The sequence below is a fragment of the Salvelinus alpinus genome, chromosome 37, assembly GCF_045679555.1.
Source record: "Salvelinus alpinus chromosome 37, SLU_Salpinus.1, whole genome shotgun sequence".
In the NCBI taxonomy this organism is placed as follows: Eukaryota; Metazoa; Chordata; class Actinopteri; order Salmoniformes; family Salmonidae; genus Salvelinus; species Salvelinus alpinus.
This window is the reverse complement of record NC_092122.1, coordinates 7107127-7179215: the sequence shown is the minus strand read 5'-3', so window position 1 is coordinate 7179215 and position 72089 is coordinate 7107127. Positions and strand designations below refer to the sequence as shown.

Below are 72089 nucleotides of genomic sequence, written 5' to 3'. Positions count from 1 at the left end.
GACATGGAGGGCCAATGTGCTAAGGAGGACATCTGATCCCAGTGTCACATATGGTCTGTTTCTCATCCCCACGTCGTGTCATTGGGGACCCATGCAGTCTCGATGGCATCGTCTGCTCTGATGCTCTAAATACAGTAGGCTACAGTATTAGACTACATACAACATGAGCTGTTCCGATGAACTCATCTCGTGGTTCACTACACTTTCCCTTTTCATCCCTTCCTCTTCATTTCCAATCCCTCCCATACCTCCATTTCTTACCTGACAACAGTGACTCACATCTCCCTGCTGCCATTAGGGAGGGACTGAGCCCAGTCAGGCTCGCTAGCCCAGAAGGCTTGGGAAATAAACATGTTTTTTTTTGCTCATGAGGCGGAGTAAACACAGCTGACCTTGCTCTCTGCACGCAGGTAGTTCTAATCTACTGACCATCTACTGAACAGCGTGGGGGATTTATGTGAGGGGGGAGGGGGTGGTGGTGGTATTGATGTGTGTGTAATTGAGAAGGGAAGATGGGATACAGAGGTCCAGGCCCATGTCATCACTCCCCCTCAGTAGACAGGTATCAGTGTATCTGCCCTACAACTGAGCGAAAGAGGCTAGCCAGCGACGCCCCAGATGAGTTTATATGGTGAAGATGATGCCCCATGGAAAGGGTAATAGATAGGGTAGCGCGAGACAGTGTGTGTGGGTGTGTGTGTGACACACACATCGAGAGAGAGAGAGAGAGAGCAAGAGAGAGAGAGGAGAGAGAGGAGAGAAAGGGAGAGAGAGGGATCAAGAAAGAGTGTGGGAGAGACAGTATTTGAGTGTGTAGGTTTGTAGGAAAGCAGGTGTGTGAGGGTGTGTGAGTTTGTGTATGCGTGTATGTGTGTGTGCGTCCGTGCACGCTCCCGTGCGTGCATGAATGACCCATGAATGACTCAACTTAACGGGTGTTTTGAGACCATGATCCATTCTGAATAGCCTGGTTCCTCACAACTCCTCTACAGCAATACTAGGTCAAACGGTCTGTGATAAATCCTCATTAAATATGGATAAGCAGCATTTCATTAGCTGGTGTGTGTCTGTGTGTCTGCTCTACTAGCAGCTAGACTCAGAGGGAGGCTTTCTCTCCACCTAACAGCTTGTCAAGGAGGAAACATGTCACACAGCCCCAAAATGTAATTCCTGCTGATGCAACACATAGCCAGTGAAATATTAGAATAATCCCTACAAAGAGAGGGAGAGAGAGGGTGTGTGTGGGGAAGTGTGTGGGTGTGTACCTGTGTGTGCGTGTGTCTGTGTGTGAGCGAGAGAGAGCTTACGGAGACAGATAATTAAAAGTGGAGGGAGGGAGGAGAAGGTGGTCTTGTTTAGTTGACAGCAGAATCCACCTGAGACACCCAGATGAGCTATCACCTAAGCAGTGAACAGACACAGACATTAGTTCATGGAGATTTAAACAGGTGATAGAATGGACAGCCAGCTAGCTCCCCTTCCAGCCCTGGCTATCTTAGTCTGCAGATTCACACACAGACAGACAGGGTCAGGCAGCTCCGCAGTTTGCTAAATATAAAACCAACCCAAGTTATTTAAGTGGAACGAAGCTGCTGTCTGAATGTGAGGATATGTATTAATCTCAAAGCTCAGTAAAGAGATGGTAGTGGAGTAGTTAAAGCATTTGCGCCAGTAGACTCTCAGTGTGCTTCCTAAATGGCACCATATTCCCTATATAGTGCACTACATTTGACCAGAGCCCTATGAGCCTACGGACCCTGGTCAAAAAGTAGTGCACTACATAAAGAATATGGTGTCATTTAGACACATCCTCAGACACCTTTTGAAGATCCAGCTTCATGCATTCTCTCTCTCTCTCTGACCCTGTGAAATGTCAGACATTTACAGCTCCTCAGCTCTGCAGGCTGTCTGCTTGGTCCAAGGTGCTGATATTTTTGGATGAGAATCTGAGACATTCGCTGACATTTCCATTGGGGGAGATAGCTCCAAGAGCTGCAGTCGTTTCTGTCTGACTCAGAAACCACCAACGCTGTCAGTGGAGGTGCCGAGGGAGGATAGACAGAAAGTGACAGAGGCCAGAGGAGAGGTGGAGGAGAGATGGAGCTTTCATCAGCTACCTTTACCAAGGCGACAAGGTCAACATCCCCCATTTACAAAATGGACTGCTGATATTAAGAGACACTTTAAAGGGTTGGCCCAGGTACAGGGGAATGACCCTGAATAATTCTACTAAAAGGGTTCAAGTTGATGAAAGATCACTCATCCAAATTGAAGTGGAATATTAGCAGTATTGTGGTGTACAGTGGCTTCGGGAAAGTATTCAGACCCCTTGACTTTTTCCACATTTTGTTACATTACCAACTTATTCTAAAATGAATGTAAAAAAAAAAACTCACCAATCTACACACAATACCCCATAATGACAAAGCAAAAACATTTGTTTGACATTTTTGCAAATGTATATAAAAATTTGTAAAAATACCTTATTTACATAAGTATTCAGACCCTTTGTTACAGTATGAGACTCGAAATTTAGCTCAGGAGCATCCTGTTTCCATTGACCATCCAAGAGATGCTTCTACAACTTGAACGGAGTCCACCTGTGGTAAATGAAATTGATTGGACATGATTTGGAAAGGCACACACCTGTATATATAAGGTCCCACAGTTGACAGTGCATGTCAGAGCAAAAACCAAGCCATGAGATCGAAGGAATTGTCCGTAGAGCTCAGAGACAGGACTGTGTCTAGGCACAGATGTGGGGAAGGGTACCAAAGCATTTCTGCAGCATTGAAGATCCCCCAAGAACACAGTGGCCTCCATCATTCTTAAATGGAAGAAGTTTGGAACCACCAAGACTCTTCCTAGAGCTGGCCGCCCAGCCAAACTGAGTAATCGGTATGGGAGAGTGGCCAGACGGAAGCCACTCCTCAGTAAGAGGCACATGACGGCCCTCTTGGAGTTTGCCAAAAGACTCTCAGACCATGAGAAACAATATTCTCTGGTCTGATGTAACCAAGATTGAACTATTTGGCCTGAATGCCAAGCGGAGGAAACCTGGCACCATCCTATGGTGAAGTCACTGCAGACGTACAGGACCCCCCTTCAGCAGTGAGGTAATGGGAGCAGCCACCTGACCAAAACCCCGGATAAATCTCCGGTAGTAATTGGCAAACCCTAAAAATCGCTGCACCACCTTTACCGTGGTGGGAGTCGGCCAATTACGCACGGCTGAAATGCGGTCACTCTCCATCTCCACCCCTGACGTGGATATGCGGTACCCTAGGAAGGAGACGGCTTGCTGAAAGAACAGGCATTTCTCGGCCTTGACGTACTGGTCATGCTCCAACAGTCGTCCAAGTACCTTGCGCACCAAGGACACATGCTCGGCGCGTGTAGCGGAGTATCCCAGAATGTCATCGATATACACCACTACATCCTGCCCGTGCAGGTCCCTGAAAATCTCGTCGACAAAGGATTGGAAGACTGATGGCGCATTCATCAACCCGTACGGCATGACGAGGTACTCATAATGCCCTGAGGTGATACTAAATGCCGTCTTCCACTCGTCTCCCTCCCGGATACGCACCAGGTGGTATGCGCTCCTGAGATCCAGTTTTGTGAAGAAGCGCGCCCCGTGCATTGACTCAATCGCCGTAGCGAAAAGAGGTTGCGGGTAACTGTACCTCACCATGATTTGATTTAGACCTCGATAATCAATGCACGGGCACAAACCTCCATCCTTCTTCTTCACAAAAAAGAAACTCGAGGAAACGTGTGAAGTGGATGACCAAATGTACCCCTGACGCAGGGATTTGGAGACATATGTCTCCATAGCCACCGTCTCCGCTTGCGACAGGGGATACACGTGACTCCTGGGAAGTGCAGCGTCTACCAGGAGATTTATTGCACAATCCCCCCGTCGATGGGGTGGTAATTGAGTCGCCTTCTTCTTACAGAAGGCGAGAGACAAATCGGCATATTCTGGAGGGATGTGCACGGTAGAGACCTGGTCTGGACTTTCCACCGTGGTAGCACCAACGGAAACCCCTACACACCTCCCCGAGCACTCTCGCGACCACCCCGTGAGAGCCCTCTGTTGCCATGAAATAGAGGGGTTATGATGAGCTAACCAGGGAAGGCCCAGTACCATGGGAAACGCAGGAGAGTCAATGAGAAAGAGACTGATTCTCTCCTCGTGACTCCCCTGCGTCACCATGGCCAGGGAGATAGTGGCTTCCCTGATTAGCTCGGACCCCAATTGTCGACTATCCAGAGCGTGAACTGGGAAAGGTCTAGCCACAGGGATAATGGGGATCATAAGACTACGAGCGAGTGCTCTGTCAATAAAATTCCCAGCTGCGCCTGAATCGACTAGTGACTTATGCTGGGAATGATGGGAAAAATCAGGAAAACAAACAGGTACAAACAGTTGGACAACAGACGACTCTGGATGAGAGTGGTGCAGACTCACCTGGGGTGACGCCAGAGTGCCCTGCCTGCTGCCTCGACTCCCAGAGGGACCAATCCGGCACCGACTGGCAGTGTGTCCTCTGCGGCCACAGATGGTGCACGAACTGGAACCCCCTCCGGTTTTCCTACGCACCGCCCCTCCCAACTCCATAGGTTCAGGAGAGGGGGTGCGGGAGGATGGAACCACCAGACCCCGATCTGAACGTCTGCGAGTAGCCAGCAGGTTGTCCAGCCGGATGGACAGGTCCACCAGCTGATCCAACGTGCGGGTGGTGTCTCTGCAGGCCAACTCCCGACGGACATCCTCGCGCAGACTGCAAACCGCCGCTCTACCCTCAGTCGGGTGGTCGATGACCGCCCGGAAACGGCGGGTGAACTCGGTGAAGTCCTCCAACACCGCTTCTCCTTCTCCGCACACGGCGTTGGCCCACTCCAGAGCTCTCCCTGTGAGGCACGAGATGAGGGAGGACACCCTCTCCCTTCCAGAGGGAGCTGGGTAAACGGTGCCTAGGTATAGGTCCAGCTGTAGTAGGAAACCCTGGCACCGTGCCGCCGTCCCATCATACTCCCCGGGAAGGGCGAGACGCATCCCACTGGGACCGGGTACAGAAGGAGTGAGTAGTGGAGGTTCGGGTTGCGTTGTTGAACGCGCTGGTGGACCTCCCCGTCTCTCCCAACGGTGCAGGGTCTGGATAACTTGATCCATGATGGCGCCGAGATGGTGGATTATGTTCGCTTGCTCCTGGATACGCTCCTCGACCCCTATACCAGGGGCACCTGCTCCTGCTGACTCCATCAAAAGGTCAGGAATTCTGTCAAGGGGTGCGTAACTGGTGGCATGAAGTCAAACGCAGGAGAGCAGACCTTGGTAAATAGCCGGAGCCGTTTAATGTACATAACTACCGGTATACAAAAATAACAACACACACGGGCACAACACCCGTATCGCACCAGTCACATAAAGCACACGTACTTACAATAAACAATTCCCAACAAGGACATGGGGGAAACAGAGGGAACATATACAACATGTAATTAGGGACTGGTCAGACTGTAATTAGGGACTGGTCAGATACTGGTCAGACACTGGTCTGATCAAAAGTAATGCACTGTATAAGGAATACAATAGTGTCATTTGAGAGCTGTCCACACAAACAGACGGCAGTGACTAGAATATACTGTAGTGTTAGGGTCTTGTCGGTCAGTGTTACTGATACCATCCCTGCTGGCTCTGAGTCATCCATCCACCCAGCCTTACTGCCCAGGGGAAATGAATGGCAGGTGATAGTCAAAGCTTCCAGCTCTCTACAGCAGCGTGACAGTTGTGTTCTGTTAGAGCAGAGCTCCATGCCATCTTCATTCAGCTCCAGAGGAGGACTCTGTTCCGCTCCACTGCGACAATCACAAAACAGCCGCTGGAAGAGAGGAATATCTCTCTCATACAAATACACACACACGCACGCACGCACGCACGCACGCACGCACGCACAGCTCAGGACCACACTGGTGAGAATGAGCGTGAGAGAACAATGCATTCTGTCATTCAGCCCGTGTGAAATCAAATCAGTGTTAGCTTATCAGCCAGTGATCCTCAGTTACAGCTCTGTAAAGCTAAAATCCTCTCCAGTAGATACAGTGTGTTATGTGGCTAGGTTGGACACAACAGGAGGAAGAAGGACAGGCAGTGTGCCAGGCAGCTAATAATACACCTCAGCCCACAGAGAAAGGGGACCGGGGATCCTAACTGCCTCCTCCAAATGCAGGCTTTGTGACTTCAGCAATCACCATGGAAATCTCCAAGGCAACAGTGTTGAATTGAGTTGCCGTAGTGACAGTGCTCCATTTTGTCACAGTCACCCCATGCTTAATTGTCATGAAAGATTTCAGCAGATTGTTTGATGAAATTATAGGCATTTGGGCAGAAGGCATGTTTTTTTTGTTTGATTAAGAGGTAGAAAAAAATCACTTGAAATAGGAAATTGTCACCTCTTGATGAAATCACATTTGCTGCAGTACGACTCCTGCATACTAACAAACTCTGGTTCAAATTAAACTCTTAGAGTCACCAGATGTCTCAACCTCAATGACTAATCAATTAATACAAAATCTGAATTGAAGTCATTAAAAGTAGGGTTTGAGGAAAAGGCCCAGATTACAGACTACAATCTCAGTGGATTGAATACCACTGGGTTGAGAGAGAATTCAGAACCCAACATGGCAACCGTTATGGTCCAACTGACCACCAATCTGGCAACCCTTGAGTTGAGCCATCAATCATTTCTCCTTGCTCCCTCTCAAATCCCCCCCTCCTCCCATTAAGTAGGCAGCAGCAGGTGTCTTTTCCTCTTTCAATCACACACGCACACACTCCTCCCCTACGAGTCACCTCAGCTCTCAGAACCCTCTTCCGAGTTCAGAGATGAGCAGGGGCAGCCCAGTGGGGTGTATGTGTGTCTCTCTCTGTGTGTGTGTGTGTGTGTGTGCGTGCGTGTGTGTGTGCGTGCGTATGCGTATGCGTGTGTCCCACCGAAACTACATCACACACCTAATCCCCCTCTGCCACTGCAGGACCCGGAAGACTGCCAGGCAGCGCAGGGAGGAGCAGAGCTGGGCTGCTCTCTTTAACACATCTGACAATCAGTGGGAGTCTCAGTTAATCAATGAAGAGAAACACTATGGGTAGAAGAAGAGAATCACTTGAAGGACACATGCTGTAATTGTAAAAAGTATGAAAAATAAATATTGTGCTGCTCACAATGCAATCATGAGGAAAATACTTTAAGTGTTAATAAAATTGTGTTGCCATACTTTCTGGCAGCAGGATACAGTCTCTGGTTCTTACTTAGAGTGGGGAAATGGAAAACATGTCAGAGACAGAATGTGATTAATGCCACACAGTTTGGAAATGACTGTAATTGTAACTCTTGGGAAATGTTGTGACATGCCAGGATTTTTTGTTTTACAGCTCTAGCTGAAGACTCAACCCTGCCCAAACCCACTTCTCTTTCCCCCCAAATGAGGTAAACCATTTGAATACATAAAATAATAATGGACTAATTACTAGGCACTTTATGCTTGGGAAATAATAGCTTGAGAGAGAGGCCGGGTCTGTATGTGTGTGTGTGCTTGTGTGTGTGTGTGTATGTGTGTGTGTGGTAGTGTGTGCTTGTGTGTGTGTGTGTCTCCATTCCCTTACACTCACGCATCAGTGTTTGTTTGGATTTGTTCCCCCAAACAGTCTTTCATCTATCTGCCTATCAACGAGAGAGAAAAGTGTTAGCACTGCTAACGCTACAATGTGCTGATGTCAGGCATAATGCTAGCAGAGGTCAATGGGAGCAATGCTAACATCACTAGCCAAGTCAAACAATAATCCCAGACAGTGATCTGCAGACGCCCATGACCCAAATCTCAGCCCTGAAGAATAGAATGGATCTTTGAAGAGAATTCATCCAACATCAGCAGTGCTTTAACAAAACTGCAAAGGGCCATGAGAGATAGAAAGGGAGATATGGATATATATATATATATCCATGAGAGAGAGAGAGAGAGAGAGAGAGAGAGAGAGAGAGAGAGAGAGAGAGAGAGAGAGAGAGAGAGAGAGAGAGAGAGAGAGAGAGAGAGAGAGAGAGAGAGAGAGAGAGAGAGAGAGAGAGAATAGCAGCTGAAGCATGGCACCCTTTTAGGGTAGTGAAGTGAAGGCTCTTACAATGTCTATCGCAGCCTCTTCACCTCTCAGAGACAGAAAGAGATTCTTCAGTGAGCACATCTTAAATGCACCCAACCATTCAGCGCTGGCTCTGACCTAGAAATGAATGGCAGGCCAACAAAAGCCGGAGAGACAATCATAGAAAATAAATAAACACTTATCAAATCAAATCAAATTGTATTGGTCACATACACATATTTAGCAGATGTTATTGCGGGTGTAGCGAAATGCTTGTGATCCTAGCTTCAACAGTGCAGTAGTGTCTTACAGTTCACAACAATACACACTAATCTAAAAGTAAAATAATGGAATTGAGAAATATATAAATATTTGATCGAGCAATGTCGGAGTGGCATTGACTAAAATACAGTAGAATAGAAAACAGTATATACATATGAGATGAGTAAAGCAGTATGTAAACATTATTTAAACATTATTAAAGTAACTAGTGTTCCATTATTAAAGTGGCCAGTGATTCCAAGTCTATGTATATAGGCCAGCAGCCTCTAAGGTGCAGGGTTACGTAACCGGTTGAAAGCCGGCTAGCGGTGGCTGTTTAACAGTCTGATGGCCTTGAGATAGAAGCAGTTTTTCAGTCTCTCGGTCCCAGCTTTGATGCACCTGTACTGACCTCGCCTTCTGGATGATAGCGGGGTGAACAGGTCATGCCTCGGGTGGTTGATGTTCTTGATGATCTTTTTGGCCTTGTGACATCAAGTGCTGTAGGTTTCCTGAAGGGCAGGTAACAACCACACTCTGGAGCGCCCTGCAGTTGTGGTGATACAGCCCGAGAAGATGCTCTCAATTGTGCATCTGTAAAAGTTTGTGAGGGTTTTAGGGGCCAAGCCAAATTTCTTCCCCAAGGCTGGAGATTGCTTGGTCAGTCGGCAGTATCAGACATCTGGGATGCTCATATCAACCCTTGTAGAAAAGCTCTCACAGATTTAGGGCTGTATTCGATCAGATCCGCTTTAGCCGACATCCACCTAGCGGTTGTTTTGGCGTTGGAACTGTGTTAGAGCTGTACAATTCACAAGTGGCTCCTGACAATATAGGCTACCCCTACCCAAGGTAGAACAAAAAACAACAATTTTTTTTTCACATCCCTACTGTCTCCCATATATAAAATGGGGGGTTGTGTAAACATATTTTACCGCAAAAGTTGTTACATTTGTAGATATTGTGACACACCCCCTAAACTCAAAAAGTGCAGATTAATGCCTGGCCGGAGGGAGGATTAATGCCTGGCCGGAGGGAAGCTTACGTAACCCAATATTGCAAGCTCTGATATTGCTACAATTTAGAATACAAGCAGTCAGTTGTCTGCCCTATATAAACAAACTAGCAACACTAGGATATCTTAATGAATCTTGGAAATATAGACCTGTAAACACAGAGATACAATAGGTGGAAATGTAAACAATTAATATTTATGATGAATGTAAGCTTTACTTTTTGTTAGCTGATTAATAGACACTTTTGCAAGTCAAATTTGCTTTCATTCAGTGCTGTATGGCCCTGCCTGACAAAAATACATCCAGTTAGACATGTTTTTTTATGTTGTGGTTAGTGTAATCTGCTCTAAGGAAAACAAGTGGGCTCAGACATTGGAATGAGATTTATTTGGGTCCAAGGTTCCTTGAAGGATTTTGTATCTGTAGCCCCTACCTACTCTTGTAATTAAGTCAAGGGCCATCACATATTATCTTTGGGGCCACCATGGATTTTGCCTCAAATCCAATATGGTGTCCAAAATCCAATATGGCTGTCATAATACCATTTGATGGAGGTTAAATCACCTGTAAGTATGAATTTTGTAGATGAGAGGCATTCTTCTTCAGAAATGTGTACAACACTCATGCCCATAAAGATTTCTTGGTGTAAATCAATTTGATTCTGAATCCAATATGGCCAACGTGGTACACTCAAACACTTTCGCCAGCGTATAAATTACCCTTGTTTATTTCGTATTGAATGTGTTATTCTGTCTTTAAAAGGATTTCATACGGCTCTTGGTATTTCTAGGACTGTGAGTGGCACTGCCATGCCTCTGTTGTGTTTGAATACCTGAAGCCAAATAGCTTTTTAATGTGTGTTCATGTTTAAATCTCATTCACACACTTACAGCATATCAACAATGGGCAATTCCACAAAAAAATGATATAATAACCAGCCTTTCATAACACAAGCACATAGTAGCGTAACCAAGTTACAGGAAAGAAACACGTTATACAACAGTCAGCTACTCTAGTAGCCTATAAGTACAGCTCTCACCTTACCCTCTTTTCCCCAAGAGCAAGGATGATTCAACGCCTTTGAGATGGCAGGGCATAAGTGTGTCCTAAAAGGGTGAGGAGACAAAGTAGCCAGTGGTGGTTGTAGTTCTGGTGCCTGACCAGCTTGCACAGCTAACTGGTCATTCTGGGCGAGCGGCAGCGACAAGGGCAGTATCCTTCCTGTATGACTGGCGGGGTATTAGGGCTGTGTGGTGATCAGTATCCAATTCTACAACAGTTGGGTGCAGACACTCAGGAGATGCAGCTTGCATGCCAACGAGACCCATTGACTAATCTCAGCCTGAATGATGCTGGGGATACTTCAGTAGTGAAATGGTTAGTTGTCTGGTTGTGAAAGAGAGTCTGTGAAAGGGCTGTCACAAACAGATCTGCCCTGAAATCTTTCCAATGCCTAATTGACCTGTGTGAGGAGTTTTTTTAATGTTGAATGTGGAACAAATCCTATAGGTCAAATCCTACATATTCCTTCATATTCCTTTGTTTGTTGGGTAGAATGATCATTTTAAGCTGATATTAACTGTGGGTGATTGGCTGTGATTACGGTCTGGGGCAGGCCCAGCAGGAGATGAGGAGATGAGGAGAGTGACAGAACCGGTGAGGGCGACCTCAGGTTAACAAGAGGTTAGTTAGAGTGTATGTCATAGACTATGACTAAGGACAGTAAAGGGGGTGCAGAGGAGCTGGTCAAGCATGGAGCACAAAGGCCACTATCTCACAGTCAATCCCCAGCCACCATACATAATGACAATCATCTTTGTTTAAATTTGACCATCCAAAGGGACCTCTTGTTTGCCATAGACGGCATATATCCTTAAAAGAATGTTGGGAATACAGCATAGTTTCCCAGACCAATTAATGAGTCACCCCAACATGAGAGGTCATTCTTTACATGCAAGTCCAGTTCAGGTCCAGTTCAGGTATCACATGTGCTGGCCAGACATGGGTGGTAGCAAAATAGGTACATGTGATGGCAATGCACGCCAGCACTTTCCAGATGGCATTCTGACAGTCTGTCAGTGGCAGTCCAGTTCCATGGTGCCTCTGTCTGTAGTTACTGCCAGAGGGGAGGACTGAAAGTGGAGGGGGCCTATCCAGGACAGTTCTGGGAGATTCAGGATGGCATTGCCATTGGAGAGCTGCAATTCCTATGAAATGTGAAGGCCCACTAAGTTGATGGCATTTCTTGTCAATGAGTGTCAGGTTGTGTTGGTTCATTGTAGTGAACAGCAGCCTTATATTCTTGTCATCATGCCCGGTTGCATTCTCCCCATACACCATAATGTCACCAAGTCAACAACAACTCCAGGGCGCAGAGGATTCTCTTTCCTTTCCTTGAAGCCTCCCAGTTGCCTCATTGATCCTCAAAGAGGCTCATGACTTGGGGTTCTAGGTGTTGCCATGCCAATGTAACCGATGTGAAATGGCTAACTAGTTAGCGGGGGTGCGCGCTAATAGCGTTTCAATCGGTGACGTCACTCACTCTGAGACCTGAAGTAGTTGTTCCCCTTGCTCTGCAAGGACCGTGGCTTTTGTGGCGCGATGGGTAACGATGCTTCGTGGGTGGCTGTTGTCTATGTGTGCAGAGGATCCCTGGTTCGAGCCCAGGTAGGGGCGAGGAAAGGGACGGAAGCTATACTGTTACTCCAAGCAATCTGTTGCCTTTTCTATATACATAAAAATGTGTTTGAGTGTAATTATGGCAGGTATATTGTATTCCCAACATAGTTGAATTGGACAAAAATAGTCTTAAGAACAGATTATAAGAACAGTACACAAATCTGAAAGATGTCTCTCATTTAAAACATGCATATAAAATCGAATAAAATCAAATCACAGTTTATTGGTCGCATACACACATTTGCAGATGTTATCGCAGGTGCAGCGAAATGCTTGTGTTTCTAGCTCCAACAGTGCAGTAATACCTAGCAATACAAATAAAAATAAAAACACAATACACACATAACACAAAAATTATTAAGAAATCTCAGAACGAGCAATGTCAGAGACCGGAATATAAATATATAGACATATAATGTATTAAATATATACTGTATACATTGCCTTCGGAAAGTATTCAGACCCCTTGACTTTTTTCACATTTTGTTACGTTACAGCCTTATTCTCAAATGGATTTAGAAAATGGAGCTCAGGTGCATCCGGTTTCCATTGATCATCCTTGGAGTCCAACTGTGGTAAATTCAAATGAATGGACATGATTTGGAAAGGCACCTGCCTATATAACGTTCCACAGTTGACAGCGCATGTCAGAGAAAAGCCATGAGGTTGAAGGAATTGTCCGTAGAGCGCCGAGACAGGATTGTGTCGAGGCACAGAACTGGGGAAGGGTACCAAAAATGTTTGCAGAATTGAAGGTCCCCAAGAACACAGTGACCTCCTGTCACGTTTCTGACCTTATTTCCTTTGTTTAGTCTTTATTTAGTTGGTCAGGACGTGAGCTGGGTGGGTATTATCTATGTTATCTATTTCTATGTGGGGTTTCTTGTTTGGCCTGATATGGTTCTCAATCAGAGGCAGATGTTAGTCATTGTCTCTGATTGGGAACCATATTTAGGTAGCCTGTTTTTGTAGTGTGTTTTGTGGGTGATTGTTCCTGTTCATGTGTTCATCTGGTCTGTGTTCACTAGTTCGGGACTGTAGCGTCTTCGGTTCTTTCTGTCAGTTTGTTGTTTTTGTTCGTTGTTTAAGTAGCCTATTAAAATATGGATTATCATCACGCTGCAGTTTGGTCCTCTCTTTCTCCCGAAGACAGCCGTTACACCTCCGTAATTCTTAAATGGAAGAAGTTTGGAACCACCAAGGCATTTCCTAGAGCTGGCCGCCTGGCTAAACTGAGCAATTGGGGTAGAAGAACCAAGAACCCGATGGTCATTCTGAGAGAGCTCCAGAGTTCCTCTGTGGAGATGGGAGAACCTTCTAGAAGGACAACCATCTCTGCAGCAACACCAATCATTTCTTTATGGTAGTGACCAGACGGAAGGCATATGAAAGCCTGCATGGAGTTTGCCAAAAGGCACCTAATGACTCTCAGACCATGAGAAACAATATTTTCTGGTCTGATGAAATCGAGATTGAGCTCTTTGGCCTGAATGCCAAGTTTCAAGTCTGGAGGAAACCTGGCACAATCCCTATGGTGAAGCATGGTTGTGGCAGCATCATGCTGTGGCGATGTTTTTCAGTGGCATGGACTAGGAGACTAGTCTGGATTGAGGAAAAGATTAATGCAGTAAAGTACGGAGATATCCTTGATGAAAACCTGCTCCAGAGTGCTCAGGACCTCAGACTGGGGCAAAGGTTCACCTTCCAACAGAACAATCACCCTAAGCACACAGCCAAGACAATGCAGGGGTGACTTCGGGATAAGTCTCTGAATGTCCTTGAGTGGCTCAGTCAGAGGCCGGAATTGAAACCGATCGAACATCTCTGGGGACACCTGAAAATGCAACAATTTTCCTCATCCAACCTGACAAAGCTTGAGAGGATCAGCAGAGAAGAATGGGATAAACTACCCAAATACAGGTGTGCCAAGCTTATAACATCATATCCAAGAAGACTTGAGGCTGTAATCACTGCCAAAGGTGCTTCAATAAAGTACTGAGTAAAGGGTCTGAATACTTATGTAAATGTAATATTGAATTCTTTATTTTTAATACATTTGCAAAAATTTCTAAAAACCTGTTTTTGCTTTATCATTATGGTGTAATGTGTGTAAATTGATGAGGGAAAATAACGGTTTAATTCATTTTAGAATAAGGCGGCATACAAAGCTCTCCCTCACCCTCCATTTGGCAAATCTGACCATAACTCTATCCTCCTGATTCCTGCTTACAATCAAAAACTAAAGCAGGAAGTACCAGTGAATCGCTCAATACAGAAGTGGTCAAATGATGCGAATGCTACACTACAGGACTGTTTTTCTAGCACAGACTGGAATATGTTCCGGGACTCATCCAATGGCATTGAGGAGTTTACCACATCAGTCACCTGCTTCATCAATAAGTTAATCGATGATGTCATCCCCACAGTGACTGTACCTACACATCCCAACCAGAAGCCATGGATTACAGGCAACATCCTCACCGAGCTAAAGGGTAGAGCTGCCACTTTCAAGGAGCGGGACACTAATCCGGACGCTTATAAGACATCCCACTATGCCCTCCGTTGAACCATCAAACAGGCAAATCGTCAATACAGGACTAAGATTGAATCTTACTACACCGGCTCTGACGCTCGCCAGATTTGGCCAGGCTTGCAAATTATTACGGACTACAAAGGAAAACCTAGCCGCGAGCTGCCCAGTGACATGAGCCTACCAGACGGGCTAAATGCATTTTATGTTCGCTTCGAGGCAAGCAGCACTGAAGCATGCATGAGAGCAACAGCTGTTCTGGATGACTGTGTGATCACACTCTCTGTAGCCGCGGAGCCAGATGACTAACCTGTACCCTGCACATTGACTCGGTAATGGTACCCCCTGTATATAGCCCCATTAGTGTTACTTTTTATTTTTATTTTATTTTATTCAGTAAATATTTTCTTAACTCTGTTTCTTGAACTGCATTGTTGGTTAAGGGCTTGTAAGTAAGCATTTCATAGTAAGGTCTACACCTGTTGTATAAAGCGCATGTGACAAATACAATTTGCTTCGATTTGTTTCTCAGTCTCTCTGTCCCAGCTTTGATGCACCTGTACTGTCTCTGCCTTCTAGATGGTAGCGGGGTGAACATGCCGTGGCTCGGGTGGCTGAGGTCCTTGATGATCTTCTAGGCCTTTCTGTGACACTGGGTGCTGTAGATGTCCTGTAGGTCAGGCAAGGTGCCCTCAGTGATGTGTTGAGTTGACTGCACCACCCTCTGGAGAGCCCTGCGGTTGTGGATGATGCTATTGCCATACCAGGGGGTGATACAGATCAACAGGATGTTTGTGAGGGTCTTAGGGGCCAAACTGACTTTCTTCAGCTTCCTTCTTCAACAAGCTGTTTGTATGAAGGTACACATTTATCCAATATATATACAGTACAGGTGATTAAACCACCATTGGAATTAAACCACCTTTAGTGATTAAACCACCATTAGAAACCCCTTGTTATTGTGGCAGCCATATTGGATTTTGGACACCATATTGGATTTGGATGGGGTGGGGGTTAATGTAATTCCAAGAGTAGGAACTGAACAAATAAAATCCACAGAGGAACTTTTGACTGAAAATGTTTTCAATTTTCAGTGTCTGACTCCACTTGTTTTACTTAAAGCCGATTATTTTACAGTAGCCACAACACCCAAGAACCTGTGTAACTGTAGGTAGCCTAGTGGTTAGAGCATTGGGAAAGTAACTGAACGGTTGCTGGATCGAATACCCGAGCTGACAAGGTAAAAATCTGTTGTTCTACCCCTGAACAAGGCAGTTAACCCACTGTTCCCCGGTAGGCTGTCATTTTAAATAAGAATTTGTTCTTATTACCTAGTTAAATAAAGGTTAAGTGTAAAAAACAACAACATTTTTGTCAGGCAGGACGATACAGCACTTAATAAGAGCAAATTTTACCTGTCTATTAATCAGTTAGCAAAAAGCCAAGCTTACATTCATCTATAAATTGAACCACTTTTGCAGTAAAATATTTACACAACCATTTCATAAATGGGAGACATAAGAGATGTGAACTACATGTCTGTGTTTTGTTCTACCTCGAGTAGGGGTATCTTAAAAAGAAAAGACCTTTTCGATCATTGGCGACTAGCCTAATTGGTTATACCTAAAGCGGACATTGCCAGAGGCTGCACGGAGTCGCACTAAGTGAAATCTCTTGCAGCCTTGTTTACAAGTTCCAACACTGGAATGTGAGATGAAATCTGGACCATGATTCGGGTGATAGAAATCCTCATTATGTACTTGAATGATTTTCAATTTGAGTGTCATTATTTCTATATAGCTTACACTTTCTCGTTTTGAAGTTTTAACACGAGTAGGAAGGATGTGACTTCATGACAATGATCAAGAGCAGCCGCTCACCAATTTGACAGCTCCAACGCAGTTACACATCCCATCAGCTAGGCCGGTGTTGGTTAACGTTTGATCTGATTGAATCTAGGCCTTATTTTCTATTTCTCTATCTCTGATCTCTAGTGTGGCAGCAACCTCGTCTCTTCCACCCAAATGCACACATAATACTGTACGGTTTAGGTTCCTGTCTACATTGCCCAAGATACATATTTCAGATTGATTGTATAGATAAGGGTTAGGAAAACCACTCAAAACCCTGATTGTGGACTCAAATCAATAGAGTATGCACAGAGCAGCATGCCGAAGCGTCTCGTTCTCATTCTCTCTCTCTCTCTCTCTCTCTCTCTCTCTCTCTCTCTCTCTCTCTCTCTCTCTCTCTCTCTCTCACCCATGTTAACTCAAATGGCACTGACAGATTGTCTCAGAGACAGTGGGAAAGGAGGTCTCGGGCCAGTGAATCGCATCGTGACTGGCTCCGTATACATAAACATGTCTTAGCATGGTTCCCAGTTAACAAACTAGCACTCTGTCTAAAAACTAAACTCGTTGACCACTTTTCCATCTCTTCTGTAGTGCATATGTATGCTGTTCTGTACAGTTGACTGCTGGTTAATTTGCAAGGGTTGAATTATGCATTGTTCCCACTGTGCTACTGGCTGGACACATTTGAATGTGTTTGACTGGACAGATCAAAACTCACCCATTAAAATGGCTGAAGTTAGCTTACTGTAGATAGGGAGAAAGAGGTTAGAAGGAGAGAGAATACACACAGAAAGACAGAATATTCCTCTACTCCTCAAGGAATATGTCAATTTCCTTGCATGTCACACCCTGATCTGTTTCACCTGTTCCTGTTTGTCTCCACTCCCTGTAGGTGTCACTTATTGTCCCCAGTGTATTTATCCCTGTGTTTCCTGTCTCTCTGCGCCAGTTCGTCTTGTATGTTTAGTCAAGTCAACCAGGGTGTTTTTCCCATACTCCTTTTGCTATTCTCATTTTTATAGCCCCCCCGGTTTTGACCCTTGCCTGTTTCTGGATTCTGTACCTGCCTGCCTTGACCACGAGCCTGTCTGCCACTCTGTACCTCCTGTTTTGACCTTTTGCCTGTCCACGACCATTCTCTTGCCTACCCCTCTGAATTATTAAACATTGTAAGACTCCAACCATCTGCTTCCTGTGTCTGCATCTGGGTCTTGCCTTGTGCCTTGATATTGCAATTGTGTGAAACACGGCCATCAAAATGAAAATCAGGTTCCTCCGAGTAGATATCTGATTCCATTCAATATATCCGCACCCAGAGAACTCATGGAAGACAGTAATGACTGTTGACAGCAGGCAACTCATATTTCTGGCAAACAGAATAAAGTGATAATATCAGGAAGAAACTCAGTGGAGAGTGGTTTGACAGTGATGTGAGGAGAAAGGAGCTAGCGACTAGCTTAAGTTTGCAAAAATAAATGTAAGGAGCAAAGGCTAGCTAGCGTTAGTACTGGGCGGCAGTGATATGAGGAGAAAGGGGCTAGCGACTAGCTTTAGCATAGCGTTAGCCCTGGGCTGCAGTGATGTGAGGAGAAGGGGCTAGTTAGCGTTAGCTCTGGGCTGCAGTGATGTGAGTAGAAGGGGCTAGTTAGCGTTAGCTCTGGGCTGCAGTGATGTGAGGAGAAAGGGGCTAGCGTTAGTGTAGCACTGGCCATAGTTAACGCTGATGTGGCGTGAGCTCGTGTCAGGGCTAACGGGTAACTGTTATAATGTCACCCAGCCCAAAATATACTCATACTGTATGTTTACTAGAATTTTGTAAGCATGACTGCTGATACTGTAATACAAGCCAGGTAGCTCAATAGATGTAGCCTACCAGTTTCCCGGACCCAGATTAAGCCTATTCCTGGCCTGAAAAGCATGAAACTCAATGGGAATCTTAATTTCAGGCTTTATCTGGGTGTGGGAAACTATTCCTGAGATTGAATGATAATGACAACAGCGAGTTGAATAAGACGGAGTACTCTTCATCCTGCTCCCTCAGAGACAGACAGACAGAGGTTCAGACAGACAGAGGCGCAGATGTAGCTGCCGAGGCTCTGAATGAGTGTGATTGAACCACTGTGATGAGTCCTAATGTCTAGAGTCCTAATGTTTTTGGAAAATGACGAGCGTGAATGGCACAGATTTCTGTCATCCTATCTGGGACGCGATGGCGACAGCAACCCACGATGCAGCTTGAACTCAGATGGGAAGAGAAGGAAAAAGATTCAGACAATAGCCCCAATTTACTGTGTTTTTTAAAGTGCACAGAACTGTTATTTTAATCAGGATGCAAATTGGGCTTTTTGATTCAGAATCTGAGAGGTGAATGACATAGATGTCACAGTGCCGCATAAAACGCCAAGAATCAATGCCAATCCTGTTGACTGTCTGTTGCAAATGGAATGTTGATTGATGGTCAGTCAAATGTTACCCCTAATGACCATGTCTCGATGGAACGTCAGAAGGCATTGATTGTCAGTAGAAATTAGAATACGTGTGTCTTGTCAGTAGAATGTTAGTATGGTCCGTTCCTGCCTGTCTTTCCGAGCTGTTCTCTTACACAGACAGAAATAGCTGATCTATCTCTCTCTCTTTCACTGCGACACATCAAATAGAGGAGCGGATATGCGGCGGTGTGAGAAAGGAAATACCACCTCCTCAGAGCAGTGGGAGTGCAGCAATATACACAGCCGATTCCTCCAGGAGTGGAAAAAGAGCTGGCTCTGCTTAGTTGTCTTATGACAGATAATTCTGTTATGGGGATGATAAACACAACAGTCATCTCTCCTTATCGCCACTGACACAGACTCGCGTACATGCCAGGCGCTTCTTTGCTATCGTCATCGTTGTATAACACCGTAAAGAAGGTTATACGGGAAAGATATGCAGAGGTGTATGTTCTGTCTGTGTAATCTATAGATGATGCATTTGGAAGCGTCTGTGGCGTTGCACACCCAACGGTGTGTTTTTCTGTCCGGGTGTATGGGGAAAACATTGTGAATTCCAAGTCTAATAAAGAATCATCTTTTCTGGTCAGGAATACAAGGAAAGTCATACACCACTCAAAACATTTTTTTTTTTTACAGAGCTGCAATTCTGCAGTCAAGATCAGGTTATTTTTTTAATCAAAGGGACATTTTTTGTTGGCTATATAAAAAGCTATTTAGAAACCAGAAACTAGACTGATGACTGTGTGCGCTTACACCTTCTGGTATCAAATACAGACAAGAGTGAACAAGGTACTCACAAAGTTCAATTAAACGGTTTACAACAATCACTGACTTCATCAAGAGTTTGAATCACAACACTGTACACTTGGCCATTTAGAATAAGTTACTGTCCGAAAAGACACAGAGACAGTGGCCCTGACTCTGACACTAACAGAAGGGCACGACAGAGTATGAAAGCGAGGAAAGGTGTTTGGCAGTGCAGAGTTGTATGCAGAAATCAACTACGACGATTACAGTAATATTAATGCGCATTAAAAGAAAACAATTGCAATATGCTTGTAATGTCCTTATATTCCTTCTGCATATCCTTCCTTCTTTCCTTCTCTAGATATCTTTCCTTCACTAGAGTGATAGAGTGTGTGGTATACAGTATGTACAGCCCAGTGTGTGAGTAAGGCGTGTGTGAACTGAATCGTGAGTGCAGAGTTTGAGTGAGGGGTGATGTGAGTATGTCCGGTCCAGCCCAGTCCACTCCAGCCAACTATTCGGAGTCCACTCCATCCCAGCCAAGTCCCGCCCAGCCACGCCTAGTCCACTCCACTGAGTCCATTTCAGCTCAACACAGTCCAGCGTAGTCTGGTCTCGAGTGTCTGGCTTTGTCCATTCATGTCTGGTCCCAGTTCAGACCACTGGGTTTGTGTACTGGGTTGGAGCACAGTATGTGTATTGGAGTTGTAGTGCAGTTGGATTGTTGTGCAGTTGTCTCGGCAGTATGGCTGTTTAGATGTTACTTGCTCCCTGCGGTTGTATAGTGTGTAGTCCTGGCACTTTTCCCCTGCTAGTGTGTAGTTATATACAGTAGTTGTGTAATAGTGTAATAGTATGCTGTACAGTAGTTGCGTGGTCCTAGCACCCAGTTTGTCAGTCGTGTAGCTAACTGTGTAGTAGCCTGCTGTGGTTTTGTACTGTTGGTGTACAGGTATGTAAATCCAAGCAGTTTGATCCTGCTTGTGAAATGTTGTATCGTTCTATAGTTGCAAAGGTGTGCAGTCTTAGCAGTTTGACTCTGCAGGTGTGACGTTGTACAGTTCTGTGTACTAGTATGTTGGTAGAGTCCTGCAGGTGAGTAGCTGTGTAGTCATTTAAAGTTCCAATGCAGCTGTTTTTATCTCAATATCATATCATTTTTGGGTAATAATGAAGTAACTTGTCAAAAAAGAAAAACAGCTTCTTAGAAAAGAACAATTCCTCCAGCAAGAATTTAGCTCAGATTGTCTGGTTAATGGTCTGAGTGGGGAGGGGAAAACTGAAATCTTGCTGTTTTTGACAGAGACGTTTGTAACTCTCTTTCTTATTGGTCTAACTAATTTACCACCTGGTGATGTCACCAGGCAGGCCAAAACTCCATCCCACCAAAACAGGATGAACTTCAGGCGGTCTTCTCAAAAGAATCTTATACTAAAGGGGCATTATCATCATTTTCACAATTTCACAGTATTATATCAACCAGTGTGGAAATATACACTGAATATAAAACACTGAAAAATCATGTTTTTGACTGCACTGGACCTTTAACAGTGGTTTTAACAGTTGGACCCTGTGGGAGTGTAGATGCTGAGCTCTCTGCGTATGGTGCTGAAGGGCGACAGCTCCAGCTCTGTGGTACACTCATGTTCATTATCATCACTAGCCGTGCCTGAGGAGTGGGCATGGTTACAGCAGCAGCAACAACAACAGTCCAGGAAGGCCCTGCCTAGCGGGCGACATAACAACAGGAGCAACACAGGCGTCACAGCCGCCCGGCAGAACAACAACAGCTGTGACAGGAGGTGTAAGACCGCCATGGTCCGCTCCGGCACGCCCGCCGCCATGTACGCCGATACGATGTTACAGATGTTCTCCGGGACCACGCAGGCGCCGTAGACTATGGCGAGCGCCACGACGGTACAGTTCATCTGACTTTCCAGGCGTATCTGCTTCTTGTTGCCGCGGACGCAGGCCTGCTCGGCGCGGCGGATCTTGCGGGCGGTGACGAGGGAACAGCCGATGGTGAAGAGCGTAGGGAGGCAGAAGTAACAGCCGAAGCACCACCAGAGCCGCGCGCCCTCGTAGGTGAGACCCAGGATGTAGAGCGTATCTGGGAGCGATGTCGAGATGCGGACCACGCAGCGCTCCGTTGGGGGGTCATCTGGGAGGGCGGGGTCCTCGGTGACCAGCTGGCGGATCAGGAGCTCAGGGAGAGCCAATAGGAGAGCTCCGATCCAGATGACGGCGAGCTTGGCTGTGGTGGAGGTGCAGTTCTCGATCATCTCGTAATACATCTGGACATTGGTGGCTGCGCGGAACCGGTCAATGCACAGAGCGCACAGGGTGAACGTGGTCACACCTAGAGATGCCACCTGGGGACAAATACAGGGGGAAATGGTTAATGGTTTATCACAAAGACAAATGGTTCATCAGAATGTTGACTCATCGGACAGTGTACACCAAATAGTCCTTTTTCATTTTACTTTCACAAAGATGACAACACAATTCATAGAAATCTGACAGAGGATTGTACTGAGTCTTTCCTTGAATTGAAAGAACGCATTAAACTGAAAAAATATGCCAAATTGTAAGCCTTTCAAAGCTTGGAAAACAATTCATTCAGAACCAAGTCTCTGCTATGCCTTGGTTCGAGTCTGAAAGACTGAGGCACAGCAAGGAACCTGGAACGTATCCCTCTCCATCTGGAATCACTTTGACTGCAGTTACTACAGGGAAAACGAACTGTAGCCAGACCCAGACGCTATGGTCTGTATGGTCCTGCTCTGTGATTACTGCTGCTGCAGTTTACTACATAAACAGTAAAACTGTGGAGGTTTCTTTCTCTCACCCACTCCCTCTTCTCGTTACCTCACTCTCCTCCTCTCATCTCTTTCTCTCTCTACCCTCTCTCATGCATTCTCTCTCTTGTTCTCCCTCCTCTCTCCTTCCCCACTCTCTCTTCCTCTCTTCTTCTCTCTATCTGTTAATTAGACTAGTGTTTCCCAGATGTCCCTGGGAGGCCACAGAGGCTACAGCCTTCTAAACAGTAACATCCTGCAGAGATAGAGATAGAGAGGAGCACCACACATGAACTATGGATCTCTGCCAAAGCTGCTACTGTTCTAATGAATTAGAGCCAAAAGAGAACAACACTGGGTCAGCCATTAGAGAGAAGTATGAAAGGAAAGTAAAATACCTGCATGCTATTGTACAGTATGCTCCGGTAGACTTCAAAGAGCATAACATTATTTTTTCCTGTTAATATTAAAACAGTAAAACTGGCAAAAAAAAAACGAGTTGGTGAAACATTGATTTAACCAAAAAACTTGGTTTATATCTTGAAAACAAGATCCCTGTTCCATGGTGACTAATGATGACCTTCAGCCTGTGCTGGTTATACAGTGTGATTGGTTGCTTTAATTACAGCTAGAGAGGGCTTCCTGCTTCCTGGACAACCATGCACCATCGCATCTGTGTGCCAGGTTACTGCCTTCGAGCCCTACTCTGCTTTGTACACTCACACAGGTGCCAACATGGTGAATATTTCATAGCCTGAACACTGGGCTGGAGACAAGTCAAACTAAACACTGTCACACAGACCGGGTGAATTCTTTGATCAGATCTCACAGAGCAGGAGAGAGAGAGGGGGCAGAATAGGACAAGCCTAGTTTTGTACATATATGTAGATCAAAGATATGGGCATGGGCCAATGGCCATGGTGCTGGCGCTAGTGTGGAGCTAACGTTGCTTAACTGAAAGCTGTGTGTGTGTTTGTGTGTGTGTGTGTATGCGTGATTATTCCTATCGCTAGCCTAATTATTCATACAACAGCCTGACATCTTTATAATGATTAACAGGCCAATTTGGCAGACCTGACCCCTGTCATGTCTGCGGCCATGCTCACAGTCTGTACAGCACCATTGTCTGTCTCAGTTACTTATTTTGTACAGCAGGTAATAGAGAAAGTTCCCCTGTTGCTGGTATAATAATGGCCCACGAATTCCCTGATTAAGCTCCTCTGAGCAGTTGCCTTCAAAACCCATGTTATTAATTGGAGTTTAATGGCGACTGAGTGACTGGTGGCCCCACGGCGGGCGGCCATGTTGGATCCTGAGCGGCTGTCATGGTAATGACTCTTATCTATTAATAAATGGTGCAATACTCACAAATGCACACACACACACACACACATACAGACACAGAAACAAACACACACGCACACACACTGAGCGCATTAATAAGCTGAAGAAAAAAGCTATTACAGTTCAGGTCTGTTACAGGCTGACTGCGTCTGACCCTCCCTCCCTCTCTCCCCCCTTCCCCAGACCATAACTCCAACAGGAGAAACCTAGGCCCTGGCTGCCACTCTGCCACGGGGATCATCAGTCTCTCTGTACAGTCAGGGAATGGATCATCACAGAGACAGGCTGGCAGACAGGGCTAAATATGGACCTGAGCATCATGCAGTCACTACTCTTATGACTCCATGACGTAGCCTCTGAACTGTAACACGGATTTAATGTTCACTGTTTTAGCTCTGTGTGTGATACGGTTATCCTAGGTTACTGTTGAGATGAAGCTCATGGTAAATGTCTATTACCAAGTGGACATTACAGTTATTTTGTATTCCAGTTTGTTCTACACAGGCTGTGCATACACATGATTCACACAGTTATACATAAGTCAATATTTCTTTTCTGCTTCTATAATCATTTTGTTTGATTCTCTCTGGGTTGTGATGTTGTTATCTATCTATGTGGTATATCTCTCATAAAACTACGCATCTACTCATCCTCTAGCTAACCAATAGCCTGAATGGGATAATTATCACCCATCATCCATTATTTACAAATACTAATTATATACACTGAATCATTAACACATATTCCAATGAACTATCATGTATGTGCCGGTCAGACCGCATGAGTAATGAGTAATAGAGGGACAGATAATGTGCTGTTGGGCGGAGTGTGTGTATGTGTGTTGGATGAAGTGTATATGTGGGAGTGTGTGGTGTGTATGTGGGAGTGTGTGGTGTGTATGTGGGAGTGTGTGGTGTGTATGTGGGAGTGTGTGCAGAGAGGATCACTGTGGGTAACGATCAGTGGAGGGCAGGCCATCCCACCCATCTGGAATCTCAGTACGCCCTGCTACCGTGTGTGTGTGAGAGAGTTTCTGCGCGTGTGTGTGTGAGTGTGAGAGGGAACAAGAGAGAGAGAGAGTGCCTAGGTGTGTGTGAGATTTAGTGTGTGTTTGAGATTCTGTGCATGTGTGTCCATAAGTGAGAGAGATTGAGCCTGTGTATGTGTGTGTGATTGAGCCTGTGCAAGTGTGCGCCCACATACATGGGTGTCAGGGTGATGAATGTCTAGCTATTAACACCAATCACAATGCAGTCCTCCACCTCTGACCCGAATGGCTCCCAGTTTAACGTCTATTCCCTGCAGCAGACTGGGATGAGTTTATCTCCCCGCAGACAGCAGCACCTCAGCCTCCCAGTCTCTCTCTGTCTGAGAGTGGACAAAGCTTCTGGAGAGAACCCCTCTATGCCTATCTGAGCCTCACTGTTCCCACTGAACTTACAGAAGCGATATCTTTACTATTCACTACTGGCTGTTGATATAGGCTACGCTGCAGACATTAGCCAGGGATGTGATTCATATAACAACACTCATGACTCACAAGGGCCTCTTCCACTCAGCTTCTCTCCTAACACCACGCCCAAACCGGACGCGCGCGTGCGCCATCGTGCGCAGATTGATTTTCTCCTCCCAAACCAAACGCGATCACGACACGCTGGTTGAAATATCAAAACAAACTCTGAACCAATTATATTAACTTGGGGAAAGGTCAAAAAAGCCTTTAACACTGATGGCAATTTAGCTAGCTGAAATGCACAAGGTCCTCTGCTCCGACAATTAATACACATAAAACGGTCAACCGAATTGTTTCTAGTCATCTCTCCTTCTTCCCGGCTTTTTCTTCTTTGAACTTTATATGGCGATTGGCATCTAACTTTCATAACAAGGTCTATTACCATAACTGACTGAGTGACCTCAGTTCATCTTTCAATCCTCCACGTGTGTATAACCAATGAGGAGATGGCACGTGGGTATATGCTTCAATAAACCAATGAGGAGATGGGGGAGGCAGGACTTGCACCGCGTTCAGCGGCACAAATAGAACTGACTTCTATTTTGGCGCTTGGCAACGCAGACGCTTGTTGGCGCTTGCGAGCAGTGTGGGTGCAACGCTAGCGGTGTGGTCAGCATGTTAAAGCTCTGCACATCACTGGAGACTTGATTACATACACACACTCACACACACCACATGAGCAGGCCACAGAAGCCACGCACACACATACACACACCACAGAGAGATCCTCCCATCAGTGTCAGAGGGACTGTCCATGTCTCAGTGGAAAACTGTAGCATCTCTCCTCCTCTCCTAGCTGTCTGTATCTAATGCATTATCGTCACCATGTTAGCTGTGTGGTCATGTACGTGCGTACGTGTGTCTTCGTCTGTGAGTCTGTCTGATTGTGTCTGCACACACATCTGTGTGTGGGTGTGTGGTCCTGAGTCAGTGGGCAATGCAGCCCGAGGCTTCCTCTCCTCCCAGTGGACTGTTCTCTCCCACATCCTGCCTGCGGAGTGACTTTACTCCCCACTTAATCCACATACAGTCACAGTGGGTCAACTCAGCACTGCACTGGGCTGAGGACACGCACGGACACACACATGCACACGCATGGCCGGACGACACACGCGTGCACTGACGCACGCAGGCACTCATGGGCATGCATGTTTAAAATTCACAAACGTGCCTGCACGCACTCACCCACATGCACGGAAACCAACCACACACACACACACACACACACACACACACACACACACACACACACACACACACACACACACACACACACACACACACACACACACACACACACACACACACACACACACACACACACACACACACACACACACCTTCTTCAAGCGCTCCTCACCGCACACCTAGTGCTCTACTTAGAAGTTATGTTTCTCTGCAGCAGAAACCAAATACCATTCACCAGTTTCACCACTACACTGTACAATGAGATTAGGAGTTTTGGGAATAACAAACGGGTTTTAACCCAATGTTACAAAGTAAAGGCATGACTGCACAGAGAGAGAGAGAGAGAGAGAGAGAGAGAGAGAGAGAGAGAGAGAGAGAGAGAGAGAGAGAGAGAGAGAGAGAGACAGAGAGAGACAGAGAGAGACAGAAGTGGGAGAAAATGAGGGAGAGATAGAGGGAAGGATTAAGTGTGTGGGTGTCATGAGGTGAGGGAGGGATGCCACTTCCATCCAGCAGCCAGCAGGTGTATGTAGCAGTGTCACGCTGGGTGTCACAGTGAGCTGAGGTGACATCTGAGTTTGGTGGGAACTCATCTTGTTTATTATTGTGCCGAGGATGGCTAATCCCCTGTTAGGGTGAAATGGATTAGTGTCATGTTCACTGTGATAGACTTTTCTATCCCAACTTGTTCTGAATATGACAATACTGTATTATAAATGTGTACTAGACAATGCAATACTACTTGAAATTGTGCCTATGCAAAGAGAAATGTGCAGTTGCCCCATCAGCCACCAATATAGGAGACAATCTGTAGTAGAATATAATAAAATAGAACATAATAGAATACCTCCAAATATGGCACGATTTTACAGGTGAAATCTCCCAGTAGCCAGGACTTAGTCAACTCATGGAAAATGACGAGGGGCAGACAAAAGAAGACGACTACAAAATCCCAGATGGCCAGGTTAGCTATGAGAGAGTTGGAGATACTCTTCATATAGTAGTTCTGACACACGATGCACAGTATGGCTATGTTCCCTGCTATCCCAGCCAGGAAAATGATGGCAGCAACGCCCGTGATAGCATAAGCTCCAAAGGTTTCACTTGTCACTGGGTAAAATGGGTTTTTGATTTCGCTTCCAAAATCTGCTGTGTTGGGAGGGGTCATTGGAGTGGCATCCCATGGGTTTTCCTCCCGGTAAGTAAACATCTCGTTTTTCCTGGTGAAGAAGTCGAGGGGTAGGTCGGTAGAGGTGAGAGCTAGGGGCTTGGGTATTGGTTCCCATGGAGAGAGAGGGGGGTCCAGCCCGCCCACTGCGCTGTGCGACTGAGATAAAGCCATTGAGCTTTTGTTCAACACTTTTCTCCCCCTCACCCTCTTAAACGCCTTCTTCTGCTCGTCTTTTGTGCCTCTCTTGCGTCTGTCGCTGTCCAGTTGTCCCCCGCGCTGCTGGCCCATTGCTGGGGGCTTAGTGATATTGTATCCACCTGCCGTCCCCATGGCAGCGGCTGCGCCAATCTCTCTATTCAACTTTCTCCTCTTGTGGCGGCGCACCAGGTCCCTATGTGGGGTCGCAGAGTAATTCCCCAGTGTTAGTGTTCTGTTGGATTGGTGTTGTTTTAATCCCACATGCCTTTGTTTTGTTTCATCCGCAATTACGCGCGTCCTTCTCACAGAAGTAGAATGAATCTTTTCAATCCATGTTTGAATATTCTGTTTGGAGTAGGACGTACCTGTAGCGTGTCCCCCGGAGCGAGTGCTGTTGTAAACTGTGTTTTGGGGACCTTCTCTGATGGCTGTGTGAGCGGTCCTGTGTGTTGCTGTGGCGTTAAACCCATAATAACCCCCCGCAGTTTCTCTAGTTCGTATGTCGCCATTATTTCTGAGAGATAAGACATGTGCATTCCCCAACAACACACACAGCGTCCTCAGCATCAGAGTCCGCATGGTCCAGATCATAGCGCAGACAGAGATATCCTCCTCAGAAAGCCATCGTTATCTCGGTGAAGAGAATAAGCTCCCGTTCAGTCTACACCCATAACGACACAAATTACACTAAACGTAAACACTCAATGTAGATCCCAAACATCTTATAATGTTTGCAAACTTTTAGCTCATATCTAAATTCAGCGCACTGGGTTTGGTCTCCGCCGTGCTGTTGTTCTGTGCACGCCTGCCGCCACCTCATGTGAGATGTATTTTGTCAAGTAGAAAGCGCCATGCCTTACCGAACTAGATATCCCTGCAAGGTCCTCATGGCACCACATGCCGCTAGCAAACTCATATTACAGCGACAACATGGTCACATGCATCTCATCTCCATAAACAGCAGATCACCGGACTTTCCCTTGTGAGCCGAACAGGCTGCACTGGCTGTGGTTGGGTCGGGCTGAGAGTCTCACAGACTGCTGCTGCTGTGTGTTTGTTACACAGCTGCGAGAGAACGAGAGAAGATAGGCGCGGCTCTGGCTGGCTCTCTCTGTCCGCTCCGTGGAGCACCGCGGTGAGCTGGGTGTCTCGGGGAGGACTGTGGAGGAAAATGCACTCCCCTGGCGGCTAACCCTGATCTGTCACTCCGCATCGATCAGATCCTGCCTCCTGACTACCGCCGCTGGCAGCCAACCACGCCCGATGACGCCCACTCGATAAATATATTATTATCATAATTACACATAGCAATATCAGCGTATACTGACACCACCACCTCTTTCTCCATGGTTTAACATAATATTTTGGGTTGAAACTATTCTGATGTCTATTTGTTCGATATCAGTTATTGTGCAAAACATCTGCAGTAGCCTAGTAGCCTACAGGGTATGTATACACATCCCAGCTAGCACATAAAGTTCGACAACCATATGTTTCTTAGAGCTTGGTGAGAGGGTGGTTGTCCTATGGTTGTTTGGCATACAACCTTTCTGGGAATGGTGTCGAATAGTTGCTTGGCTTTGGAACATTCTCAGTACATTTAAGGAACTTGACAAAAAAAGAAGATTTTCTTGGTATTTCATAACGTTAACAGAATGTTTCCTAAAAGTTCAAACATGATACTGTTCTAGGAACGTTCTCCAACTGGAATGTTCTCAAATTGTTCCAAGAACCTCAAGAAACAACGTTCTTCTGTCTAAATTTCAGTACTTCAGCATAACGTTTCATACAGATATTCAAATGGTTTTATTTAAAGTCATGTTCTCAAATTGTTCCCGAGATCTTTAAGAAAACTTTCCATAAAAAACACAAGAAAACTTTAGTAACGTTCAGAGAACGTTCTAAGAATGTTATTTAAAAAGCATACATTCCATTCTCAAATGTTAAGAACACTTTCCATAAAAACCACAAGAATAATTTAGTAATGTTCAGAGAACGCTCTAAGAATTTAATTTAAAAACATATGCGTTCCGTTCTCAGCATCAACAAAACTATATTGTTAAGTGTGTCCAAGTGTGTTGGCCAAGCCCACTAATTGGCCATGCCTGATCTTAATGAGTGTGTGCTTTCTTTGAAATGGGGTCTGTTTGAATAGACCAAAATGAACAGCTTTGTATGCCTAAAAAACATTGCATGCTAGCTCCATCTTGGCTCCATCTGTGTTCATATTGGTAACAGTTTTTTAGCACATCCCCTAGCTGTCTTTTTAGTTAGAGAACAGACTTGTTTGACAAGAGTTCTGACTCTGGGCTGACACATTAAATGGAAAGAAATTGTTTTGAGTACATGGACAAGATGGAGCATGTCCAGGCTTGCAGAAACATTTCCTGCAGGAGGAGGGAAGACGGGAATGTTAAAACTGGCCATCCTTTTAACAAAAGGATAGATTTGGAGTTAGATCAACTTGGATTTTTCGGCAGGTACATATGCAGGATGCTACCCTCCACAGCATGGCCTTTGCTCTAGATCAAAACTCCAAACCTACAACCTCATTTTGACCAAAATGAACTGTTTCCAAGGTTTTCTTTTCCCAAGCTATACGGTGGGTACTCTAGCAAACAAACAGAAGAGACCTAAGGACACCATCCAACCTGGAACTGAGTGAGTAGTGTTTGGTCTGATGCTATTTTGAAAGCCAAGAAGAAAAAAAAATGCAATAAAAATAAAGTTCATTACAATGATATATTTTACTTAATGGGGACTGAATGCTGAGTTAAGGCTCCCAGGCTTGCGAGGACAGAGCAGATACAAATTCAATTAGCACTAAGATGTGAAGTAAAGGGTGTCGAGGCCTTTGGTCCCAACAAGTGGCAGGAGTCTTTGAAGCATCCTTTGAAGCCCCCTCCTGCTGTTCAGAGATCATTCACTGGCATTTTCTACAAGAAATCTGCCTCTAGAAATAAAAGCTTCTCCCGTTGGGTGTGTGGGTGTGACGCCTCCTCCCGTTGCCTGCTGCACTGCTGCTTGGATTCCACCTGGCTATCTGTTCACCGTCTGCCCTGGCCTGTCCCCCCCTGTCTGGTACCCCCATCCCACTCACCCCTCTATCCCGAGCTTTCGCTCGCCTCCAGCACACACGCACTGTTGGTGGCGAGTGACTCTGAACTTACAATGGCTAGCCCCAGGTCTATATTGATTTAAAAAAATTATTGTCCATTTTGCTATTTTGTTATTTTTCTCATGACACATGATCACTGTTTTACAGCCTGTGTTCCTAATGGATGCTCAGTGAAACGACCTGTCCTGATTTGTCATAGACGCTTGCTAAAAAACATTGATGATCAAGCCTTCCTTCATGACCTAGCCTCTGTAAAATGGTATAGAATCAGCTTGATCCCCTCTGTCGAAGACGTATAGACCTTCTTTTTTTATATTTTCAGTGGTATTGTTAACAAACACGACCCCACAAAGAAAATGAGAATTAAAAACAGATTCAGCCCCTGGTTCGACCGTGATCATGCAAAGTTACTCCACCTCAAGAATTGCATTTGGCGAAAGGCTCGGCACACGCGTATTCAGGCTGACTGGCTCTCGTTCAGGTAAATGAGAAATAAGTGCACTCAGGCTATCTGGAAGGCCAAAGTTAGTTACTTTAAGGAGCAGTTCTCTCTCTTTGGGTCTAACCCCAAGAAGTTCTGGAAAACGGTTTAAGACCTGGAGAATAAACCCTCCTCCTCACCGCTGCCCATGTCCCTTAATGCTGATTATGTGGTTGTTACTGACAATAAGCACATGGCTGAGCTCTTTAGTCACCACTTCATTCAGTCAGGATTCCTATTTGACTCAGCCATGCCTCCTTGCCCGTCCAACATTTCCTAATTTCCCACCCCTTGTAAAGCGACTATCCCTGATGCTTCTCCTTCTTGTCCCCCAGCCCCGCAAACAAAGTTTCTCCCTGCAGGCAGTCACTGAGTCCGAGGTGCTAAAGGAGCTCCTTAAACTTGACCTCAAAAAACAGCTTTGTCAGATGGTTTAGACTCTTTCTTCTTTAAGGTTGCTGCCCCTATCATCGCCACACCTATCACCAACCTTTTTAACCTGTCTCTCCTTTCTGGAGAGGTTCCCACTGCTTGGAAGGCAGCCACGGTTCATCCTTAATTTAAAGGGGGAGATCAACTGTTATTTCTATTTTGCCCTGTTAATCAAAAGTGTTGGAAAAACTTGTCAATAATCAACTGACTGGCATTCTTGATACCTATAGTATTCTCTCGGGTATGCAATCTGGTTTCCGCTCAGGTTATGTGTCACTGCAACCCTTAAAGGTCCTCCATGATGTCACCATTGCCCTTGATTCTAAGCAATATTGTGCTGCTATTTTTTTTGACTTGGCCAAAGCTTTTTATACGGTAGACCATTCCATTCTTGTGGGCCGGCTGAAGAGTATTGGTGTCTCTGAGGGGTCTTTGGGCCGGTTTGCTAACTACCTCTCTCAGAGTGCAGTTTATTATGTCAGAAAATCTGCTGTCTTAGCCACTCCAAGGGAGTATCCCAAGGCTCAATCCTAGGCCCTCGCTCTTCTCAATTTACGTCAACAGCATAGCTCAGGCAGTAGGAAGCTCTCTCATCCATTTATATGCAGATGATACAATCTTATACTCAGCTGGCCCCTCCCAAGATTTTGTGTTAAATGCTCTACAACAAAGCTTTCTTAGTGTCCAACAAGCATTCTCTACCCTTAACCTTGTTCTGAACACCTTCAAAACAAAGGTCATGTGGTTTAGTAAGAAGAATGCCCCTTCTCCCACAGGTGTTTTTACTATCTCTGAGGATTTAGAGCTTGAGGTAGTCACCTCATACAAGTACTTGGGAGTATGGCTAGACTGTGCACTTATCACAGCACATATCAAAGCTGCAGGCTAAAGTTAAATCTAGACTTGGTTTCCTCTATCGTAATCGCTCCTCTTTCAACCCACCTGCCAAACTAAACCTGATGACCATCCTACCATGGAGACATAATTTACAGATCGGCAGGTAAGGGTGCTCTCGAGCGGCTGGGTGTTCTTTACCATTCGGCCATCAGATTTGCCACCAATGCTCCTTATAGGACACATCACTGCACTCTATACTCCTCTGTAAACTGGTCATCTCTGTATACCCGTCGCAAGACTCACTGGTTATTTATAAAACCCTCTTCGGCCTCACTCCCCCCATCTGAGATATCTACTGCAGCCCTCATCCTCCACCTACAACACCCGTTCTGCCAGTCACATCTTGTTAAAGGTCCCCAAAGCTCACACATCACTGGGTCGCTCCTTTTCAGTTCGCTGCAGCTAGCGACTGGAACGAGCTGCAACAAACACTCAAACTGGACAGTTTTATCTCCATCTCTTAATTCAAAGACTCAATCATGGACACTCTTACTGACAGTTGTGGCTGCCTTGTGAGATGTATTGTTGCCTCTACCTTCTTGCCCTTTGTGCTGTTGTCTGTACCTAATAATATTTGTACCATGTTTTGTGCTGCTACCATGTTGCATTGCTACCATGTTGTTGTTATGTTGTGTTGCTACCATGCTGTGTTGTCATGTGTTGCTGCCTTGCTATGTTGTTGTCTTAGGTCTCTCTTTATGTAGTGTTGTGTTGTCTCTCTTGTTGTGATGTGTGTTTTGTCCTAGATTTATATTGTATTTTTTATTTTTTATTTTTTATCCCAGACTTGCGTCCCTGCAGGAGGCCTTTTGCCTTTTTACCATATAACACATTTCCCATTCCTGGGAAATGTTCTTGTTACTTACAACATCATGCTAATCACATTAGAGCACGTTAGCTCAACCGTCCCGCTGGGGGGACACCGATCCCGTAGAGGCTATTAGCTGATACAAAGCTGTTCATTTTATTCTATTCAAACAGACCCCATTTCAAAGGAAACAAGTAATCATTAAGATGAGGTGTGGCCAATAGACCTGAACACTCTTAACAAGATAGGGGATAGAGAGAGTTTTGTTTCCACTGAGAACGGAATGTATATGTTATTAATTAAATATCTTAGAACATTCTTTGAAAGTTACTAATGTTTTCTTGTGGTTTTTGTGGAGTCTTTTTAATGTTCAGAGAACGTTACATTAAATAGAACCACGAGGAAACCTGCAGAAAATTCACAAAGAACACCGTTATTTCTTAACGTTCTCGGAACAATTTCAGAACATTACTTTAAATAGAACCACGAGAAAACCTGTAGGAAACGTTATGCTGAAGTACTGAAATTCCTACCTGAGAAACGTATGGTTCTCAGAACGTTATGTGCTAGCTGGGTATCCTGCACCATTCCCAGAACTTTGTGGGAAGATTGTATGCAAAATGACCATAGGGCAACCAAACTCTCACCAAGCTCTAAGAAACATATGGTTCTAAGAAGGTTATGTGCCAGTTTGGTAGCTACTGTGTCATCATTTGTAATTCTCAAGGTTAGATTATATTTTACCAAATTGACCTTCAGCATTTCTGCACGGCCATTGGCCAGTAGATCAATGACTCAATAGGCTCTCTCTCTGATAATGAAATTATCCTATTAGTTAGGCAGCTACTGTATGTGATCACATTAGTGTTAAGTACTGTGTTTATAGACCATACACTTGATGGCCCTCTTACTGTAGCTCGATAAAGACGTAAATTACAACCAGGGAGACTCACTGCTGTCGACTTGGCAATACGTGTGTGTGTGTGCCCGCGTGTGTGTGTGAGTGAGCGTGTGTGTGTGTGCATGTGTGCGTGTGTGTGTGACAGGAACCATATGCAAGAGCTGAGGCATCACTGTGGGAGCTGGCAGGGGAAGTAGCCTCATACTGTATCTTTGACCTTCAGGATCAAGGTGGGAGACTGGAGCACTGGAGCCATGTCCTACTGTAGCCACCTGGGGAGGCTGGATGGAGGAGATAGGCAGGACTGATGTAGGGAGGGAAAGAGAGGAGCGGTGGGTTGGAAATAGAGATAGGAGGGGGGTTGGAAGGAGAGAGAGGAGGGGGGTTGGAAGGAGAGGAGGGAAGTAGAGACAGAGCGAGGTAGAGACAGTGAGAGAGACAGCGAGAAGAGAGAGAGAGACAGATGACTCCAAGACTTTCCATCTTCTATCTGACCTTGAGAAGTTATACTGTACTAAGCAGGCAGTGAAGCTGCCAGGTTTAAATCCAATGAACATGTCTATCATATGTAGAGTCCTTGGAGAGTCTCTCTCCCAGCAACCTTGGCATGTGTGTGTGTGGTAGGAGAGATACTGTGTGGCAGGAGACATACACCCTACTACTTGCACGCATAAAGGAACACGCACGCACGCACGCACGCACGCACGCACGCACGCACGCACGCACGCACGCACACACACACACACACACACACACACACACACACACACACACACACACACACACACACACACACACACACACACACACACTGTAAATACAACTTAATGATGAAGATATTGGAGCGTGAGAGAGAGAGAGAGAGAGAGAGAGAGAGAGAGAGAGAGAGAGACGAAGAACATGGGAAGACCATGAAGATTTCATGTGTCTGTGTTTTCACCGTGTACCAATGAATTATGAATCCATCAGACTTGATTGGTCTCAGCCTCCAGAGGCATGCAGCTCTTTACACTTTTACTATCGTCTTCATTATTTACCCATGCATAGTCCTGCTGCAGTAGATACCCATTTTTAAATGTATATAAATTCCGGTGAGATGGAGTTTGTAAGCTTCAACGCAATCCCTTGTATTAAAAATAAAGGTACAGTAACACTTTACTTAATACCGACAGGTACAATGCATTATGAAATCAAATCAAAGTTTATTTGTTGCATACACAGATTAGCAGATGTTATTAAAGCAGGTAAAGTGAAATGCTTGTGTTTCTAGCTCCAGCAGTGCAGTAAATGTCTAAGGCCTAAATTCAATCAGATCATTCGTTAACTGCTGATAGCCGACACCCACATAGCTGATGTTTTGGCGTTGTCGGAGGTGGGACTGCATTGGAGCTGTCATATCGGGGAGCAGCTGCTCTTGTGATCATTGTCACGAAGCCACGCCCGTCCCACTTGCGTTAGAAGCTCAGAACGAGAAAGGGTAGGCTATATAGAAGTAATGACGCTCAAATTAAAAATAGTTAAACGAAATAATGAAGAATTCTATCAGCCTAATTGAGGTATAGATTACATCTCACATTGCTGTGTTTGAAATTGTAAACAAGGTTGCATTGGATTTCTCTCAATGTGACTGTGCCGCCAATGGCAATGTTCGCTATAGGTAGAGTCGGAAGTTTACATACACTTAGGTTGGAGTCATTAAAACTCATTTTTCAATCACTCCACAAATTTCTTGTTAACAAACTATAGTTTTGGCAAGTCGGTTAGGACATCTACTTTGTGCATGACACAAGTAATTTTTCCAACAATTGTTCACAGACAGATTATTTCACTTAGAATTCACTGTATCACAATTCCAGTGCGTCAGAAGTTTACATAGACTAAGTTGACTGTGCCTTTAAACAGCTTGAAAAATTCCCTAAAATGATGTCATGGCTTTAGAAGCTTCTGATAGGCTAATTGACATCATTTGAGTCAATTGGAGTTGTACCTGTGGATGTATTTCAAGGCCAACCTTCAAACTCAGTGACTCTTTGCTTGACATCATGGGAAAATCAAAAGAAATCAGCCAAGACCTCAGAAAAAAATTGTAGACCTCCACAAGTCTGGTTCATCCTTGCGAGCAAGTACCATGTTTATCTGTATAAACAATAGTACGCAAGTATAAACACCATGGGACCACGCAGCCATCATACCGCTCAGGAAGGAGACGCATTCTGTCTCCTAGAAATGAACGTACTTTGGTGCGAAAAGTGCAAATCAATCCCAGAACACCAGCAAAGGACCTTGTGAAGATGCTGGAGGAAACAGTTACAAAAGTATTTATATCCACAGTAAAACGAGTCCTATATCGACATAACCTGAAAGGCCGCTCAGCAAGGAAGAAGCCACTGCTCCAAAACCGCCATAAAAAAGCAAGACTACGGTTTGCAACTGCACATGGGGACAAAGATCGTACTATTTGGAGAAATTTCCTCTGGTCTGATGAAACAAAAATAGACCTGTTTGGCCATATTGACCATCGTTATGTTTGGAGGAAAAAGGGGGAGGCTTGCAAGCCGAAGAACACCATCCCAACCGTGAAGCACAGGGGTGTCAGTATCATGTTGTGGGGGTGCTTTGCTACAGAAGGGACTGGTGCACTTCACAAAATAGATGGCATCATGTGGAAGGAAAATTATGTGGATACATTGAAGCAACATCACAAGACATCAGTCAGGAAGTAAAAGCTTGGTCGCAAATGGGTCTTCAAATGGACAATGTCCTCAAGCATACTTCCAAAGTTGTGGCAAAATGGCTTAAGGACAACAAAGTCAAGGTATTGGAGTGGCTATCACAAAGCCCTGACCTCAATCCCATAGAAGATTTGTGGGCAGAACTGAAAAAGAGTGTGCGAGCAAGGAGGCCTACAAACCTGACTCAGTTACACCAGCTCTGTCAGGAGGAATGGGCCAAAATTCACCCAACTTATTGTGGGAAGCTTGTGGAAGGCTACCCCGAAAAGTTTGACCCAAGTTAAACAATTTCAAGGCAATGCTACCAAATACTAATTGAGTGTATGTAAACCTCTGACCCACTGGGAATGTGATGAAAGAAATAAAAGCTGAATAAATCATTCTCTCTACTTTTATTCTGACATTTCACATTCTTAAAATAAAGTGGTGATCCTAACTGACCTAAAACAGGGAATTTTTACTAGGATTAAATGTCAGGAATTGTGAAAAACTGAGTTTAAATGTATTTGGCTAAGGTGTATGTAAACTTCCGACTTCAACTGTATATAGGATGAGCTATGTAAAGAATACAGTATGTACAGCAGTAGTTATACAGGATGAGCTGTGTGGAGAATACAGTATGTACAGCAGTAGTTATACAGGATGAGCTATGTGGAGAATCTGTATGTACAGCAGTAGTTATACAGGATGAGCTGTGTGGAGAATACAGTATGTACAGCGGTAGTTACACAAGATGAGCTATGTGAAGAATACAGTATGTACAGCAGTAGTTACACAGGATGTGCTATGTGAAGAATACAGTATGTACAGCAGTAGTTATACAGGATGAGCTATGTGGAGAATACAGTATGTAGAGCAGTAGTTATACAGGATGAGCTGTGTGGAGAATACTGTATGTACAGCAGTAGTTATATAGAATGAGCTATGTGGAGAATACAGTATGTAGAGCAGTAGTTATACAGGATGAGCTATGTGAAGAATACAGTATGTACAGCAGTAGTTATACAGGATGAGCTGTGTGGAGAATACAGTATGTACAGCAGTAGTTATATAGAATGAGCTTTGTGGAGAATACTGTATGTACAGCAGTAGTTAGATAGGATGAGCTGTGTGGAGAATACAGTTTGTACAGCAGTAGTTATATCGAATGAGCTTTGTGGAGAATACAGTATGTACAGCAGTAGTTATATAGGATGAGCTGTGTGGAGAATACAGTATGTACAGCAGTAGTTATATAGGATGAGCTTCCTGTGAACAGATTGGACAATAGGTCTGCCGAAACCTTTTAGGCCTACTTGGATATACCTGGGCACCATTCTCTGCACTGGGGCATTATCTGAGCAGACACCTGTCTACTCCAGCTTTCATCCTTCCACTTGACATTGTGTCTTGGATGTTTTTGAACTACTGCCGAACTACAGCTTACATGGATTTACTCTTTTGGACTCTCCCACGGCAGGTCTAGTGCTTGCCTCCCTCCCGGCTTCCACCGGCCTGTACCGCAAACTACATCCCTTCCAAGATGCTCTCTCCTGGCTAACATACTGGTAACACAGCCTTCGTTCTGTTGCGTTCCTGTTTAAAAGGGCCCCAGCATGAGTGAGTCACCGCTCTCTCCTTGCTGTTGTTATGCTGTAGTGATGGGTCGTTTGCGAAAAGCCGTCTCTTGTAGGTGAGCGTTGGGAGCCGCCTCGGTGTTATGTGGAGAATACTGTATGAAGAAGAGCCGAATCTTTTTATAAAAAAATAAAAAATAACATAAAAAATATAGGCCTAAATGCTCAAGCGCACACACATTCGTTCTGACTGTCTTCTCAGACTAACAGCCTCACCTGTTGTTCCTGTCAATCAGACACGCAGTGTCAACCAATAAACCAAAGATGCGTGAGGGAGGGCCGAGCCAACTTAGTCACACACTTAGCAGCCGAGGAGACAGAGGAAGGACAGCTGTGAAAACAACAGCTGGAAAATGAGTTTGAAGCACAGTAGCATTTGGATGCATTTTAATAGTGTAGACAATGTTAGAGCACAGTGTAGAATTTGCCAAAACAAAATCTCATATAAAGCCGGTTCTACCGACACACATATGTGAACTGTGCACCCAACTGTGAAGCTAGCTGTAGCGGAGCGTCGAGAAACTAGCGGGCCTGCTAGTGATAGTGGTGGAGCCAGCACCTCCACACGTGGAGATGTATCCACTCAGTCAAGTAGGCCTACTCCGTGACCCACAGCAACGCAGTCTTCTATAGACCAGCTTATGCCAAAGTCTATGTCTGTAGCAAAACAAGGCCAAATTGATATTGCATTGGCTAAAATGATTGCCACCAAATTTCAGCCATATTCGATCGTGGAGGACAGAGGTTTTAGAAATTATAGCAATAGTCTAAATCCAATGTACACAATACCAAGCAGGAAAACCCTTTCAAAATCACTTATTCCACAACTGTACGAGAGCACACAGGCTTCAGTGCGGGAAAGAGTCCAAAAAGCTACTGCAGTTTGCCTTACCACTGACTGCTGGACATCAAGGGTAACCACTTCTTACATGTCGGTTACATGTCACTTCATTGAAGATTTTCCAATGTCTAGCTGTCTTCTGGACTGCTTTGAGTTCAGCGACAGATACACCTCAGAGAACTTGGCAGACTAACTGTTGAGAGTGACCAGAGAATGGCAAGTAGATGGAAAAGTGGTCTGTTGTGTTAGAGTCAATGCAGCTAACATAACCAAAGCCATGAACACTTTAAAATGGACCCGTCATCCATGTCTTGCCCACACAATCAACCTGATTGTAAGAGATGCTCTGAAGGTGATGAAGCCCACTGTGGACAAAGTGAAAGCAGCTGTGGAATACTTCCACAGCTGCTTTCAAAAACTAAAGTCTACACAACTGAAAAAACTAAAGTCTACACAACGCCAGATGGGGAAGCCTGAGCTGAGGCATCAACAAGACTGCACTACAAGGTGGAATTCAACATTTTATATGTTGAAGCGGTTTCTTGAGTCAAAGGATGCCATCATCTGTACCCTGGCCATTGTCAATGCACCTGTTGATGCTCTGACCCAAGAGGAATGGGAGGTGGTGGAGGAGGTGTGCAGAGTCCTGGAACCCTTTGAGCAGGTCACTGTGGAGATCAGTGGAGAGAGGTACAGTAAGCAGTTATTACTACATCATTATTTAATCCAGTATTATATATGTATATGAGTAGAAGATGAGAATGTAGTATCAGTAGACAAAACATGAACCTGAACTAATAAGTTACTGTTCTCTCTTTTCAGCTATGTGACAGCCTCAAAAATGATACTCCTGTGTACGGGTCTGCAGCGAATCACATCCAACCGCCAGAGAGAAGCAAACGTAACCACAGGACATGTGACAGAGTTGATGGACACCCTATGTTCATCAATGGACAGAAAGTTCCACAGAATGGAATATAATCACGTGCTATCAGAAACCGCTGCACTTGACCCCAGGTTTAAGAAGTTAGCCTTCAGTGATGCCAGAGCGATTGATGAGGCTCTTCAAAGAATAATCTTAGCAGCAGGGAAGGACAGCTCCAGCAGTCAGCTGGCTCAGGCACCAGGGCAACAGGAAGAAGAGGGATCAGATGGAGCAGAAGCACCAGCAGTAGTGCCACAAACGTCTGCTGATTGGATGCTGTTTGACGAGAGAACAACTGGGGATGCAGCACGAAGGAATCCCTCAGCAGATGCCATAATGGAGGTCCAATCCTATTTGGAGGAGCACCTCCAAAGATCTGCAGATCCTCTGAGCTGGTGGAAGATCAAGGCCTCTGTTAACCTACAGCTTACTAAAGTCATGACAGGGAGACTCTGCATAGTGGCCACATCAGTTCTCTCTGAGAGGATCTTCTCGAAAACGGGACAAATAATTACTGAGAGAAGAAACCGCATCAGCCCCTCGAAAGTGAGGCAGCTTGCATTTCTGAATGAAAATCTCTCATAAAAGCAAAATATGGTCAACATTGCTGTGTGCTGCTGGTTATAACATGGCAATAAAGAAGAGAGAGAAAAGAGGGACCAGTTTAATGTTTTAAGTGGGATGCTGCAGTTTTGCAAATTGTTATTTATTTTTCTTTGATATGGTGCATTATTCTATTATCCTGTTCAGATTATATTAGTTTTAAATGGTTAGATTTATATGCACTTTGTTTATATACATTAAAAAGTTATACTTTAAATGCAAATGTTTAATAGCATTATTTTTCACAACAAACCAACACATTTTTAAATACATTAAGGTAGATTATGATTTCATTTAATAATTTAAGTAGAATTGTTTTAACACCAATCATAGTCAAACTATCGCTAACTGTCTGACTTGAAAAAATACAAAACATAATTTTTTTTAAGGAGCCGTTTGGGAGCCAAAAGAGCTGTCTCTTTTTGGTGAGCTGACCCGAACGAGCCGGCTCACTGAAAAGAGCTGGAATGCCCATCACTATTATGCTGCCGAGTTTTGTGCCTGGGTTGTGTTTCTTGTGGGTCCTAGTACTGGCTGGTTTCTAGTCTGTGGTTGGGTTCTTGCTGCCTATAACTGTGGTGATCCTACAATCTGTGTGATTCAATCTAACTAACTAGCTATCACACTATATAGATTGATTGACTTTTAGCTGATTCCTCGCCAACCTACACCGAACCAAAATATAAACGCAACATGCAAGAATTTTAACGTTTTTACTGAGTTACAGTTCACATAAGGAAATCAGCTCCACTCTTAGATCTGCTATCGTTAGTTCAAATCACGTAGGGCTTGCACAAGGGCTTGCACGATAGCAACCAAAGCCCAAGTTTATAACATTTCATCATTAGTTACTCTGGGTGTTCACGATTTTGACATAGGCTGCAGCCTCAGACCCTATGGTCCTTACCTTGGAAAAGTAATTAAAATGTCTACTCCTTGCTCTATTACTAATAGGGATAGACCACATGGTTCAGTTCTATGAAATCTTATAGCCATACCAACTATATTAATATCAACCACCAGACAGGGCCTGTGACTAACCGCTTATTGAACATAGCTTGTTTGAGTTGGAGACTCCATGTGACTTTAAAAATCGTAAATGATCTGAACATTAGGAGCTTACTTCCTGAGCTGGATTACATCAAGACCTGGGCTATGCAGATGAATCCGGACATTCTGGATCTCTGGGGACATTCTGGACTCTGATATTAATATTGAGTGTTATAATGTGTTCAGAGCTGGCAGACAGGATAGAGGTGGTAGAGTGGCCATTCTTGTTAAAAATAATTTCTCTGTGTCTTTACTGAAATTCATTTCCCTTGACCTTTTTTTTTTAGCTGCTATCTTTAAGCCTTTGTCTGGGGAAAAATGTATTCATAACTGTTATAGGGGTCTACCGTCCTCCGTCGGCTAAACTTTGTGCACTCGGAGTTAACTAGCTTTTTGTCTTCTTTCATTAAATCAGAATTTATTATCCTGGGTGACCTAAATTATGATTGTGAAATGCAGGCTTCAGACAATCTAAAATACATGTGTAATGATCTAAACCTTACCCAGCTGTTGACTAAGCCTACAGGGCCCAACGGTAAAGATCCTTCAAAGTCAACTCTGTTTGATCTTATTTGAACAATTACAGCAGAGAAATATTTTTCTACTGGTGTCTTTGACCTTTGACATTAGTGACCATTGCCCAGTTGTTTGTGTTAGAGATGTGAGAATACACAAATCTAAGCACTGTTATCACAAAGAGGAACTTTAAAATCTTTAGTGACAAGGCTTTTTACATGATCTTTATTTTAGTGACCTTGATTGTATTTCACCTATCCCTGAACCTGATTTAGCTTTGAGCCTTTTTGCAGATGTCTTCTATACTGTGGATAATCATGCTATCTTCAAAAATTAATGATTAAAGGAAGATCGAATGCCTGGTACATTCCGGTAGGATCAGATGTCATTCATAAAAGATCAGGGTCAGGAACACAGGCTTAGGCCCGGACTGGCAAGCTTTTAAGCAACCGAGGAATCATTGTGTAAGACAAATCAGAAAGGCTAAATCTGATTATAATATAACCACTCTTTTGGATTGTAATGGGAACCCGGCTAAATCCTCCTCTCTGCCCCAACAAATTAATTCAGACACTGGCCTCATTTCGGAAAAAAATTCCATCACTGATGCATTTATTTCACCATATTATTTCAGCTGGCTATCTTTTTGAAATGACTTTTAAGCCTATTCACAATGATATTGGGCTAGATGCTGATAGGGGAAACTTGCTGAGTGATCAAAGAAATGATAGTCAAAGCTTTTCTTTTCGGCTATTTACAGAAAAAGAAGTCCTGGATGCTTTTCTAGCAATAAACTACAAGAAATCAAGATGGCGTAGCAGTCAGGCGTCTTTTGTCTTTGTCTTGTCGTGTCCCGTGTATATATCTTTATGTATATATTTTTATATATTGTTTCTTCGCATATCATTTTTTATATTTTTCTTAACCCCAACTTCAACATACTCTCCTGCAACCCGCCTCATCCAATGTGGTACGGATCTGCTATTTTCTCTACTTTAGAACTGGAACCCCCAACAGAAGCGAGCCAGCTAACTAGCTACTAGCTAGTAGTCAGCTAGCCACTGCTAGCAGTCATCAGCTAACCTTTATCCCGGACAACTCCTGCCAGTCTGCACAAGGCAATTCAACGAGCTTTTCAGACTTCTTTTTCTCCATATCCCCGGATTCCTACCACAAGCTCTGAACCTCTTCACCTGGATCATCGCAGCTAGCTAGCTGCTATCCGATTGGCTTCTCCTGGCTAACGTCTCTGTTAGCCTATGCTAGGCCCATGCTAGGGCCTATGCTTGGCCATCTCCCGGCTAGCTGAAGTGGTCCATCAGCCACTCCTTGGGCTACAATACCTATTTTTCCAATTGGCCTGGACCTCTTTTATTGCCGATACGGTGCCCCGCCAATCCATCACGACTGGACTACCGACGTAATCCGCCCGAGGGGATTTTTCAACAGGCTCCTCCATCGCGACGTCCCCTGAATGCACATCTGATGCCCATATACCCATCTGCGGCACGCTAGCTGTCTAGAGAATACAGGACTGTTAGCTGAAGAGGTCCATCAACCAATTTGTTGGGCTACTATACCTATTTTGCCAATTGGTCTGGACCCTTTTACTACTCAAACCTCTAGAGATCCATCACGACTGCTGTTTTGGTTAGTGATTATTGTCTTGTTTCACTGTAGAGCCTCCAGCCCTGCTCAATATGCCTCAGCTAACCCTCTTGTCACACCTCCCACACATGCATTGACCTCACCTGGTTTAATTGATGTCTCTAGAGACAATACCTCTCTCATCATCACTCAATGACTAGGTTAACCTCCACTGTACTCACATCCTACCATACCTTTGTCTGTACATTATGCATTGAATCTATTCTACCGCACCCAGAAACCTGCTCCTTTTACTCTCTGTTTCGAACGTACTAGATGACCAGTTCTTATAGCCTTTAGCCGTACCCTCATCCTACTCCTCCTCTGTTCCTCTGGTGATGTAGAGGTTAATCCAGACCCTGCAGTGCCTAGCTCCACTCCCATTCCCCAGGCGCTCTCATTTGTTGACTTCTGTAACCGTAAAAGCCTTGGTTTCATGCATGTTAACATTAGAAGCCTGCTCCCTACGTTTGTTTTATTCACTGCTTTAGCACACTCTGCCAACCCGGATGTCCTAGTCGTGTCTGAATCTTGGCTTAGGAAGGCCTCCAAAAACCCTGAAATTTCCATCCCTAACTATAACATTTTCCGACAAGATAGAACTGCCAAAGGGGGCGGCGTTGCAATCTACTGCAGAGATAGCCTGCAGAGTTCTGTCTTACTATCCAGGTCTGTGCCCAAACAATTTGAGCTTCTACTTTTAAAAATCCACCTTTCCAGAAACAAGTCTTTCACCGTTGCCGCTTTCTATAGACCACCTTCGGCCCCCAGCTGTGCCCTGGACACCATATGTGAATTGATCGCCCCCCATCTATCTTCAGAGCTCGTGCTGTTAGGTGACCTAAACTGGGACATGCTTAACACCCTGGCCATCCTACAATCTAAGCTTGATGCCCTCAATTTCACACAAATCATCAAGGAACCTACCAGGTACAACCCCAAATCCGTAAACACAGGCACCCTCATAGATATCATCCTAACCAACCTGCCCTCCAAATACACCTCTAATGTCTTCAACCGGGATCTCAGCAATCACTGCCTCATTTCTTGCGTCCGTAATGGGTCTGCGGTCAAACGACCACCCCTCATCACTGTCAATGCTCCCTAAAACACTTCAGCGAGCAGGCCTTTCTAATCGACCTGGCCCGGGTATCCTGGAATGATATTCACCTCATTCCGTCAGTAGAAGATGCCTGGTATTCTTTAAAAATCCTAAATAAGCATGCCCCTTTCAAAAAATGTAGAACCAGGAACAGATATAGCCCGTGGTTCACTCCAGACCTGACTGCCCTTGACCAGCACAAAAACATCCTGTGGCGTACGGCATTAGCATCAAATAGCCCCCGCGATATGCAACTTTTCAGGGAAGTTAGGAACCAATATACACAGGCAGTTAGGAAAGCAAAGGCTAGCTTTTTCAAACAGAAATTTGCATCCTGCAGCAGAAACTCCCAAAAGTTCTGGGACACTGTTAAGTCCATGGAGAATAAGAAAACCTCCTCCCAGCTTTCCACTGCACTGAGGCTAGGAAACACTGTCACCACCGATAAATCCACAATAATTGAGCATTTTTCTATGGCTGCCCATGCGTTCCACCTGGCCACCCCTACCCTGGTCAACAGCTCTGGACCCCCCACCCCACAGCAACTTGCCCAAGCCTCCCCCATTTCTCCTTCACCCAAATCCAGATAGCTGATGTTCTGAAAGAACTGCAAAATCTGGACCCCTACAAATCAGCAGGACTTGACCATCTGGACCCTCTCTTTCTAAAATTATCAGCTGAAATTGTTGCAACTCCTATTACTAGCCTGTTCAACCTCTCTTTCGTATCGTCTGAGATCCCCAAAGATTTGAAAGCTGCCATGGTCATCCCCCTCTTCAAAGTGGGAGACACTGTAGACCCAAACTGCTACAGACCTATGTCTATCCTATCATGCCTTTCTAAAGTCTTCGAAAGCCAAGCTAACAAACAGATCACCGACTATTTAGAATCCCACCGTACCTTCTCCGCTATGCAATCTGGTTTCCGAGCTGGTCATGGGTGCACCTCAGCCACGCTCAAGGTCCTAAACGATATCATAACCACCATCGATAAGAGACATTACTGTACAGCTGTATTCATCGACCTTGGCAAGGCTTTCGACTCTGTCAATCGCCACATTCTTATTGGCAGACTCAACAGCCTTGGTTTCTCAAATGACTGCCTCGCCTGATTCACCAATTACTTCTCAGACAGAGTTCAGTGTGTCAAATCGGAGGGCCTGTTGTCCGGACCTCTGGCAGTCTCTATGGGGGTGCCACAGGGTTCAATTCTCGGTCAGACTCTTTTCTCTGTATACATCAATGATGTCGCTCTTGCTGCTGGTGATTCTCTGATCCACCTCTACGCAGACGACACCATTCTGTATACTTCTGGCCCTTCTTTGGACACTGTGTTAACTAACCTCCAGACGAGTTTCAATGCCATACAACTCTCCGTCCGTGGCCTCCAACTTCCCTTAAATGCAAGTAAAACTAAATGCATGCTCTTCAACTGATCGCTGTCCGCACCTGCCCGCCCGTCCAGCATCACTACTCTGGACGGTTCTGCCTTAGAATATGTGGACAACTACAAATACCTAGGTGTCTGGTTAGACTGTAAACTCTCCTTCCAGACTCACATTAATAAGCATCTCCAATCCAAAATTATATCTAGAATTGGATTCCTATTTCTCAACAAAGCATCCTTCACTTATACTGCTAAACATACCCTCGTAAAACTGACTATTCTACCGATCCTTGACTTCGGCGGTGTCATTTATAAAATAGCCTCCAACACTCTACTCAGCAAATTGGATGCAGTCTATCACAGTGCCATCCGTTTAATCACCAAAGCCCCATATACTACCCACCACTGCGACCTGTATGCTCTCGTTGGCTGGCCCTCGCTTCATATTCGTAGCCAAACCCACTGGCTCCAGGTCATCTATAAGTCTTTGCTAGGTAAAGCCCCGCCTTGTCTCAGCTCACTGGTCACCATAGCAGCACCCACCCGTAGCACGAATTGCAAAAATCACTGAAGCTGGAGACTCATATCTCCCTCACTAACTTTAAGCACCAGCTGTCAGAGCTGCTCACAGATCACTGCACCTGTACATAGTCCATCTGTAAATAGCCCATCCAACTACCTCATCCCCATACTGTTATTAATTTTTGTCTCCTTTGCACCCCAGTATCTCTACTTGCACATTCATCTTCTGCACATCTATCATTCCAGTGTTTAATTGCTAAATTGTAATTATTTCGCCACTATGGCCTATTTATTGCCTTACCTCCCTTATCTTACCTCATCTGCACACACTGTATATAGACTTTTTTTCTATTGTGTTATTGACTGTATGTTTTTTTATTCCATGTGTAACTCTGTGTTGTTGTTTGTGTCGCACTGCTTTGCTTTATCTTGGCCAGGTTGCAGTTGTAAATGAGAACTTGTTCTCAACTAGCCTACCTGGTTAAATAAAGGTGAAATAAAGAAAATAAAAAGTCAATCCACAGGGGCTGACCAATTTATTCCTGGTCTGCTTAAGTGTGCAGCGCCCGTCATTGTTGGCTCAAAAACCCAATTTTTTTATTCAACATTGTTATCAGGAAATCTTCTAAAAGTATGGAAATCAGCTCTTGTTCCTCCACTCCATAAGGACGGGGAGGCTTCCTTGTCTAGCAAAAATGATTGAATCCTTGGGAAATGTACAACGTTGCTCTTTTTCATCTGAGAAATGTATTTTAAATGTGAACCAATCAGGGTTTAGGGTTCAGGCCTGGGCATAGTACTATTACAGCAACCATTTTAGTTTTTAATAATCTTGTCAATGCTTAGACACTAAAATTAAATGTGCTGGTTTGTTTGTGGACCTGTCAAAAGCTTTTAATACTGTTGATCTTGCTATTTTATTGAATAAGTTGTGCTCGATAAGCCTGAGCCGGCTAGTGACAGTGTCTAAGGTGCAGGATACCAGGTGGTAGCCGGCTAGTGACAGTGTCTAAGGTGGAGGATACCGGGTGGTAGCCGGCTAGTGACAGTGTCTAAGGTGCAGGATACCGGGTGGTAGCCGGCTAGTGACAGTGTCTAAGGTGCAGGATACCGTGTGGTAGCCGGCTAGTGACAGTGTCTAAGGTGCAGGATATCGGGTGGTAGCCGGCTAGTGACAGTGTCTAAGGTGCAGGATATCGGGTGATAGCCGGCTAGTGACAGTGTCTAAGGTGCAGGATATCGGGTGGTAGCCGGCTAGTGACAGTGTCTAAGGTGCAGGATACCAAGTGGTAACCGGCTAGTGACAGTGTCTAAGGTGCAGGATACCGTGTGGTAGCCGGCTAGTGACAGTGTCTAAGTTGCAGGATATCGGGTGGTAGCCGGCTAGTGACAGTGTCTAAGGTGCAGGATATCGGGTGGTAGCCGGCTAGTGACAGTGTCTAAGGTGCAGGATATCGGGTGGTAGCCGGCTAGTGACAGTGTCTAAGGTGCAGGATACCAGGTGGTAGCCGGCTAGTGACAGTGTCTAAGGTGCAGGATACCGGGTGGTAGCCGGCTAGTGACAGTGTCTAAGGTGCAGGATACCGGCTGGTAGCCGGCTAGTGACAGTGTCTAAGGTGCAGGATATCGAGTGGTAGCTGGCTAGTGACAGTGTCTAAGGTGCAGGATACCGTGTGGTAGCCGGCTAGTGACAGTGTCTAAGGTGCAGGATATCGAGTGGTAGCCGGCTAGTGACAGTGTCTAAGGTGCAGGATACCGTGTGGTAGCCGGCTAGTGACAGTGTGTAAGGTGGAGAATACCGTGCGGTAGCCGGCTAGTGACAGTGTTTAAGGTGCAGGATACCGTGTGGTAGCCGGCTAGTGACAGTGTCTAAGGTGCAGGATACCGGGTGGTAGCCGGCTAGTGACAGTGTCTAAGGTGCAGGATACCGTGTGGTAGCCGGCTAGTGACAGTGTCTAAGGTGCAGGATATCGAGTGGTAGCCGGCTAGTGACAGTGTCTAAGGTACAGGATACCGTGTGGTAGCCGGCTAGTGACAGTGTCTAAGGTGCAGAATACCGTGCGGTAGCCGGCTAGTGACAGTGTCTAAGGTGCAGGATACCGGGCGGTAGCCGGCTAGTGACAGTGTCTAAGGTGCAGGATACCAGGTGGTAGCCGGCTAGTGACAGTGTCTAAGGTGCAGGATACCGTGTGGTAGCCGGCTAGTGACAGTGTCTAAGGTGCAGGATACCGGCTGGTAGCCGGCTAGTGACAGTGTCTAAGGTGCAGGATATCGAGTGGTAGCTGGCTAGTGACAGTGTCTAAGGTGCAGGATACCGTGTGGTAGCCGGCTAGTGACAGTGTCTAAGGTGCAGGATATCGAGTGGTAGCCAGCTAGTGACAGTGTCTAAGGTGCAGGATACCGTGTGGTAGCCGGCTAGTGACAGTGTCTAAGGTGCAGAATACCGTGCGGTAGCCGGCTAGTGACAGTGTCTAAGGTGCAGGATACCGGGCGGTAGCCGGCTAGTGACAGTGTCTAAGGTGCAGGATACCGGGTGGTAGCCGGCTAGTGACAGTGTCTAAGGTGCAGGATACCGGGTGGTAGCTGGCTAGTGACAGTGTCTAAGGTGAAGGATACCGGGTGGTAGCCGGCTAGTGACAGTGTCTAAGGTGCAGGGCAGGGTACCGGGCACAGGCCGGCTAGTGATGACTGTTTAACAGTCCAATGGCCTGGAGATAGACTAAAAACAGCTTATATCTGTCCCGGCTTAGATGCACCTGTGCTTTCTCCGTCTGCTAGATGGTAGCAGGAGGAACAGGCCCAAGCCGAATTTCTTCAGCCTCCTGAGGTTGAAGAGTGGGTCTTCTTCACCACGGTGTCAGTGTGGAGGGACCATGATGCAGTTATACAAATGCCTAATGTTACTGTAAAATATTGGGTTGCAATCAGAGTTTTTATCAGATGCTCCCTTCAGTTGGTGTTCCTATTCAAATGCTGGATCACAATGTACCTCACAGGCGCCACCTGGTGACTGTATAAAGAACAGCAACAACAGAGATGGGTGAATGCAGTGGGGAGAGTAAAGTGCTCAGAATGTAAGGTACCTGTAGTAGAATTGTACAAATTGGAGGAATATAATGAATATTCATCAAAGAAGACGCACCACACACGCACACACACACACATACAACATTACCACAAACTTGACAGACTTGAGCAGCTCTATGCTTAATTTACACATTGCTCTGTCAAACATGGTCCCTTCAAGCACATGACAATTACCTTCACTTTGTGTCGCTCAAATTCAATTTCCTGGAAGGCCGGGGCTGGAGAACAAAGGCCAGTAAATATCCTTTGTGTTACAGTCCAGTCTTTTCCTCAACGTCATTATTCTGCATTCCACTAGCTGAGTATTCCTTCTCACTGACTCTAAAGAAGGGACCCATCTCTCTCTCTCTCTCCCTCTCTCTCTCTCTCTCTCTCTCTCTCTCTCTCTCTCTCTCTCTCTCTCTCTCTCTCTCTCTCTCTCTCTCTCTCTCTCTCTCTCTCTTTCTCTTTCTCTCTCTCTCTCTCTCTCTCTCTCTCTCTCTCTCTCTCTCTCTCTCTCTGTCTCTTAAATAATGCAATTATTGAGACATTAATAAGTGGAGTAAAGGATTGTCATTATTCAAGAGAGAGAAAGAGATTGGGCAGACGATTCAGCTCCTCCATAGTCAACTACGTTACAACTGAAAATTATGCTTTTAGAGAAGCAATTACAACTTCTGTAGGGCTCTTCAGTGGATGCTCTTCAATAATTATGAGTTGTATAACCAGTAACCCACTGTATATGTTACTCAGAGAGGGAAAAGAGAAAATTGAATTATTAAAAGGCAGAGGATCCAGTTGTTATAGATTGTACTGTGTTGGAGGAAGTAGCAAGAAATGTATTCCCATTCAAAATGTATTTTCTCTAACAGCTAAACCCTAACCTAACCTAACCTTAAGCTTAACCTAACCCTAACCCCTAACTGTAAACCTAACCCTAAACTTAACCCCTAAGCCTAAGATAGCGTTTTTCGTTTTTCACACACACACACACACACACACACACACAAACACACACACACACACACACACACAAAAGATGGCGCTGATAGACATGGCAGCTCTGCTTCTAGCTCCTAAGAAACTTCGCAGTATTTCTTTGTGTGTGTTTTTGTGTGTGTTGTTTCTTACATTATTAGCCCAGAATGTTTTTTTGCACTATTACATACAGCCGGAAATAACTTTTGGAATTAGAGCGGCAGTAACTCCCCAGCATTGCAAATATGACTTTCCTGAATTTGATCCTTTGTTTGTACCCCCCAAGGCAATTTAATTTAACCCTGAGGCTGCTCCAAGACGCCACTGGCAGAGAAGAGATATTCGGAGTGGACTTCTAGTCCAAATCAGGAGGTGCTCACACCGTCAGTACAGAGACAAAGTGGAGTTGCAATTCAACAGCTCAGACACAAGACGTATGTGGAAGGGCCTCCAGACAATCATGGATTACAAAGGGAAAATAACCACGATCTGGACACTGACGTCTTGCTCCCGGACAAGCTAAACACCTTTTTCGCCCGCTTTGAGGATAACACAGTAACACGACGCGGGCCGCTCCCGAGGACTGTGGGCTCTTGTTCTACGTGGCCAATGTGAGTAAGACATTTAAGCATGTTAACCCTCGCAAGGCTGCAGGCCCAGACGGCATCCCTAGCCGCATCCTCAGAGCATGCACAGACTGGCTGGAGTGTGTAAGGACATATTCTATCTATCCCTATCCCAATCTGCTGTCCCCACTTGATTCAAGATTTATTATTATTATTTTTTAATATAACCTTTATTTAAGTCAGTTAAGAACAAACTCTTTAATTAGGCAAATCAGTTAAGAACAAATTCTTATTTACAATGATGGCCTACACCGTTGTCCACCATTGTTCCTGTACCCAAGAAAGCAAAGGTAACTGAACTAAATGACAATCGCCCCGTAGCACTCACTTCTGTCGTCATGAAGTGCTTTGAGAGGCTAGTTAAAGATTATATCACCTTCACCTTACCTGACACCCTAGACCCACTGCAGTTTGCATACCGCCCAAATAGATCCATGGACGATGCAATCGCCATCGCACTGCACTCTGCCCTATCTCATCTGGACAAGAGGAATACCTATGTAAGAATGCTGTTCGTTGACTACAGCTCAGCCTTCAATACCATAGTACCCTCCAAGCTCATCATTAAGCTTGGGGCCCTGGGTCTGAACCTCGCCCTGTGCAACCAGGTCCTGGACTTCCTCCACTACGCAGAGGGTTGTGCGGTCTGCTCATTACATCACTGGGGGCACACTGTCTGTCCTCCAGGACATCTACAGTTAAAAAGATCATCAAGGATTTCAACCACCCAAGCCACGGCCAGTTCACCCCACTATCAAGCTGAAGGTGAGGTCAGTACAGGTGCATCAAAGCAGGACGAGCGACTGTCACTAATTGACTACCACCAGGTTACTCTACCATGCACCTTAGAGACTGCTGCCTTATGTACATAGACATGGAACACTGGTCACTTTGATAATGGAACACTGGTCACTTTAATAATGTTTACATACTGTTATACTCATTTCATATCTATATACTGTATTCTAGTCAAGGCCATCCTATTCAACTATTGCTGAATATAATTCAGCACAAAAAGAAACGTCCCTTTTATAGGACACTGTCTTTCAAAGATAATTCGTAAAAATCCAGATAACTTCACAGATCTTCATTGTAAGGGGTTTAAACACTGTTTCCCATGCTGGTTAAATGAACCATAAACAATTAATGAACATGCACCTGTGGAACGGTCGTTAAGACACTAACAGCTTACAGACGGTATGTCACAGTTATGTACAACCTAGGAGACTAAAGAGGCCTTTCTACTGACTCTGAACAACACCAAAAGAAAGATGCCCAGGGTCCCTGCTCATCTGCGTGAACGTGCCTTAAGCATGCTGCAAGGAGGCATGAGGACTGCAGATGTGGCCAGGTCAATAAATTGCAATGTCCGTACTGTGAGACGCCAAAGACAGCACTACAGGGAGACAGGATGGACAGCTGATCGTCCTCGCAGTGGCAGACCACATTTAACAACACCTGTACAGGATCGGTACATCCGAACATCACACCTGCGGGACAGGTACAGGATGGCAACAACAACTGCCCGAGTTACACCAGGAACGCACAATCCCTCCATCAGTGCTCAGACTGTCCGCAGTAGGCTGAGAGAGGCTGGACTGGTAAATCTGGCGCAGTCCATGAGGAGGAGATGCACTGCAGTACTTAATGCAGCTGGTGGCCACACCAGATACTGACTGTTACTTCTAATTATGACCCCCCTTTGTTCAGGGACACATTATTCAATTTCTGTTAGTCACATGTCGGTGGAACTTATTCAGTTTATGTCTCAGTTGTTGAACCTTGTTATGTTATAACCTTAAATATTACAAATATTTACACATGTTAAGTTTGCTGAAAATAAACGCAGTTGACAGTCAGAGCACGTTTCTTTTTTTGCTGAGTTTATATACTTTTCTATCCAAAGTATTCTACATATATACTAAATATTATATCCACATACTCTCCATAATGTCTATACATCCCATCATATATATATATATAAACAGTTGAGTTGGAAGTTTACATACACTTAGGTTTGAGTCATTAAAACTCGTTTTTCAACCACTCCACACATTTCTTGTTAACAAACTATAGTTTTGGCAAGTCGGTTAGAGCATCTACTTTGCGCATGACACAAGTCATTTTTCCAACAATTTTTTTACAGACAGATTATTTCACTTGTAATTCACTGTATCATAAGTCCAGTTGGTCAGAAGTTTACATACACTAAGTTTTTGGAGAAATGTCTTCTGGTCTGATGAAACAAAAATAGAACTCTTTGGCAATAATGACCATTGTTATGTTTAGAGGAAAAAGGGGGATGCTTGCAAGGCGAAGAACACCATCCCAACAGTGAAGCACGTGGGTGGCAGCATCATGTTGTGGGGGTGCTTTGCTGCGGGAGGGACTGGTGCACTTCACAAAATAGATGGCATCATGAGGCTGGAAAATTATGTGGATATATTGAAGCAAGCATACTTCCAAAGTTGTGGCAAAATGGCTTAAGGACAACAAAGTCAAGGTATTGGAGTGGCCATCACAAAGCCCTCACCTCAATCCTATAGAACATTTGTGGGCAGTACTGAAAAAGCGTGTGCGAGCAAGGAGGCCTACAAACCTGTCTCAGATACACCAGCTCTGTCAGGAGGAATGGGCCAAAATTCACCCAACTTATTGTGGGAAGCTTGTGGAAGGCTATCCGAAACGTTTGACCCAAGTTAAACAATTTAAAGGCGATGCTACCAAATACTAATTGAGTGTATGTAAACTTCTGACCCACAGGGAATGTGATGAAAGAAATAAAAGCTGAAATAAATCATTCTCTCAACAATTATTCTGACATTTCACTTTCTTAAAATAAAGTGGTGATCCTAACTGACCTAAGACAGGGGATTTTTACTTGGATTAAATGTCAGGAATTGTGAAAAACGGAGTTTAAATGTATTTGGCTAAGGTGTATGTAAACTTCTGACTTCAACTGTTTTATGTGTGTGTGTGTGTGCGTGTGTGTGTGTGCGTGCGTGCGTGCATGTGTGCGTGCGTGCGTGTATATACAGTACCAGGCAAAAGTTTGGACACACCTACTCATTCAAGGGTTCTTCTTTATTTTTTGTAATTTCTACATTGTAAAATAATAGTGAAGACATCAAAATGAAATAACACATATGGAATCATGCAGTAACCAAAAAAGTGTTAAACAAATCAAAATATATTTGAGATTGTTCAAAGTAGCTACCCTGTTGGCATTCTCTCAACCAGCTTCATGAGGTTGTCACCTGGAATCCATTCCAATTAACAAGTGTGCCTTGTTAAAAGTTCATTCGTGGAATTTCTTTCCTTCTTAATGCGTTTGAGCCAATCAGTTGTGTTGTGACAAGATAAGAAGATATCCCTATTTGGTAAAAGACCAAGTCTATTTTATGGCAAGAACAGCTCAAATAAGCTGAAAGATAAATGACAGTCCATCAGAGTTGCAGTCAATCACAGTTTTTTGCAACTCTGTTGCAAAGAAAAAGCCATATCTCAGACTGGCCAATAAAATGAAAAGATTAAGATGGGCAAAAGAACATAGACACTGGACAGAGGAATTCTGCCTAGAAGGCCAGCATCACGGAGTTGCCTTTTCACTGTTGACATTGAGACTGGTGTTTTGCGGGTACTATTTAATGTAGCTGCCAGTTGAGGACTTGTGAGGCGTCTGTTTCTCAAATTAGACACTCTAATGGACTTGTCCTCTTGCTCAGTTGTGCACCGGGGCCTGCCACTCCTCTTTCTATTCTGGTTAGAGCCAGTTTGCGCTGTTCTGTGAAGGGAGTAGTACACAACATATGAGATCTTCAGTTTCTTGGCAATTTCTCGCTTGGAATAGCATTAATTTTTTAGAACAAGAATAGACTGACGAGTTTCAGAAGAAAGTTATTTGTTTCTGGCCATTTTGAGCCTGTAATCGAACCCACAAATGCTGATGCTCCAGATACTCAACTAGTCTAAAGAAGGCCAGTTTTATTGCTTCTTTAATAAGAACAACAGTTTTCAGCTGTTGCATAATTGCAAAAGGGTTTTCTAATGATCAATTAGCCTTTTAAAATGAACAACTTGGATTAGCTAACACAACGTGCCATTGGAACACACGAGTGATGGTAGCTGATAATGGGCCTCTATACGCCTATGTAGATATTCCATAAAAAATAGTTTCCAGCTACAATAGTCATTTACAACATTAACAATGTCTACACTGTATTTCTGATCAATTTGATGTTATTTTAATGGACAAAACATTTGCTTTTCTTTCAAAAACAAGGATATTTCTAAGTGACCCCAAACTTTTGAACGGCAGTGTATACTGAATTTATACTCCGGACTCATTGCTCAACCTTATATTATATATTTCTTATTTCCATTCTTGTACTTTTACATTTGTGTATATTGTTGTAAATTGTTATATATTACTGCACTGAGCTAGGAACACAAGCATTTCGCTACCCTCGCAATAACATCTGCCAAATATGTGTATGCGATCAATACAATTTGACTTGACACACACACACACACACACACACACACACACACACACACACACACACACACACACACACACACACACACACACACACACACACACACACACACACACACACACACACACACACACACACACACACACACACACACACAGCTTTTATTCAGAGTGTGAAAAGCTTCTTCATGTTAAAAGCCTTTAAGTGTATATGAAGGACACCCTAGTTCCTAGCTGTTCCACATTTTCCCATTGACTGCTTTCCCCTTGTTACACACACCATTTGACTTCCCTCTCTCAAACATGCGCACACACATATTTTAGCCACATTGTGTGTGTGTGTGCGTGACAGACGCAGGGTGTTGTTAAGTCAAGGATAGATTGTGTGTGGGAGTAAGGGAGACAGGGACACAGGGAGATTGATGGCGAGGGATATCTAAGACAACTACTGAGAGATATCTCCATAGATTACTGTCTACTCACATCATCCATATGAAATAACGCACGCACGCACGCACGCACGCACACACACACACACACACACACACACACACTTTTTTACCTACTTTTATCTATTCTAGCCTGCCCCACATAATTTGTGTCAATAACAATCTTCCACTGGGTGGCAGAGTAGAGCTTGTTTCAGATAGACAGGCTCTGGTTGCATTTTAATGTACAGGTTACACCCTTCGCTCTAGGGCTCCAGTGAAAACTAATGCACTGCAAGGGAATAGGGTGTCATTAGAGACTTGGCCTTCTGTCATGAGCAGGATATTACAGCTCTCTGTACTCCAGGCCAGGACAGAAATCTCAACACCATTACCTGCTAGTGCTGCCATTACCTGGCTACCTCTGTCTCATAAAACAGCCATCACTCTTTCGCTGTCTCCATTACCTACTGGGAGAGGAGAGGTGCTCCTGACTCTCAGCCAGGGCTGGGGCTATGCCAGAGAGGGAGGGAGAGAGTCCATGCTTCCCGGTTTTTAATCAAACAAGCACGCACACATGCACTCACGCATGAACACACAGAGCTGATGAAGGACGCGTGTCTTTGGCGTGACTCATGGGGTTGTTTCAGTGTTTTCTCCACTGAATCAAAGTGTATTACTTTTTCCCTCACTCTCTCCTGTCTGTAACTGGAGGTGTCTGTGTGTGTAGGCATGCCTGCGTCCATATGTGCGTCCATATGTGCACACCCGTTTGTGTGTGTTGTAGTTTATTGTCTGTTTGAAGAAGGGCAGTGACAGACAGAGAGGAGTAATGGCTGTTGTAATTCTGTTGAACCTGATCCGGCTTGGCTTTTCATTGTGCTTGTTGAATTCCCACAGAGACCCCAGGGAAGTCTACACTACAGCAGCTCTCCTTATAATTCAATAACCGCTGATGGATTGAATTTAGCCCGGTGTTTATGAATACACTCAGAATACCATTAGTGGCTCTGAAAACAACAATATTCACAGCTACAGATTTGCCCTCAGCATATTTTTTCTCAGTTAGTCCAGAAGAACATAATGAAATGATTGTTTTTTGGGAGCCAGAGAAGGAAATGCATTGCTGTTGTTCTGTTGTTTTATTGCGTACCATTATTGTTTTTTTTAAATCAGTATTTGAGTGGGCTGTGGGCATTTCTACAAAGATAGTTCCACTAGTGGCCATTAGGTGTCACTGTGTTACAGAGTTAGGCTGGTTATACAGAGCGGAGGAAAGTAATTCCTTCAACTGCAGTAAGTAACTGTTAGTGACAGTGAGGCTGGCTCTGGCTCTCTGTGTGAGTGTGTGTGTGTGTGTGTGTGTGTGTGTGTGTGTTTGTTTGTGTGTTCATGTAGGCGCGCGTGTGTGTGTACACTGTGTAGCCGGACGATGATCCCGCCCCTGTAGTTTGGCTTCAGGCTACAGAGACACACTCCTTCTGTCTTCCAGTCTCTTGCTCAATGTGTTATTCTGATGGTAATAACAACACACACCGTACACCTGCATGGTGAGAGACAGTAGGAGTGTGTGTGAGACAGAGTCTGTCTCTGTGTGTGTGTTGTGGCGGTCAGTGCCGTTTGATGAGGGAGGACCCAAACATTTTTTGATTTCTATTACAAGATATGGATGACTCTCATTCATATTCTATTCACCCAATTCAATGTAACATCGATAGGTTTAGGCTACTACATGATACTTACATTTTCCCTATACCCATCATGAGGTGGCTACAACCTAGCCTATGAATGTAAGTTTACAATGTACAGTTCCTTGCAAAAGTATTCATCCCCCTTGGCATTTTTCCTATGTTGTTGCAAGACAAACTGTAATTTAAATCGATTATTATTTGCATTTCATGTAATGGACATACACAAAATAGTCAAAATTGGTGAAGTGAAATGGAAAATATAACTTGTTTCAAATAATTTGAAAAAAAAAACAGAAAAGGAGTGCGTGCGTATGTATTCACCCCTTTGCTATGTTTGCTATGAAGCCCCTAAATAAGATCTGGTGTACCATCAGAAGTCACATAATTAGTTAAATAAAGTCCACCTGTGTGCAATCTAAGTGTCACATGATCTCTGTATATATACACCTGTTCTGAAAGGCCCCAGAGTCTGCAATACCACTAAGCAAGGGCCATAACTAAGCAAGGGGGAACCATAAAGACCAAGGAGCTCTGCAAACAGGTCAGGGACAAAGATGGAGAAGTTGGAGAAATACAGATCAGGTTATAGGTTATAAAAAAATATCAGAAACTTTGAACAAAAAATGTAGCTTTTTGCCCATCAAGGAAAACGCTATGTCTGGCGCAAACCCACCACCTCTCATCACCCCAAGAACAACATCCCCATTGTGGTGGCAGCATCATGCTGTGGGGATGTTTTTCATCGGCAAGGACTGGGAAACTGTCCAGAATTGAAGGAATGATGGATGATGTTAAATATAGGGAAATTGTTGAGGGGAAACCTGTTTCAGTCATACTGCTAAAGCAACACTCGAGGGGTTTAAGGGGAAACATTTAAATGTCTTGGAATGGCCTAGTCAAAGTCCACAACTCAATCCTATTAAGAATCTGTGGTATGACTTAAAAATTGCTGTACACCAGCGGAACCCATCCAACTTGAAGGATCTGGAGCAGTTTTGCCTTGAAGAATGGCTACATGGCTACATGTGCCAAGCTTATAGAGACATACCAAGAGACTTGCAGCTGTAATTGCCGCAAAAGGTGGCTCTACAAATGATTGACTTTGGGGGGTGTATAGTTATGCACCTTCAAGTTGTAATTCTGTTATCTTGTTTGATTCACACAAAAAAAAATAGTATCTTCAAAGTGGTAGGCATGTTGTGTAAATCAAATGATACAAACCCCCCAAAAATCTATTTTAATTCCAGGTTCTAATGCAACAAAATAGGAAAAATGCCAAGGAGGTGAATACTTTTGCAAGCCACTGTAGGTGCACATGTCGAGAGAAATTTGAGTAATCAAGGGGACAGACATTGACACATGCAATACCGCTTGCACAATCTCGCCTGTATGTAGCTGATCTAGAGTGTAATCATTAGTTCAACAGTTGCAAACAAGACTTTCTATTGTACAAATTCAGGTATGTTTATCCCCGTTTTGTTCCGTTTGCTTCAATTAAAAATAAAAATTCTCAATAGAATTGGCGGAATGAATACACCCCTAATCACATGCAAACACAGTTTTCCCTTCACTTGTGCACAACACAGCAGCTGTCTGTGACCAGGCGAATAAACCTTTCTAAGCCAAACCTTCATATCATAACCGCTAACCCCTACACACAGCCTACATTGTTGACACCATATTAGCTAACGTCAAGTCAACAACATAGCTACAAGAACAAAAGCATTAGTAAACCCGCCACAATCATGCAGTACAGTGGACAGTTAGCAAGTAGTTTAGCAGTTATACTGGCAGGCCTCGCTGGCAATAAATTAATAAAACCAAAAGCTTACCTAGACTTTGAAGAGTTCCAGTGTTGTATAGCCATAGCCAGCTAGATAACATAGCACCTCTCTGTTTGAGCCGGGTGTCTGAGTAGTGTAGGCTAAACTAGCTAGTTGCATTCCCGAGCTAAGTAAGTGGAAATGAATAAAATAAAAATAAATTGCTAGCTCTCTCTCCCTTTCTCTCTCTTGCTTCTCCTTCATTTTTGAATAAATCACTTTGTTCAAAACTCTTCAACTATTGTCTTTCTCTCTCTGAGTCAACTACTTACCACATTTTATGCACTGCAGTGCTAGCTAGCTGTAGCTTGGGCTTTCAGTACTAGATTCATTCTTTGATCCTTTAATTGGGTGGACAACATATCATTTTTATTTAATTTATTTTATTTCACCTCAATTTAACCAAATTGGCCAGTTGAGAACAAGTTCAAGATGCTAATGCAGAACGCCACAGGATGTTTTTGTGCTGGTCAAGGGCAGTCAAGTCTGGGGTGAATTAAGGGCTATATCTGTTCTTGGTTCTACATTTGCTTATTTAAGATTGTGAGGAAATCCCTTTTGAAGAGCAACCAGGCATCCTCTAATGATGGGATGAGTTCAAAAAACCCCGGGCCAGGTCGATTAGAAAGGCCTGCTCGCTGAAGTGTTTTAGGAAGCATTTGACAGTGATGAGGGGTGGTCGTTTGACCACGGACCCAGTATGCACACTGGCAACGAGGCAGTGATCGCTGAGCTCCTGATTGAAGACAGCAGAGGTGTATTTAGAGGGCAGGTTGGTCAGGATGATATCTACTAAGATATCATCCTGGGGGTAAAGACAGCAGAGGTGTATTTAGAGGGCAGGTTGGTCAGGATGATATCTACTAAGATATCATCCTGGGAGTAAAGAAAGAAAAGACAATGACAAAATTACCCTGACTACACTAATCTCGGACACCCAGAATTAAAATATTGCGTAATTGCTTCAGACGCTCGAGCATCTGTCCACGAGAAATTTCACTAACAGCCCTTTTGATTTTTGGGGGGGATGCCCATGGTTACGGATTTGGCGTTGTACCTGAAAAGAAAGAAAAGACAAAGACAAAATTACCCTGACTACACTAATCTCGGACACCCAGAATTAAAATATTGCGTAATTGCTTCAGACGCTCGAGCATCTGTCCACGAGAAATTCCACTAACAGCCCTTTTGATTTTTTGGGGGGTGCCCATGGTTACGGATTTGGGGTTGTACCTGGCAGGTAACTTGATGATTTGTGTGAGATTGAGGGCATCTAGCTTAGATTGTAGGATGGCCGGGGTGTTAAGCATGTCCCAGTTTAGGTCACCTAACAGTACGAACTCTGAAGATAGATGGGGGGCGATCAATTCACATATGGTGTCCAGGGCACAGCTGGGGGCCGAGGGGGGTCTATAACAAGCGACAACATTGAGAGACTTGTTTCTGGAAAGGTGTATTTTTAAAAGTAGAAGCTCACATTGTTTGGGCACAGGCATAGATAGCCTGCAGAGTTCTGTCATACTATCTCTGCAGTAGATTGCCACTCCACCCCTTTGGCAGTTCTATCTTGTCGGAAAATGTTATAGGTAGGGATGGAAATTTCAGGATTTTTGGTGGCCTACCTAAGCCAGGATTCAGACACGGCAAGGACATCTGGGTTGGCGGAGTGTGCTAAAGCAGTGAATAAAACAAACTTAGGGAGGAGGCTTCTAATGTTAACATGCATGAAACCAATGCTTTTACGGTTACAGAAGTCAACAAATGAGAGCGCCTAGGGAATGGGAGTGATGCTGGGTGCTGCAGGGCCTGGGTTAACCTCTACATCACCAGAGGAACAGAGGAGGAGTAGGATAAGTATACGGCTAAAGGCTAAAAGAACTGATCATCTAGTGCGTTCGGAACAGATAGTAAAAGGAGCAGGTTTCTGGGCGCTGAAGAATAGATTCAAGGCATAATGTACAGACAAGGGTATGGTAGGATGTGAATACAGTGGAGGTAAGCCTAGGCATTGAGTGACGTTGAGAGAGGTTTTGTCTCTAGAAGCACCATTTAAGCCAGGTGAGGTCACCGCATGTGTGGGGGGTGGAACATAAGCTAAGGCATATTGAGCAGGGCTAGAGGCTCTACAGTGAAATAAGACAATAATTACTAACCAAAACAGCAATAGACAAGGCATATTAACATTAGGGAGAGGCATGTGTAGCCGAATGATCATAGGGTCCAGTGAGCAGCTGGGCGAGCTGGAGGCATGGCATTTCAGGCGAGCAGACAGCAGGCTAGCAGATGGGCCTCGGGGGAACGTCGCAACGGAAGAGTCTGTTGAAACCCCCTCGTGTGGTTACGTCGGCAGGACAGTCGTGATGGATCGGCTGGGCTTCGTGTCGGCAGAAAAGCGTCCAGGCAAATTGGCAAAAGAGGTCATTGAAGCCCAGGGATTGCTTGATGGAAGCTCTTCGGGCTAGCTGGGAGATGGGCCTAGTTCGAGGCTAGCTCCAGGCTAACTGGTGCTTGCTTCGGGACAGAGACGTTAGACAGGAGTAGCCACTTGGATAGCAGCTAGCTAGCTGCTATGATCCGGTGTAAAGGTTCAGAGCTTGCGCTAGGAATCCGGGGATGTGGTTGAGAAAAGTAGTCCGATATGCTCTGGGTAGATATCCCACTGTGCAGGCTGGCAGGAGTTGCCTGGGCTGAGGCTGGCAATCCGGGTTAACGGGGATGACCGCTAGCAGTGGCTAACTGACTACTAGCTAGTAGCTAGTTAGCTGGCTAGCTTCTGAACGGGGATCCGGTTCAAAAGTGTAAAAATAGCAGATCCATACCACATTGGCTGAGGCGGGTTGCAGGAGAGTATGTTCAGTCCGTAGATGGAAAATGAGATTTAAAAAATGATTCCAATATATACAAAGAAAAACAATATATACAAGGGACGGGACAAGACAATCAAAACAGACATCCCCACTGTTACGCCATCTTGGAATTATGATGGCGTAGCAGCTGCAAGAGCTCTGATAGGTTGGAGGACGTCCTCTGGAAGTTGTCATAGTTACTGTTTAAGTCTGTGGAAAGGGGTGAGAACCACGAGCCTCCTTGGTTTTGCATTGAAGTTAATGTACCCAGAGGGGGATGGAAACTATCTGTCCTCCGGCTACAACATGGTGCTACCATACAGAGTGCTGATGAGGCTACTGGAGACCTTCATTGCAAAACAGTGTTTTAATCAATTATTTGGTGACGTGAATATATTTGGTATAGTTTTATCTAAAAAGGATAACTTTGAAACGTTTCACTATTTTCATTTTTATGAAATTCACTGAGGAGGCGCCTCGACTGGTGTGTGTCTGTGTGTGTATGTGTGTGTGCTTTTGACTTCATATGTGTTCATGAGCGAGCCATTCAAGCAAATGTTCTCTGTCCTATGATTTGATGCAGTTCTTTCATTTGCGGTCCAGTATCACACAGGCACTGTTCCCTCATACGTCTATAGCTACATATAGCTACACATCACAGTGCTGGGAGCTCTCTTTGCTGTGGTTGTAGGGATGTGGGGACACTCCAGGTGAGATCAGACACAGCCAGCTGTGAGAGAAGAGGAAGAGAGCATAGGGAGCCTGAAGAAGAACACATCCTTGTTTTCTGCATCATTAATCCTGCCAAAGAGGTCCCCTGGTGTGTGTGTTTGTTCTCCTATCTAACTGCTGACTCTACACCTCCATGCGGCACTAGAGACCCCCACTTTCCACAGCCCTGAACAGAGGCCCCCGAACAGCTCCAGCTGGGCTCTTTGTCACGTCACACTCGCTCCAATCTTACGCAGCAATATCGGAACACCAATTTACACGACATCTGCAGTCACACAACCCCTGTGTCTCCCTCCTCCATCCATTATCTCTCTGTGCCTCAGGTTCTCTCTGTGTTGATGGCCACAATGTCTCAGTGAGTTTAGAGCGCCGGGAGTCGATGGGTGATTTAGAATGAAGGTGCTCTTCCCTCATTCGAACCCCATTCTGACAGGCATCTGTTCTCTAACGAACACATTTGCAGCAAGAAGATACATAATTCAATAACAGGCCAGGGAGTTTTGCACCGAACAGGTTGAAAATGAGGTGGAATGGAGCTCAATGAGCATAGCCCCAACCGAGCAGAAAGATTAACTAAACCACCTGATTTACCCTTGTTTGTTAGGCGTCTTCAGAAGGGGAACGCTTGCCTTACTCGCCCTGTTCTTAGACGCAAAGACTTTAGTCCTGCTGCAAAGCAGAACACTTCTGGTGTCGTTTTATATGAAATCACAGGTCGTTAGGAGTTCAATAAAAAGAGAGTGTAGCTCAACATTAGCCTGGTAAAGTGTTGGATGTGAGTTATGAAGATAGTTTATGCCAATGCGGCTCTGAACACGTGCAAGAGTGCGCAGGCCTGAGATCTGCATAAATCAATCTCATCTGCCTGAAGGTAAGCCAACAGGCAGCTCTGTGATCGATTTGTCTAGGCTCATGACTTCATACATGTTCTCTCTCACCACATCACCAGTGTGTACTCCTTTCCCTCTCATCATCCCTTCCTCCATCGCCTCGTCTTTTTATCTGGATTAAAGTAAAGTTTCACTTCCTAAAGCCAAAATGTGAAAAATATCTACACAGACCCAAACATCAGAGTTCATTGCCCTCTGTGTTTATCTGCAAATGTAACGGATGTGAAATGGCTAGCTAGTTAGCGGGTACGCGCTAGTAGCGTTTCAATCAGTTACGTCACTTGCTCTGAGACTTAAGTAGGGTTTCCCCTTGCTCTGCAAGGGCCGCGGCTTTTGTGGAGCGATGGGTAACGACGCTTCGTGGGCAACTGTTGTTGACGTGTGCAGAGGGTCCCTGGTTCGCGCCCGTGTCGGGGCGAGGGGACGGTTTAAAGTTATACTGTTACATTGATGCTGTTGACCCGGATCACTGGTTGCTGCGGAAAAGGAGGAGGTTGAAAGGGGGGTGAGTGTAACGGATGTGAAATGGCTAGCTAGTTAGCGGGTACGCGCTAGTAGCGTTTCAATCAGTTACGTCACTTGCTCTGAGACTTAAGTAGGGTTTCCCCTTGCTCTGCAAGGGCCGCGGCTTTTGTGGAGCGATGGGTAACGACACTTCGTGGGCAACTGTTGTTGACGTGTGCAGAGGGTCCCTGGTTCGCGCCCGTGTCGGGGCGAGGGGACGGTTTAAAGTTATACTGTTACACAAACCATTAACTTAACATGGCCAATGAGAGAGAGAGAGAGAGAGAGAGAGAGAGAGAGAGAGAGAGAGAGAGAGAGAGAGAGAGAGAGAGAGAGAGAGAGAGAGAGAGAGAGAGAGAGAGAGAGAGAGAGAGAGAGAGAGAGAGGATCTAACTGCAGGCCACAGAGAAAATAACAAGCTGAAGTGAATAGATCGGAGACAGATACAAGTCTACACTTATCTCATCATGACCTTCCTTCTATCCCCACAAAAAAAAAGAAAGGAAATCTAACAAGTTAGCTATCGACTGGAAGACAGGCGGAGGAGAAAGAGAACACCTTGAGCCAGAGCATGGAGGTGAAAAGTGATGATGGCTGAGATCTTTATCTCTCTCCCTCTCTGATCTAAGAGGGATTTCTCTGGCGCTCCCCCTGCTCCCCTGACATGGACCTTTGCAGCTCCAGACCCAGCAAAGCCTTTCGAGAGAGACACCCCAGAGAGGGAGATAGATGGCTGGGAAGATTAGGTGGACTAGTCCCCGTCTGTCTGGAGGAATGTCCTTCAACTGAAGCGCTTTGTGTTATAACACTACTGTTGGGGGTGATGATTGAACCAGCAAGCCAGTGGTTACAGAGGAAGTGCAGTACTATCTGTACCTAGTAGAATCACAGTAATATCATAGTCCTGCTCCAGCCTCTCTCCTGTTCTGTCAAACAAACAGACAGAATGTCACACAGACATAATGCCATGCGGAACGATCCACCAAAGTGAGAAGGCAATTTGCCTCTGCCACAGTCGACACATTGCTGTTAGGAGGTGATTGAATTTGTCAACCTGCCAGAATGAAATGGCATAAATGACACTTGGTCAGGGTTTGATCAGCCCTTCATATAGAGGGACATGAGACAAATGCATGTTTGTCATGTTTGAGTACACACACAAAGACACACAAAGACAAGCATACAACAAAGATGGACGCAATTTGCCCAAAGACTCAGCGACTTTGCACAATGTCTTGATTTACATTCAAATGCTTACATAGGAATGGTTCAAGACAAAGCAATTATGTCTGTCTGTACTCTAAGCAATTACTGTGTGTGTGTGTGTGTGTGTGTGTGGACTTTCAACTGTAGCAATATTGGATCAAACTAAAAGACCAACACTTCCTGTATATGTTAGTGTGAAGGAGCCTAAAGTATATCAGCAAGCCTGAGAACTCTATGCACATACTAAATGAAACCTAATCAAACCTGTACACCAACAGGTGCAATCTGGAGTTGGTACATCAAAACCAAATCCATGACAACTGTAAGTCTCATCCCATATTTGGGTGTAATTAATATACACACTTATCGACAGACTCAGGGGGAGGTGGAAATACAGCACTAGGAGGAGAGATTAAGATGACCCCACGTGCACAGATGACCCAGTCCCCAGACACAGGCTGAGGTGTGTGTGTGTGTGTGTGTGTGTGTGTGTGTGTGTGTGTGTGTGTGTGTGTGTGTGTGTGTGTGTGTGTGTGTGTGTGTGTGTGTGTGTGTGTGTGTGTGTGTGTGTGTGTGTGTGTGTGTGTGTGTGTGTTTTGAGATGAAGTGATAGAGGTAGGTAGAGATGGATGGAGACAGAGAGAGAGAAGCGTGGTGCAGATGGTAAGGGCCACAATCAGCTGATGCAAGAGGCAGTTACTTAGACACTCACAGCTGTGTCACTTACACTGAGATGATGTGTGAATAGGGGATCCTCTAGGAGCTGTGACTGAGAAACTTGGTATCCGTATCCCTCCATTTTTCACATTCATTTAAAACTGTCTGTCTTTCGCTAATAGCCTGCTTTTCCCTGCCTCTTCTCACCTCTCTCTCTCTTGCTATTTCACACACTGTCACTGCTGTAGAGAAAGCAACATGAACTATGTATATCTGTGGCTCAGCGAAAGGGGAATGTTTGTACGCACGTGGGGAAATCATCTGACGGGCGAGTTGTCGGCTTAAGTAAACGCAACCCTTTTTCATTTAATTAAGGAGGAGCATTTAGATGTTCTGAAGTTCACAAATCTTTATGAGCATCGATGCCGAATAAAACGCTTTGATGAGTATCAATAAGTATTCTGTTTGTGTGTGTCGGTCTGGTGAGAGTTGCTGCCTGCCTAGTAAGTAAAAAAAAAAAATGACATTGAAAATACATATTTTAGACGTCTTTCCAGATATTGACATCGCGTGCACTTCAGGTGCTGAATGAAAGGTTTGAAGATGTCGTTTCCGGACATCGAAAATACGTATTTTCCGGACGTCGAAGAGATTACTGACACAATATGTGTCAAACTCATTTTTCTTGGTGCCAATTTTCAACTACACATACATTCTGAAGCAAGCATTATACCACAATCATACATTTCCATGCCTCTTGTAGCAAAGAGGAGATAACTGAAGATTGGTTATTTATATAACCAATAATAAATAACAATAGGTTATTTATTATTGCTCCCATCTGTCACATACACTTGTGTTAGCTTTTTCAGAAGCTTTTAAACGGTCAGCGATGCCATTCAAAGTAGTTCAGCCTACAGAATAAACCAACAGACCACTTCAACTACAATGCCATTCTCAGACTTTTGTTGTTGTTGCTATGCCTGTGATATGTTGTTTATCTACCTATGTTGAATGCACCGATTGTAAGTCGGTCTGGTTTAGAGCGTTTGCTGAATGACCAAACTGTAAATGTAAAAAACAAACACTTGCAAAGCATGCTGGACGGTTGTTAATGACCACAGGATGGTTGTCAACGGCAATAGCAACAGAAGTGTCACTGATAATGGCAATGGCAGTGTCGCTATTGGAAACGGGATTGTCGTCAATGGCAACGAGGAGGCTTGTTTGAACAGCCTTCACTCACTCACATAGTTATGCTTCCGGAATGGATAAACCTTGACACACACACACACACACACACACATACACACACACACACACACACACACACACACACACACACACACACACACACACACACACACACACACACACACACACACACACACACACACACACACACACACACACACACACACACACACACACACACACACACACGCTCCTCCTCAGTCTCTGGTCACTGTGTTATGCTCAGCTAGCAATGAGATGTATATTTATGTGTAAAAACTCTGGCGAGACAATACAAGATCTATGCAATTTATGGTTTGCATTTGAAATAATTGACCCTGTGAAAAAATTAAAGTGGAACAGTTTTAATGTGAAGCAAGGTATTTATTTGAACTAGAAATGGAAAGTTTGAAACTTGACTTGTGTCTTACTTTCTCTTACTTAGTTTACTAACCTACTTGTATTGTTTCTTCTGGAAGCAGTACCAGTATGTGTTGGTGTTAAGTACTGTAAACAGATTCATATTAAAGGGTCGGCTGAGGACATGCTTGACTGACACCAAAATCTCACTGTGTTTAACTTTATCAGTATCCCTTATTTTTTGGGGTGCATATTACTTCATAAGCATATGTTCCATTTCTCATGCGTTATCTCACTACCGGTGTACGTGTATAAAAAGGGGGACAGAACTTCATACATCCTACATTATTTTCTAAAGATGTGTCATTGCAGAACGAGGGGATTGGTGATGAAGAAGTATTTATCTTTATTATCAACTCAAGCTTTGTGATTTACTTTTTCCCTAACCGTACGCAGTTTATTGATGCTTATTTACCATTGTTGATTTTGATGTTTCTTTTCATGTGATTTTAGCCCTGGAGACCAGAGTGACAGCCAGTGAGAGTAATTAAATGGTGTTGATATACAATTATTATTATTTTAAAGGTAAGTTTACTAATGTGTCCTTTCCTGTAATCACAGCTTTGGAAGCCAGGCTGAGTGGCAGTGAGAGGGAGGTGGAGGAGCTGAAGAGGGAGAACGCAGGTAAAACCCATACGGAAAAGGAGTGGAGTCTCTGCTGGTTTGACTGATTCACACCAAGTAGGACCCTTCAATACTGACACCACACTGATCTACAGTAGAGTCATCACCATCATCGGCAAGGCCTACAACCCATGTACAGGTATTAACCACATAAATGAACACACACTGACTCCAACTAGAGTCCAGCATAAGATACAAGTGTCTATGAGAAATACACAGTGCTGACCTCTCCCTGCTTCTCCTCTGATGCAGGTATCTTCACAGAACCAGTGAGAGGAGTCTACCACATCAGATTCACTGCCATGAGTCGCCGTGTTTCGCAATACAGCGGTGTGTGTCTTTACCGCAATGACAAGAAAGTTATGGCCAATAATGAATACAATACCAGTGGACAGTTGAGGTACAGGTCTAATGCATTGACCTGAGAGCTGGAGGAGGGGGATGCGATCTACATGCATCTCTCCTCAGAAATGAGCAAATTACATATTATATTGTTGCTGAATTGATTTACTACAACAGAGCGAGAAATGGGATTTCATATTTCAGAGGGGAAAACTGAGAATTTTATTTGCTTGGTGTCTGTCTTTATTTGTTATGTTGACACAAAGTTCTTCCTGTGTACTTTTGAGGACACACTGACATGAATGGTGCATTGCTTCACTGTCTCTGACTCAGTCATTCAGATGATGACAGAAAGAAAGAAGAGTCGGAGAGAGAGCATCAAATCATTTCATACATGGTGTCTCTCTCTCTCTCTCTCTCTCTCTCTCTCTCTCTCTCTCTCTCTCTCTCTCTCTCTCTCTCTCTCTCTCTCTCTCTCTCTCTCTCTCTCTCTCTCTCTCTCTCTCGTCTAACAGTGCTAAGAGCAAAGAGCCGCTACTCAAATATTTACCAAGACAAGCAGAAGAAGCAGAGGGGGGAATGTGTATGGCTGGATTTACAGACTAGACAGCACAGTCAGCCCATGAATAAATCACTCTGTGGAATATTCTGTCTGTGATGTTAGTAGGGTGAATCCCAAATGGCACCCCATTCCCTATATAGTGCATAGGCCCTGGTAAAAAAAAATAGTGCACTGCAAAGGGAATAGGGTGCCATTTGGGACATATATTACGTCTGTGATGTTAGTCATAGGTTTGTTTCTTCCTTCAGAGAAGTACCTGGACTGAATGCAAAAGGAGGCGCAGTAATTACTCACACCTGTATCCCTGTGTTAGTAGGTTGGGGCATTCTGCAGCTTTTTCTCTCAAATGCACACACACACACACACACACATGGAGTCAAATGCGAGTGTGCACGCACATTCTGCACGCACGCACGCACACACACACACACAGAGCTGGATGGATGCTAGGGTATTAGCATTACATCATCATACATCAACACTCGACCGAGCTGATGAGATAACTGGAGGAGGAACAACAAATCTCCGCTGTCTCCACAGGGAGGAGAATGACGGTCTGAGAGATGGAGAGAGAAGACGGCAAGAGGAGAAATAAAAAGAGAGAGAAAAGAGATCATGAGTCATTCTTCTGGAAAATTGCAGTTTTTTGAATATTCCTGCCAATTATTTTCAGTGGAATAAGAAGTAGAGTTGCCTGAGGTGTCACAGAGTAAAAACAGAAGCTTTAAGTGGTGCCAGTTTTAGGAGGGGAATAATGAATTTCATATTAAATATGACGAAAAGTCAGAAGCGTGTGTAACAGTTTAACTTTACGTCCGTCCCCTCGCCCATACCCGGGCGCGAACCAGGGACCCTCTGCACACATCAACAACAGTCACCCACGAAGCATCGTTACCCATCGCTCCACAAAAGCCGCGGCCCTTGCAGAGCAAGGGGAACCACTACTTCAAGGTTTCAGAGCAAGTGACGTCACCGACTGAAAGGCTGTTAGCGCGCACCACCGCTACCTAGCTAGCCATTTCACATCGGTTACATTCACCCCCCTTTCGACCTCCTCCTTTTCCGCAGCAACCAGTGATCCGGGTCAACAGCATCAATGTAACAGTATAACTTTACGTCCGTCCCCTCGCCCATACCCGGGCGCGAACCAGGGACCCTCTGCACACATCAACAACAGTCACCCACGAAGCATCATTACCCATCGCTCCACAAAAGCCGCGGCCCTTGCAGAGCAAGGGGAACCACTACTTCAAGGTTTCAGAGCAAGTGACGTCACCGACTGAAAGGCTGTTAGCGCGCACCACCGCTACCTAGCTAGCCATTTCACATCGGTCACATTCACCCCCCTTTCGACCTCCTCCTTTTCCGCAGCAACCAGTGATCCGGGTCAACAGCATCAATGTAACAGTATAACTTTACGTCCGTCCCCTCGCCCATCCATACCCGGGCTCGAACC

At 44.7% G+C, this 72089-nt stretch overlaps 1 protein-coding gene and 1 long non-coding RNA gene across 2 annotated transcripts; one reads left to right on the top strand and one right to left on the bottom strand.

Moving 5' to 3' along the window:
* Positions 1-19633: 19633 nt before the first annotated feature.
* LOC139565655 (prosaposin receptor GPR37-like) lies at positions 19634-29289 on the bottom strand. The gene is made up of 2 exons (XM_071386133.1): positions 27409-29289; positions 19634-22090 (listed from the first exon to the last, which is right to left on the bottom strand). The coding sequence occupies exons 1-2, from the start codon at positions 28519-28521 to the stop codon at positions 21275-21277; spliced, it is 1929 nt and encodes a 642-aa protein (XP_071242234.1). The 5' UTR covers positions 28522-29289; the 3' UTR covers positions 19634-21274.
* A 1070-nt stretch (positions 29290-30359) lies between these two features.
* On the top strand, positions 30360-71243 carry LOC139565882 (uncharacterized). Its single transcript, XR_011672997.1, has 3 exons — positions 30360-30591; positions 69667-69868; positions 69982-71243. It is a non-coding gene; the product is annotated as an uncharacterized lncRNA (long non-coding RNA).
* The last annotated feature ends 846 nt before the right edge of the window (positions 71244-72089 follow it).

Excerpts from the sequence above, each read along its gene's own strand:
- LOC139565655 (XM_071386133.1), bottom strand. The coding sequence starts at position 28,521 with ATGATCTGGACCATGCGGACTCTGATGCTGAGGACGCTGTGTGTGTTG. Across the intron at positions 22,091-27,408 it reads AAATCGTGCCATATTTGGAG|GTGGCATCTCTAGGTGTGAC; the intron begins GTATTCTATTAT and ends ATTTGTCCCCAG.